This window comes from Gnatocerus cornutus, chromosome 4 (genome assembly GCF_029298725.1).
Source record: "Gnatocerus cornutus isolate USDA-ARS CGAHR chromosome 4, icGnaCorn1.1, whole genome shotgun sequence".
In the NCBI taxonomy this organism is placed as follows: domain Eukaryota; kingdom Metazoa; phylum Arthropoda; class Insecta; order Coleoptera; family Tenebrionidae; genus Gnatocerus; species Gnatocerus cornutus.
In genome coordinates, this window is record NC_142236.1 from 7,113,768 (window position 1) to 7,182,697 (window position 68,930).

Sequence of the window (68,930 nt, forward strand, 5' to 3'; positions counted from 1 at the left end):
GGAATTCCCACAATTTCAACATTAAAACAAGAAAATTTAGTTTATTTATTACTTTAGACGTGTATGTTTATTGGACATATTAAATTACAGAATAATTAGAAACAGAAATTTTAGGTTTTTTTTTCTAAACTGGGTACCTTAGAACTCAAAATTTTTAATTACGTTGAATAAAATTGGCTATTTTAACGACAGAGTAATGAAATTTGGTGGGTTTATTATTTAATCCAAAGATGTTGTGTGGACGAAATTACAACATTTTATAACGAGAAGTGAACATTTTAGATTTTTTTATGATTATTTGAATTCAAAATTAAAAACTTGTAATAAAATTTTGGGTACTTTTACAATTTTCAACAATAAGGATATTTTGTAAACTTATTACTTTGAAGATGTTTAACTATTATACTAAATTACTAAATTATAGAAAATTTGAACAAGAAACAGAAAATTTAGATTTTTTTATTTGTAGAACGAACTCGAAATTTAAAATCGCCTATTTAATTCTGTAAATATCCGACATTTTTAAAGCTACAACAGTCAAATTCATAGAATTTATTACTTTAGAAGCTTATAATGAGTGTACTAAATTATAAAATTTTAGAACAAGTAGTAAGAAGTTTATAAGTTAAAACCCCAAATTTAAAATTTACTAACAATAAGTAGGTATATATTTTTTACCTGTTATTTTAAGCAATACATACATCAAAATCAGTTTAAAAGAAATTTTTCAAATTATTATTTAAAGAACAAATTTAAGATCTAATTTATTTCATCTAATAAGTTTTAAAAATTTTAATTTCAAGGGAACTTGCTTGGCAACTTCGTCAATTGTAACGTTGAGAAATTGAAATTTATTGAGCTTATTACTTTTGAAGTGTTTATTGCGTGCACTACGATTTTCGAACAAGAAACGGATATTTTAGAATATTTTAGTTTATTCATTCAAACATTAAATTGAAAATTTGCCATAAAATTATGTATATCTGATAATTTCATTATTAAAGCAAGAAAATTTGTTGTCCTAATTCCTTTACATGGGTTTATAAATGTACTAAATAAATGAAATTCAATTTTTAAATGCTTTAAGTCTCACAATTTTAGATTAGAATTAAATAAAATTTAGTGGACTTATAACTTTTAGAACACGAAAAAAAGCATGTTACAATTTTTTCTTTGTAAAACTAACTGAAAATTCAATTTTTTTTATTAAGTTTTAGAGACCGGCTGATTTATTACTTTGGTAGAATTTAACTAGTTTACTAATTTAGAACGCGAAACTGAAATTTTAGAATTTATTCTTGTAAAGCAAGCTTAGAATTCAAAATGTTTTTACTACATGTTATAAATTCGACAGTTTTAATGAGAGAGGAATGAAATTTGGTAAGTTTATTGCTTAATAATATGTTAAGTAGAATGAATAACAAAATTTTAGAACAAAAAATAAACATTTTTAGAATTTCTTCATTAGTTTATCCGAACTCAAAATTAAAAAATTGTCATAAAACTAACTCTGTAACTCTGACAATTTCAGCAATAAAAAAAAACTTTGCTGGACCTGTAGAAGTGTTTATTAACTGTACAAAACTATAAAATTTTTGAGTAAGAAACCACAATTTTAGATATATTTTTGTAAAAAAGTTTCCCTAGAATTCAAAATTTTGTAATACATCCTATAAGAACTACAGTTTAAACACGAAGGAAATAAACTTTGGAGGATTTATTACTTAACTAGATATTAAGTGTACCAAATTAGGAGAATTTTTTTATTAGTTAATCCGAATCTAAAATTTGGTGTTGTAAAATAAAATAAAATTCTAAAATTAATTTTTATACAACAAAAATTGGTGGACTTAAGTAAAATTTTATCTAAAATTTAAAATTTTGTATTACGCAATATCAATTTGACACGAAAGAGAAATAAAATTTTGAGGTTTTATACTTAGCCAAATACTATTAAGTGTACAAAATTACGAAATATCAGAAGAAAGAATAAAAATTTTAGAATTGTTTCATTATGTAATCAAACTCAAAATAAAAAATTTACTGTAAAAATTTGTAATTGTCAATTTCAGCAGAAATTTGGTAGACTTAATACTTTTGAAGTGTATAAAGTATTAAATGATTAAATTCATACTAAAAAATTTTAGTATGAATTATTATAATTTATTTAATTTCAATTTTTTTTATTAATACATCAATAAATAAACCGATTTTTGTAAATCTTTATTATCCCATTATTTACACAGAACATAGCCTCTTAAATATCTTAAATTAACAATAATAAAAACAATGCAAAATGAGCAATTGTCAGATTAGTGAATTCAACACAATTTCTCTTAGCCTAAAAAATATGAGCAATAATTTACCTATTGCTACAGAATTACTAAAATAAAAAAACAATACCGAATTGGCAGTAATTCTGGTTTTACACTTTATTATGTACAATCTAATCTAACTCTAACTCTACTTTAACAAGAACTCAAATTTAAAATACTCTGAAGGTTAATACTGTACAAGTCAATTCGTTTAATTATATTAATTTGACTCTAACTCCACTCGTACTAGAATAAATTAATTAAACAAAAAACTTAAATATTGAGCTTTAAATAACTTAGAACTATCAGGTTTCTATAAAAGAATATAACATCGCAGTCGGCGTCATTAACACAACTTTTGTTTTCCACAGCACACTGGTTGTTATATTCTTTTATAGACACCCTGTACCTACATCTTGTGTGCACCAAGTTAAAAACACCCGTTTTTTAGTAACCCAATAGTCAAACTTTTTTGCTATTAGACTACAATTGTGGTGAAATATGGAACACACAAAACTTATTAAATTTGTCATTTTGTGAGGAACCCCACAGATTTCCCAGTTTGGTTTTACTGTATATACAATTATTAAAAATATAATTACAACTTAAACACTGCGAAAGGAAAATTATACAAGAACGCCCTGTAAAAGGGCGGGGTTGCATAATTGTCCGCTCGTTACAAAAATAAATAATTGCTAAAATTGTTGGGGGCGTTGGGCATAAAGTGGTCTAAAAAACCAAAGTTTTAAATTAATGTCCGTTGTCAAGACATGAATAATTAACTAAACAGGAAATATTATTTTTTCTTCACTAAGTAGCTCAGTTCGACACAAATTGCTTTATTAATTAAACATTTCCGCCAAAAAATACAGTTGCTAAATTTGAGGAATTTTAAGAATGTTAGTTTGTAGCAGAACAACAATTTTTAGGTTTATTGGCGCATTTGGTTGGTACTTTTCCGAAAAAACATACAAATTTAGTTACTTAACTAGCTTAGGTTGGTCCCACTAAGTTTGTTAGTCTGGTAAACATGACAGTTGATATGATTCAGTACGAAAACAAGGTGGCTAGGTTAAACTTTTACGTGGAAAAAGTGACTTTAACTGAAATTAGTGGGCGTTGAAAAAACATGATGATGATAAGTCAAACTTTGAGGTTAGGTGCACTTACAAAATCGCGCTTTTAGTAATTTTTCTAATGTTTTAAATAAAATTCAATAAAAGCCTAAAACACTAGATGAAGTTGAATTTGTTACTACTTTTTGTTGGTAGCACTGAATTTTGTTAGTTTGGCAATCTTGACATCTATTGTTCAGTATTAAGCGAAGATGACTTGATTTAACTTTTTAGTGAAAAATGTGAATTTAACTGTGAAACTAGTAAGCGTTGAAGAAATGCGGAGTATTTTTTTCTCATTTTCTATGAACATGAAGATTTTTACTACTTTTTGTTGGTAGTTTGGTTAGTTTGGCAATCATGACAACTGCCATTGGTCAATATTAAGCGAAGGTGATTCGATGTAACTACATTTTATTGTGAAAGTTATTAAAAATAGTGAAATTAGCGAGTGAGTGCTGAAAAACATCAGAAAACTCCATTATTGAAAGATGGCGAGTTCAAAGTTTGAGGTTATGTCAATTTTTAAGAGCGGCTTATGAACAATTTCAACTATTGAAATTTAGATTTACGAATGGACGATGTAAGTATAAAGGTTTTTCTACATTTTTCCATTTTAAAAAATAGATACAGCGTGATCAAAAAAAGATGATTGAGTTTTGTTAGATTGGCAAGAATGATCAAGTGGTTGTCTATTGTTAAATTCAAAGTAGGTGACTGGATTAAAATGCATTTTAATGTGAAAATTGTAAAACTTGAAGTTGGTGGTCAATCAAAACGACTGAAAAAAAGTGAGGTTATGTCTACTTTTTAAATGAATTTCAACCGAAAAATTTGATATTTGTGATTGTATAATGCAAACTACGATATCTGGACTTTTTTTGAGTGTTTTCTTGTATTTTTAATAAAAACACATACAGAGTGATCTAATAAAACATTGAGTTTTCTCAGTTTTTTTTTTGCAAAGAAAACAGTTGATAGTTAAACACTAACTCTTTAAGATTTGATTAAAATGCATTTTAATGTTGATTAATTTTTTGTGAAAGAATATACAGGGTGATTAAAAAACTGTAGCTAACCTCAGTTGCCTAGTGGTGATTTCGAATTTTTTGTTTATTTGACAAAAATGTTGTCTACGGTGAAATTTTGGGCACTTTCGTTTTTTATTTTTAAAAAATGTCGTCAGAGAGGCCCAAAATACAAAACAAATCAAAGTGTTTGTAGAAACAAAACAGTTGCTAATTTATTGTTTCACGCCAAAATCAGATGGTTTTATATATTTTTTATACAGAGTGGTTTAGAAAGATACATGTTAATCTCTCTTAGTTAGTAACACTAGGTATGTATGTTAATTTGGCAAAAATGACAATCAGATTTATAAACAAAAAGTAGGCGACTTGATTAAAATGGAATTTAATGTAAAAAGTTAATAAGAAGTGAAGGCTGAAAAATCAAAAATTATAAAAAAAGTTCAAAATGTGAGGTTATTTTAATTTCTTTGAACAAGTTGTATTTGCGGCTGTACAATGTAAATTACGATAACAGTACAAAATTTTGGGTTTTGTTATAAATTTTGTGTGAAAACATATACAGAATGGTTCAAAAAAAAAAAACAACACTGAGTTTAGTTATTTTTTTAGAAATATGACAGTTGCCAATTTATTGTTTAACACGATTTTAGTGATTTGATTAAAATGCACTTTAGGTATTTTAAAAACTAAATTTTAAGCTGACAACATGCATTTTTGGGGAAAACATAAAAATGAAATTCAAAATTTGATACTAAATACGAGATTTTTAGCTTATTTCATTGCTGATAGTACTCTTATACAGAGTGGTCAAAGAAATTTACGAATTTGCTATGTTTTTTTCAGTTTTGATAACAATCAAAAGTCTACAAAAACTTAAAACACACAATTTTATATACAGGTTGTACACAAAACGGACAATTTAAAATCGGTGGACTTTTTTGCCGTTAACGTTGTCGTATTGGTGTTTTTAGCTCACCCTATATGCTCCAACATCTGTCTACTTAAATAATCGTTTATACAAATGATATTGCAAATTTGCCCTCTCATATCATCTACCCAGCGATATGACTGCTCGGACCTAAAATCCAAAAAGCACACACAAAGTCACTAAACACTGTCCTATTCACAACTCCTCGTCTCGTCAGTCTTACCGTTAACCTGATTCCCCCTAACTCGCTTTTCCGTTCCGTTAACCTGAACATTCGGTGCCGTTTTCTTCAATAACCTCCACCCCATCGAGAACAACCCTAAAGGAATCGGTCCATTACGCGCTTGTTCCGCCATTTGCTCTTTCTGCAACTGGTACCGGTAAAGTAGCGAGCCGGCAACCAAAGCGGAAACGACAGCGGAAACGGCAACCAACACGAAGAGCACGCTGAAACCAGGAACGGGCATACAAATGCCATAAACGACTTCTTCACGGATACGTCCTTGGAAAACTGTCACTGCTTCGGCGCGGTTGTCAGGACTGAAGGCCAAGTCGGCTTCGGAGATGACTTCGTAGAGACCGCTGACTCCAACATCGGCGCTTCGGGCTTTCCGGTCGGAGACGGTGATGGAGCGGCGTTTGCGCTTTTGGCGGTCCAACGGGGGCGGGGTGGTGGAGGTGGTGTCGAAGCCGCGGGGGGCGGCGACGGGGCGGTGCTCGAACGTGCGGGGGCCGTGGGGGAAGGGCTCCTGCAGGAGGAAGAGGTCCTGAAAAACAGACGTTTCAGTCGGATTCAAATAGGTGCTCATACGTAAAAATTGCTACATTTTCACCCAAAGCCAACTGCGATGGAAATTGTAAACTTTACTGCATTTTGGATTTAGATTGACGGATTAAGAATTCGCCGGTATTCGAGTAAGAATTTCTCGAGATTAAAACACGATAAACAACTGCAGTTTAGTTTGGAATTCGTTGAATTTACATTTAAAAACGTTTAAGGCCATTACCGCCGCCGCACTCTTTACAACTAATAAATAACTGTCTGTGTTAATTCCGACTAACAATTAGGTTACTAAATATTTATGCGACTGAACTTGTTGGAAGATTTAGGAGGCGCCACTGAGACAAAGTCACGTCGGAACTAGCACCACCCGCTGATTTTTGACGTAATTTGACAGATGTGCGGAATAGTGTAAGAAGGCGACCTACGTTTCAAGAAAGAAAATTTCGTCTCTAATTGGTGTCATCTGTTGAAAAATTGTCTTGTAGAGAGCTCAGCTTGTGGGCTTATTTGCATATATTACACGATGACTGTTTAGAAAAGAAAAGAAGTGGAACTTGTAATTAATAAAATGTAAGTTGCTGGACGTCAGATTATTATAATTTAACGGATTTTAGTTTTACTCTTTGTGCCGACAAGTATATGTGGGAATTTCAGCGGGAAAGTCATAAAACAACAATTACTGTGCATTTCGGTGTTATGCTTCGTAAATCAGCATTAACGACTTGTCTTCCTTCAGGGCCGGATTGAAATATAATGAATGACAGTTCTGGCAAGATTTTTATTACTGTATGTTATATTTCGCATTTTTGACATTTTAAGGTGGCCTTCGGAAGTTATATTTAGAATGACTGTTTTTTCTTTGTTGTAAAAATTAAGACCGATTCACGAAAAACGCGAGGGCCACCGAAGTTTGAGGTCCGCCGACTTCCGAAGGCCACCTAGTCGGCTATTTAATTTTTTAGCAAAAGGTAATTTTAAATAAATTTAGTTTATTGACTTAAAAGATAAAAAAATGTTTGGAAATAAATAATAGCAGTAGTAAATACAATTCCAAAATGGAAAAATATATATAAAACCTTTGTTGAAAATTTTGGATCTAGAATTTTCAGTTTTAAGTACAGTTTATTACATATTTAGGCCTATTTCCTATATTTTTTACCCAAGCACAAACACACTTTCAAATATCACTCTGTATATAATCACGCTGTACATGTAAAAATTTAAAAATAGACATCTGTATAACAGATTTGAAAAGGATTTTTATTAGTGGGGAAAATTTTATATTTTCGGGCTTCACTAACGCATTTTCAAAATTTTTGTTTATTATTGTATCTACATTTCTAGAGATTTTGGTTCTCTTAGATTTTAAGTCTGATTTTGTCAAGATTTCCAACATTTTGTCCTTGATGATTCCTTATTGATTTCGCATTTTGAGTTTTTATTATTTTGTCTAATAGGCTATTTGTGTTTTTTACTGATTCCTCGGATCTTTTTAAGTCTATTTATACGGGTTTGTTAAAATTAAATACTTTTCAATTTTTTTGCATTTTTCCTTTTTGGGATTTTCTAATTTTTTCATTTTCAGTTTTTTGGTTTCTGTCTGATTGTTTTTTTCTGATTTTCCGGATCCTTTTTAGTACATTTATATATTTTTGTCTTTTTTTGGATTTCGGATTTAAGAATTTTCCTTCACACAATTTTCTAGATATTTTATTTTGATTTTATACACTTATTTTTTTTTACTTTTCGTGTTTTTCAGATTCTCTAAATCTCTTTTTTATAATTATCAATTTTTTTGGATTTCATTTTTTGATTTTATATTTCAAAATTTTCGAAATTTTTTATTTTGATTTTTTATAATTTTTTGGTTTGATTTCTCGGCTTTTGGGATTTGTTAAAATAAGACATTTTTCAATTTTTGTCTTTTTTTGGATTCCATAATTAGATTTCAAATTTCAAATTTTTCCTTTTACTATTATTTAAATTTGTTATTTTTATTATTTATTTTACATTATTTTTTTTGGTATTTGTCCGATTGGCTTTTTGCTCTATTTATAAGATTTGTTTCAATTTCAAAATTAAATTTCAGATTTTTTCGGATACTTTAAATTTTGACCTCTAAAAGTCACAACTGTACCTTAAAGAATATTTTGACGGTTCGAAATTTTTGAATTTTTAAAGTTGCTTAAAATTGGAAATAAAAACTTGTACAGAAAAATTATTTAGTTCTACTTGTATGTCGCCTCCTAGGATTTTTAGAGCAATTTACCGTGGTAATGAGTGTCACTTTCCCTATTATAAAACTAGTTGTATAATGAGTATATTGGATAATGCATGTTTTTATTATACAACTAGCTACACAATGGAACTCATTATACAACTAAAACGAGTGATATAATTGTTCATTTTCTAAATTTTCTAAATTTTTTGACTTTTAGATTTAAATTTTTGTTTTTTTTTTATTTTTCTAGAATCTTTATTAGTTCTCTTTATTATGGATTTCAGCTTTTCTTTACATTAAATACATTTGTTTGGAAACCTGAATCCTAAGATTCTTGTGGATTCTTTCTTTTGAATTTGATTCTATTTTTGTGTATTGTCCAAATTTTAGGTTCTTTTGGACAAGTTAAAATTTTAAATTTCTACGAGTTGTAGGTACTATCTTATAGGTCTTATCCCTCTAATTTACTATTTTAAACTTTAAATTTTCTAAATTTTTATTTAGATTTTTAATTATTTTTTTGGTTTCTGTCTGATTGACTTTTTGTGTTTTTTTTTTCGACTTTTCGGATCCTTTTTGGTCTATTTATATGAGAAAATTAGATTCTTCAATTTTTGTATTTTTTTTGGATTTCAGTATTCAAATTCAGATTTAATTAATTTTTCTTTTTACAAAAACCGCACCTCCAGGAGTATTTAAAAAAATGTTCAAAAACGGTTTAAAATTTTCGGAACTTTTAAAGCTGCTTAGAACTGTAAATAAAAACTTGTTCAGAGTAATTATTTCGTTCCATCCTGTATGTCGCCTCCTAGGATTGTCGTAGCAATTTACCGTGGTGATGAGTGCCACTTAGAGGTTAATTCCCGATTATGGCAAGGCGCGAAATAGGAGTCCGTCGTTTCTCATCGGTGAAGAACAAACGAACACATTTAACTGCAAATTGCAAAGCTATCGCAAATACTGGGAATCAAACTGTTGTGTTCATAGCTGAGAAACAATAAACGGCCTATTAAAACACTTACAATATAATAAATGAAGTTTGCAATAATTAACATCATACCTTATGCGGTATTGCCGTTATATCCAGTTCTTTATAATCGTCAAGAAGTACGTCCGGCTTGTTCGACACCGGTTGCGCGTTCAGCGACATCTTCACTGCACCATCGGCGCCTTCTTCGCTGATGATGTCTTCGTACAGCCGATCTAGAGCTTCCGGGATCTTCTCGTCTTCGCGCTCCAGAGGACCCAAATACGCCTCGGAGTTGACATCGCCCTTATCGGGCTGAAGTTGGCAATGGTCCAGACACCCATGTCTGCAAATCTCCACCTTGCACTTGATGTGGACGCTGAGAGCGTCCGGGAACTTGAAGGCGTGGAAAAAGGCGTACGTTATCACGGAGGCCCTTTCATCGGCTCCTCGAGCCTTCAAGAAGCGGCTTATCATCTTCGGGCGGAGGACGCAGCCGAACTCGTCGGATAATTGGATGACGTGACCACCGCCGTCGGACGCCACGCACGATTTTACACGCATGTCGAATTCACCTGCAAGCAAAAGGTAGAGGTTGGAGGAAGAGGGTGAGAGCGTCACCTCTGTAGTCGTTGATGGCCACGACGAGGGTCAGGGTGGAGCCCAAGGGGACGATGCCGCTCACGGGGGGCGCCCAGGGGCCTTTGCCGTGCTGGATCTCCATCCAGCAGTCCACGTTGTCACCTGGGGAGAAAAAAACGAGACGGTCAAAAATTTTGACTTGGGCACCAAGAGCTCTTTATTCTCACCTCTGAAATCTAATTGCACAACATCGAGATCGGCGATGACCATGGGCGGTTTGGACGCCGTCTTCTCGTAGTCGTTGAACCACTCGCAGCGTAGCCTCTTGGCTTCGTCCCACACTTCAAGCAAGTCTTTATCATATTGCACTACGACTGTGTTTTCGTAAAATTGTCCGTGTAGATCGGGTTTTGTCCCGCACCGAGCGTACGCGATCCGAAAGGAGAAGAAGGTCTGTCCTGTTGAAGGGGGCACATACACACATCGGGGATCTCCATGTTGGCCTTTGGACGAAACGATGCCTTCGAAAGGCTGCGAGAAGGTCAGATGGACGTCCATGTGGTCTTTCCCGCACATGACTTCCAGCGACTGGATGGAGGGCATGCCGTCGGGCCGGTCCAAGGGCCAAATGTCACCGGCGCCGTCCACGACATTGATGAGCTGGAAGATGGAAGGGGCGATCATTGTCATTGTGAAAACGGAAAAAATGGATAAATGGCAATGCGAGCGTAATTTATGGGCTACAACAGATAGACAAATGTCCAGTTGTGAATCTACGTGTTGTAATGTGTGGGAATGAGTCTGATGGGCGCGCATATCGACAAAGCTGCGAAACAGGTCAAGAACCCGCCGGCTACCGCGCCTGACTATTAGCATTACTAATGCTAGACAACATCTCCAAATGCTTCGAGAGGTTTTGACACAATTCCGGGACTCGTTGGAGTGTGTACCAAAATTTTGGGATTCTAATTACAGGGCAAACATCCACGGCCAAATATTTGCCCATGAAACAGGTGTTGCGGGTTCAAGAGATCGCACCGCAGGGAACCACACGTGGTCCGATGCTGACATTTCGAACAGTGATATCCTGGTTGGAAAGTGATGGATAACGAAGAGTTTAGTGAGAAAATTCAATTCAACGAGATGAGCAAAAAATTAATTGATCATGTGTTGTACCGCCGGGGTTTCTTGTACGCATAGACAGGTGCAAATTTGCGTATTGGCCTTTGCTTTGTGTGCGATGACAAGGTGGTCATAATAAAGCTACCAAGGAGCTACCATGGAAGGACCAAAAAGCAAATTGCAGCGCAAAAATTCCGAGGATTTCCGGTTCTTCCTCTCGCAATTTGACAGATTTTCAGGTTCAAGAAGGTTCAATATTCAGGTTCTTCAGGTCTCGAGTCGGTTTACTTCTGAGATCTTTAGGTTTTGATTGTGGGATTTTGAGATTCTCAAGTTCGTTGAAAGAATCTCAGATTTTCAGGTTCTTTCGTTGACAAATTTTTCAAAATTTCAATTTTGGGGATTTTCGGGTCTCAAATTTGCAAGTTTTCTTAGTGTAAGATTTAAAAAATCAGGTTTTTACCTTTCAAGGTTCCCAGTTTTCAGATTGTCGGATTTTTCTATTTTGTTTTTGTTTTTGAGGTTTGACGCTTTAAGGTTAATAGAGTCGATATTAGTTTTACATTACTAGTGGGCTAGGACAATCATTACAGCCTAGTGACTTCACGTGTGATGTACATTGTTTTATTTACGACCGGTCGGTTAAAAATGCAAACTGTATTTAAATTCGACACGTTTGACAGGTTAACTACTTTTTTGGACAAATCGAAGGTCACCGAAATGAAAATGAGTGATATAATATAGCTCCATTGTGTAACTAGTTGTATAATAAGTATATTATGTAACGCATTTTTTTATTATACAACTAGTTATACAATGGAGCTCATTAGACATATAAAATGAGTGATATAATTGTTCCTTAACAACACAGTCGTAGATACCTATATCTTGTTATACTCGTTTTAGTAAAATAAATTTCTAAATTCTTTGATTCTTAAGAATTCTGTTGCTTTGTGAAGGATTGTTTTAGATTTAGGTTTTTGTTTTTTTTGGGTTTTGAATTTTTGATTTTCTTTTATTAAATAAGTACATTTTTTGGAAGCCTTAATCTTAAGATTCTTGCCGATTCTTTCTTCTGAACTTGATTCCATTTTTATGGATTCTTTCTCATTTTAGGTTTCTACTATTTTGATTTTTTAGATATATTATTAGGTTTTTTATGTATATTTTCTTAAAATTGACAGCTTTTATGGCTTTTCGAACAAGTAAGATTTCTAAATTTCTAGAAGTTTGAATATCTTTAATTTATAATCACAAATTTTGGTAAACGAATTTGAAGTAAGATACCAGCATGGAGCGAAAACTTTTCATTTTAAAAAATTTTGCCGATACTTTTAAAAAAAGATTTTCTAAATTTTTACTAAATCAGCAAATTTTTCATATTTTTAACTTCTTTGAAACTACGTTAAATTGCTGTCGTCTATTCAAAAATTTTCCGTTTATAAAATGCAAATTGCTGTCGTATTTTCAAAAAATTTCCGTTTATAAAGTGCAAATTTCTACAATTCTAGATTTCCTAATCTTATTTTTCTACATGTCCATAAATTTTTAGATTCTTTGGATCGTCATTCTAATCATATCAATATTTCCGAAATTTTGAAATACATAATTCTTCTTACTCCGTACATTTAGGTACTCAAAATTTTCTATTTTTTTGTTTTTCTGTAATTTATTTTAGTTCTTTTTGAATTACGAATCTTAAACTCCTAATATTTTTTCAATTCTTTTTCCATTTTCTCCTGTGATTATGTAAATTGTTGTTACTGCTGAATTTTCTCATTTCGATTTTTGTTTAGCTTTATGTTAGTTTTACTTTAGCTTATTCTTCACATTTGATTCATTTTTTAAAAACTTTCTTTCGATTTTTGAAATTCTTTTGAATTTTAACTCTGTGGATTCTACAAAATTTTTTTTAATTTCCTAAATTTTTGGAGTACTTTTAATAACGTATTTTTTATTGCTTTTCAAAATTTCTAAAAATAAGTTCTCGGAATTTTAGGATTCTCTTAATCTTTACTTTCTTATTTTTTTGTCAATTCGTTTTATAGAATTCTCATTGATTTCTTTTAATATTTCTGAAATTTTGTAATTTTTTCTTGTCTTTACATTTAGGTACACTCAAAATTTTCGATTTATTTTTTTCTTCCAAAATTTAGGCTCCAAATATTCTTTCTTCTACATTACTCAATTTGTTTTTTTTTTATTTTTTTTTATTTTTTTTAGTTCTTCTACACATTTGATTCATTTTTTGAAAAAAAATTGATTCTTGACATTCTACTGATTCCTACATTTCTAATAATTTTTAGACATGTCTTCTTTATATTTTCTTTTCTGTTTGATCTCGTAGTTTTTTCAGAAATCTTAGAGTTTCTATATTTCTAGGAATTTTTTGTTTTGTATTTCCGATTTACTAGGCTGGACCCCAGACAATATATACATACTTGATAGGATATAAAATTGTTAATTTTGTCAAAAACTAGATGCCAAAATTATAATTGTCTTTGTTTTCTTAATTTCTTTTAATAACGGAACTTTCTAAATTTTCAAAAAGAATTCCAGAAATTTAGGATTTCTAAAATTTTTATATTCTTGATTTCTTTAAGTTTGCTAAATTTTTTCTAATCTGTAAATTTTTTTTACTCTTTACATTAATTAATTTTTTTTTTCAATAGTTTTATTTTTATTGCATTCGTTTTTCTCTATTTATTACAATTTTGCAAGCCTTTTGATTTTTCTACTTGTAGATTCAAATTTTAGAATCCGAATTCGTTAGTCTCTTCATATTTTTGAAATTTTTCAGTTGTTTTTTTTTGTTTAAATTCGTTACTTTTCTTCTTTAGATTTTCTTTGTTAGATCCCTTTGAAAAAACTTTTTTTTAAATTTCAGACTCTTTTGGATTCGTTTCGATCTTCGTGGATTTCTAGTAATTTTTTTAGAATTTAGAGGATTTAGTGCCCCTTGTGCGTATCTTCTAAATTCTTAAGGATTCTTCTAAATCTTTGATTCTACTTTAATGTCTAAAATACTTTTAATATTTCAATAGTCTAATAAAACATATAGAAATAGTTGACTAATTTGTTTAAATGTTAGATTAAAAGAAGGTGGTCCTCGTTTTTTCGTGACCTTGAATTCTATTAATTAATCTAGTAGGTAGCCCTCGGAGTACTCAGTTTTTTGTGGCCTTTTATACAGGGTGATTTTTTAAAAACGGCAGGCGTTGTAGAATTTTTATTTATGAACTGTTTTCAAAAATTTTAAAAACAAATTAAATGGTTTTTAATTTCCTATAAACTGATGATTTTAAAATTTTTCTACATGTCTTAGTATCTTTTGGGCGATACTCAACTTTCTTATTTTAAATTGGCACCCATATTTTTTTTTCATAATTTGGAAGATATGAATTTTCTTGATTCAGAAATGTGTAATATGTTCTACTTTTACAAAAAATATTGAAAAAAAAATAAAAAATAAAAAAAATTAGGCAATAAAAGTTAATAAAATTTAGGTGCGTGGTGTCAAATAACACAAGATCTTTATTGTAATGTCAAAAAGCAGCAAATAACAGAAAGAAGAAGTTTTCTTTCAACAAGATGGGGCTACACCTTACAATGCACAATGCAGTTCTCGTAGGTGTCAATTGTGCAATGAAAAAAACAAGATGGCGGTTCAACAGTCTTTTAAATAAATTAGGTAGATGTTTTTTCTGATTTGTAATTATTATTGTCTTTTGTTATTAATAATTTCAAAAAAAGTTGCCAATCCTTTCTGTTATTTCCTGCTTTTTGACATTACAATAACGGCATTCCTTTATTTGACACCATGCACTTAGATTTTATTAACTTTTGTTGCTTATTTTTTTCAATTTTGATAATTTTTTAAAAATATTTTTTGTAAAAGTAGAACATATTACACATTTCTGAATCAAGCAAATTAATATCTTCCAAATTATGAAAAAAAAAAAATATGGGTGGCAATTTAAAATAAGAAAGTTGAGTATCGCCCAAAAGATACTAAGACATTTAGAAAAATTCTAAAATCATCAGTTTATAGTAAATTAAAAACCAATTAATTTGTTTTTAAAATTTTTAAAATCGGTTCATAAATAAAAAATCTACAACGCCTGCCGTTTTTAAAAAATCACCTGTATGTCCGTGACCTTGGATCCTACTAATGAAATAATGAAGTTCTTTTATCAATTTTGGAAAATGTATTGTAGGCAATAAAATTTTCGCGAGTCAATAAAAACTGAAGACACAACGGGTAAAAACGTGAGCCCCGACGTGAACCGAAAGCATTAATTGATGACCTTTAACATGTCCAAGTGTTCCTACGCACTTAACGGTATCCAGCTTATTCAACAAATTAGAATAAAAGACTTTATCGAGAAGCTATGGGAAAGTTCGCCTCGTGGGAATGTAAAAATGCGTCCTAATTATTGATTCTATATTTCTGCATTGGTGGAATGTAACCAGGCGCCTCGCAACAGTAGCAAAAGCCAGTACTCATCTCCACTTTCAAGAGGTCAAGATCTGGTTTCGATCTAACTAACAGTAAAACCGATCAGGGCGAGTAAATCACCGCTGATTAATACAATTTAACTAATTAATAAAATCATCCACCAGAAAGAGTTGATTGCGAGAAAGTAATCTTCGCACAACAGCTGTTTATAACTGTCCACTCTTTGAGTTGTTATTAGTGCCACTCTGTTAAGTTCAGGCTGCTCATTAGTTCTTCACCAAACTTTGTTGTCGACAATGCAGAAATTACGAATTGTTTCGTTAACTGTCCAAGAGGTTTTAACGGAGCTGCTTTGACCATTGACCTCTGGTCAGTATCGAGGTCTATTTTATGTCAAACGACCTCTTTCACCTCAACCTTTACCGAAAATTTAAATCTCGGCAAAAAATGTACCGAATTACAAAGAATACCTTTAATAATGTTATTCTGATGTCTAACCAGCCTATTAAAACGGTAAACCACACGATTATTGCCTCTGCACAAGCACGCACAACAATTATTTGATTTTTTCTTCGGAATGTTAAGTATCAAGCGAGGAAATTACAATACGAGAAAACAAGAAACCATCTGAATGTATTTTATTAGATTATTGACATTCTGATCAGTCTTTGCGGTGCTGTGGATAGAGGCGAAGAGCGTGAAACACCCCAAGGAAGGCGTTACTGGGGTCTTAATGTCGAGGTCTTGGAGTCGCATGACAATATAACGAGTAGGCGACAACTGCAAAGTCCTGCGGGTTATATGATCCTGAAGAATGGTATTTCCGTGTTCTGACAAATGAACTCTGAGAGAAATTTTAATTGAATTAATCGGTGGAGGAAACTTCAAATTGGGTTTTTGCTGAGGAATTAGCAGAGCATGAATGAGGCTTGGAGGAAGAAGAGGAAATGAACACTTTTCGGGGCGATGCGATGGCGGCATTGAAATCACTGGGGAAACCGGGCAAAAATGAGGATTTTGATACATTTTGTTTATTTTTAAGAAGCAAAAGTAAAAAGAAACTGAATTGGCCTTTGATTCTGAATCCGAAAAAGGTTTTGCTTCATCAGGTCAGGACTCAGAAATTTTCGAAAATTTGGTTTTTTCATAGTGCACCGCATTAACTTTTATTGTTTCAGTTTTGTAAACTTTATAATACAATATTGAAAAGATAATTTAATAAGCTTCTCAACGAAGTATAGAAGTCGCCGGAAGAATTAGTTATTGCTAAGATATTTGAGAAAAATTGATGAAAATTAAAAAATTTTTGATACTTTTTTGCATGGATTCTCTCAATTACCATATTGATTTTTTAATGTTTTATGTCATTATAAAGGTTAAGATCCCTGCTTTCTAACGACTTGTCAAAAACGTTTTTATCTCTTGTCATTTAGAAGTTACATGTCAAAGAATATGGCGGGATTTTGTCAAACTTTTAATAATGTTTACACAATAATACTTTATTGATAAATCTAAAGATTTCACTGGTCAGAATAGAAGGTCATAGATAAAATGTAGGCAGCATCTGATAAAAATTGCTCATGAATTTTTCTTTATTTTTTTTGTTTTAATCTACATAATTTTTGTGAAATTGATAAAATTTTCATCAGTTCCTACCACCAGTCCGGAAAAGTCCCGGAAAAAGGTTAAAGTAAAGATGCAAAAAGTTAAATTTTAGACCTCCTCGTCATCAAGAAGTTTGCTAAAATCTATTATTCTGGCTTGCGCTAGCATTAAAGTCACTAAAGTCAACTTACTATGTGTAAAGAAATTACGATTTTCTAATTTTTAATTTTTACTGGCATTGATTCTTGATCAAATGGCCAAAAAATAACAAAAAATTTGTTGTTTTTTGTTTTGAAAAATTTTTATTTTTTTAATGTTAAGATTAGTTCCAAATGGAATTTCTAAATTTCTGAAATGATGAACTCCCCCAATAAAATTATTGTTTTAACCTTTTCAAAATTATTAGTAATTTTTAGAATAGTAAAACTAAATTCAATTAGAATTTCTAAATAGAATTCTCAAACCGGAATGGCAAAATCTCTAATGAAGTTTTTGCGAATTTTTCTTTAATTTTCAAATTCGTAATTTTAAGATTACATTAAGATTTGCAAATGAAATTTCTAAATTTCTGAAATGACGAATTCCCAAATGAAATTTAGTATCAAATTTTTCAAAATCGTAACTATTTTAAAATTGAATTAAAATTTCAAAATTGAATTGAATTTTCAAATTGCTGAAATGGCGAATTCTTAAATCAAATTATTGTTTCAAATTTTCGTAATTTTCAGATCGCAATTTTTAAATTATGTTAAAATTCCTAAATAGAATTCTTAAATGGCGAATTTTCAAAAGAAAATATTGTTTCAACTTTTTCAGTTAATTTCTCGAATCGTAATTTTAAAATTGAATTTAAATTCTCAAACAAGAGTTTTCAGATTTCTAAAATGACAATTTTTCAACTAAAATCTTTTTCATTAATTTTTGGAATCGTAGTTTTAAAATAATAAATAAAATAAAATTAAAACAAAATTGCGAGATAAAATTAAAATTTTCAAATAAAATTTCTAAATTGTTGAAATGCCCAATTCCTAAATAAATTTTGTTTAAATTTTTTCAATTTTTTAGTAATTTTTAGAATCGTACTTTTTAAATTAAATTTGGTAAAATTCCTAAAAGGAATTCTCAAATTTCTAGAATGGCGAATTTTCAAATAAAGATTTCTGAAATGAGCAATTCCCAAATGAAGTTATTATTGATTCAATCTTTCAAATTGCGATTTCTGAATTAACTTTAAATTGCCAAATGAAATTTCCAAATAGAATCAAAATCAAATTAAAATTTCGAAATTGAATTCTCAAATTGCGGAAATGACGAATTCTCAAATGAAATTGTTTCAAATGTTTCCAGATATTTTCAGAATCGTAATTTTTAAATTAAATTAATATATATTTCCAAACAGAAGTCTCAATTTTTAGAAAAGTCGAATACTTTAAAAATATCTTTTTAACATGTTTAATTTTTAGATTTGTACGTAAGTAATAAGTAATAATAAAAACAAATTTAAATTTATAAATAGAACTCTTAATTATCTGAAATAGAAAATTTCCAAAAAATTTTCCAAAAAGACCATCGTTTCAACTTTTTCATTAATTGCATTTATCACGGGAAGTACTAACCGTAGCGATGAGTTTTAAATGTCGTTGGAAAGCCTATTAAAATGTCTTTTCAGATCAGTGTTGAACAATCTTAAAACTTAGCAACTTTTTAAGAAAAACTGAAGAAAATAAATTTTTAATATCATGAATATCACTGAATCCGGACCTGATGAAGCAAAACGGACTTCAATTTCGGAATCACTAGGCCATTCTTCTTTAAAAGTGACTTGCCACTTCTCCAGTAGGAAAGTGAGGACCACTGATATTCGGGGCCAACTGGTATTCGGGGCCAAAAAAATTACAAAAATACAGATTATTTGGAAAAGCTAAGACATCCGAGAAAACAGACGAAGATTTAAAATGTCTAAAATTCTAAAATTAAGAAAAGAGGTGGGAGAAATTTGGAAAAAAAAGAGGACATACTAAAACAACATGATGCTGCTAAGAAAAAAAAGAAGAAAAAATAAAGTGGAATTGAGGATAAAAATAGAACGATATGAATAGAGGCATCAGAGACTTCAACGATCGAGTAAGAGACGAACCCATTCTAAGTCCGACAACGTCCGTGCGAATGTCTCAAATTCCTACTAATTAAAATTAAACGTTAAATTTGCGTCTCCTTAACATGTAATTATTCTTTTTTTTAGTAAATTTTTGAAAAACACAATAACCCATTAGATACTTCCAGCAACCCAGTCGCATAATTTATAACTCGCGAGAATGCCAGCGGCTCTCTTGGATTGTTGGCACATCAATAAATTATTTACGCGTAAAGGTGAGGCCGCCCCATAGAATTCCGTGGAATCAAAAAGAACACTGACACAACAAGGTAATTTCAGGTGTTTTTCTCCATCTCTCGCTTAAACGAAACTGTTGTTTCCGATGCGAAATCGTAACAGTAACAGTGATATTCATCGCAGATATTTAAATTATGCTCAATCATCACTTGGTACTTGAACTACAATCGTAGAAGGATCAAGATCACGATATTGACATAAACACTATAACTGTATAATATGGCGATATTGTCGAGTTTGGAGGATTAATAAAAGCGAATCCCACAAGAATGAGGTTATTTGGAATACGTAAGCGGTGACGTGCCACTATATAATTAATGTTTTCCTCATTACTCAACAACGCCACGCTGTCTGCTCATGAACTCATGTCTCAAAAGCTCACGTTGGGAGTACCGTTGCTTCGCTCTATTTTGTTCTCATGGTTATGGTTTGCATAGGAAAAGCGTCGAATTAATAATGGGAGCTTTGGCCAGACGGAATTCTGCGAAATGGTCATTATCTGGTTTACACCATTTTGCTTACCTGTAATTTAGCAATCTGTGATAATTATGTCAGCGTTTCTCAACCTGTGGGTCAAAGGTTTTCGGCAGCTCATAAACAGCTCGAGTTTTGTTTAATTCTTCCCAAAATTTCAATGTATCGTTTGATGAAAAACGGGTCTAGAGAGATATTTGCACACTTTACAATTTTGCTAACTTATAAATTAGACATTTTAAGACATGCGAATTTATTTGTTTGCAATTTTTAAAATCGGTCTTGTATTTTCAACATTTTTTCAATTTGGCAAGGTTATTAGTAACAGTTAGAAACTTAAAAACCGACAAATAATAATTTACTAATACTTTTTTACAATTTTTTAAGAATTTTGGTTACTTTAAAAATAAAAATTTCTAAAATTTGTCTCGAACTTTCAACAGTTTTGCGATTTATTTACCAATTTAAAAGTAGTAATTTTGCAAATTTTAAAGTTATTGACCGTCAAATAAAAAATTTACAAATATCTTTTCGCATTTTTTCAAATTTTGATTAATTGAATAATGAAAATTTCTAAAACCTGTTCCGTATTATTTTAACAGTTTTGCAATTTGACGAGGTTATAAACCAAGTTGAAAGTAGAAACCTTCGGAAATTTTAAAGATAAATATACTTTTTTTTCAATTTTTTAAGAATTTTGGTTCTTTTAAAAAAAAAATCAGAAAATTATCTCGAACTGTCAACAGTTTTGCGATTTGTTCGAATTATTTACCAAATTAAAAGTAGTAACTTTCGCAAATTTTATAGTTATTGACCGTCAAATAAGAAATTTACGAATATCTTTTCGCATTTTTTCAAATTTTGACTATTTGAATAATGAAAATTTCTAAAACCTGTTCCGTATTATTTTAACAGTTTTGCAATCTGACGAGGTTATTAATCAAGTTGAAAATAGAAACTTTGGAGATTTTAAAGATAAATACTTTTTTCAATTTTTTAAGAATTTTGGTTCCTTTAAAAATAAAAATTTCTAAAATTTATCTCGACCTTTCAACAGTTTTGCGATTTATTCCCCAATTTAAAAGTAGTAACTTTCGCAAATTTTATAGTTATTGACCGTTAAATAAGAAATTTACGAATATCTTTTCGCATTTTTCAAATTTTGATTATTTGAATAATGAAAATTTCTAAAACCTGTTCCCTATTATTTTAACCGTTTTGCAATTTGACGAGGTTATTAATCAAGTTGAAAGTAAAAACCTTCGGAAATTTTAAAGATAAATACTTTTTTTTCAATTTTTTAAGAATTTTGGTTCCTTTAAAAATACAAATTTCTGAAATTTATCTCGAACTGTCAACAGTTTTGCGATTTGTTTGAATTATTTACCAAATTAAAAGTAGTAACTTTTGCAAATTTTATAGTTATTGACCGTCAAATAACAAATTTACGAATATCTTTTCGCATTTTTTCAAATTTTGATTATTTGAATAATGAAAATTTCTAAAACCTGTTCCGTATTATTTTAACAGTTTTGCAATTTGACGAGGTTATAAATCAAGTTGAAAGTAGAAACCTTCGGAAATTTTAAAGATAAATACTTTTTTTTCAATTTTTTAAGAATTTTGGTTCCTTTAAAAATAAAAATTTCTGAAATTTATCTCGAACTGTCAACAGTTGTGCGATTTGTTTGAATTATTTACCAAATTAAAAGTCGTAACTTTCGCAAATTTTATAGTTATTGACCGTCAAATAAGAAATTTACGAATATCTTTTCGCATTTTTTCAAATTTTTATTATTTGAACAATGAAAATTTCTAAAACCTGTTACCTATTATTTTAACAGTTTTGTAATTTGACGAGGTTATTAATCAAGTTAAAAGTAGAAAATACCGGAAATTTTAAAGATAAAGTTTCACAAATAACCATATTTTTAAAAATTGGTTTTTTGTTAAAGTAAAAATTTCCAAAAGTCTCTCTCGTATTTTTAACAATTTTGGATTTTGTCAGGTTTATTAATCAAGTTGAAACCTTTGACAATTTTAGAGTTATAGTCCAACAAATAACCCATTTACGAATATATTTTTAGAATTTTTAAAAGTCGGTCTTGTCGTTGAAAGTAAAAACTTCTAAAATCCGTTTCGTATTTTCAACAATTTTGGATTTTGACAGGGTGATTAATCAAGTTGAAACTAGTAACCTCCACAAATTTCAGAGTTATAGTCCTACAAATAACGAATTTACGAGTTGTTTTATGCAATTTTTATAAATCTTTCTTTTGTTGAAAGTTAAAATTTCTAAAATTTGTCTCGGATTTTCGCCAGTATTGCAATTTGCCAAAGTTATTCATTAAGTTGAAAGTAGTAACCTCCGAAAATTTCAGAGTTATATTAACAAATAATCAATCGACAAATACATTTTTGCAATTTACAAAAATCGTCACTTGGTTGAAGAAACAATTATTTTCAAAATCCGTTCCGCATTTTCAACAATTTTGTATTATGATAGAGTTATTCAAGTATGTTGAAACTAATAACCTCCACAAATTTCAGATTTATAGTCCGACAAATAACCAATTTATGAATCATTTTATACAATTTTTAAAAATCTCAAGTAAAAATTTCTAAAATCGTATTTTTAAGAATTTTGCATTTTGATTGGGTTATTAATTAAGGTGAACGTAGTAACCACTGAAAATTGCAGAGTTATAGTTTAACAAATAACGAATTTACGAGTGTATTTATATAATTTTTCAAATTCGTGTTTTGTTGAAAGTCAAAAATTCTAACATCCGTTCCGAATGTCCAAGAATTTTACATTTTAAAGAGGTTATTAATCAAGCTAAAGGTAGAAAGCTTCGGAAATTTCAGTGTAATAGTTCAACAAATAATTAATTTACAAATATATTTTTACAATTTTTAAAATTCGTTTTTTTGTTTAAAGTGAAAACTTCTAAAATTTGTCACAAATTTTTAACAATTTAGTCTTTTAACAGGGCTATTATCAAGTCGAAAGTAGTAACCTCCTGAAATTTCAGAGTTATAGCTTAACAAATAGCCAATTTGCGACTACATTTTTGCAATTTTCAAAAATCGTCTCTTTGTTGAAAACAAAAATTTCTAAAATCTGTCCTGGATTTTCGACAGTTTTGCAGTTTGCTAAGATTATTCACCAAGTTAAAGTAATAACCTGCGAAAATTTCAGAGTTATAGCCCAACAAATTACCAACTTAGCGCTAAATTTTTGGAATTTTTGAAAATCTTGTTTCGTTGTAAAGATTTGTAAAATCTGTTCGGCATTTTTAGAATTTTTTTAAAAGGGTTATTAATTCTTATTATTTTTAGAAAAATTTATAGTTCACAAGTATTCAATTAACTGGGCTTTTTTTAAATTTTAAATTTTAACTCGACGGACATAAAATTTGGGAAGCTAAATGGACTTGATGTGTCTATTTTTTGTACAAAAGGGCAAAATTTTACAACAAAAAAGAAAAAATGTATAAATATAAATTTTTAGGACAAACAAAGAATTTGAAAATTTTTGAAAAAACTCTAACTTTTTGGTAATCCTGACTCCACGGATATCAAATTTGCGGAGCTTAATGGTCTTGCTTTGCTTATTTTTTTGTGCTAAATAAGAAAATTGTAGAATTATAAAGAGATATTGTACAAATTTTCATTTTAAGGTCAAACATAAAAGTTCAAAAATAATTCAAAAATTTTATTTTTAGTAATTTTACCTCTAGGGAAATCAAATTTGAGGAGTTTAATGGTATTGATTTGTTAATTTTTTGTGCAAAATTACAAAATTCTAAAACAATAGAGAGAAATTGTAGAAATTTTCGGTTTTAAAACAGAAAACAGAATTTCAAAATTTTAGAAAAACATTGTAAAATTGGTATTTTAAACTCGACAGAGATCAAATTTGAGGAGCTTAATAGTCTTGATTTGCTTATTTTTTGTGTCAAATTACACAATTCTACACTAAAAGAGAAAAATCTTACAAATTTTTATTTTTAGGACAAACATAGAAGTTCAACATTTTTGAAAAAAAAATTGTAATTCTAGTAACGTTAAGTTCCGAAAATCAAATTTGAAGCACTTAATGTCCTTGATTTGTTAATTTTTGTGCTAAATTATTAAATTCCACAACAAAAGGGAAAGATTTTAGAGTTTTTTTATTTTTAGAACGAACAAACATTTTTAAAATTTTTATAAATAATTCGATAATTTTTACTCTATGAAAATTAAATTTGAAGAGGTTAATAGTTTTGAATTGCTTATTAATCGTGTCAAAGTACAACTTCTACAACAGAAGAAATTTTTTTTTACAAATTTTTATTTTTAGGAAGAACATTGGATTTCTAAATTTTTGAAAAAATTGAAATTCTAGTAATTCTTACTCTACGAAGATCACATATGAGGAGCTTAACGGTCTTGATTGGCTTATTTTTTGTGCCAAATTACACACTTTTACAACAAAAAAAATCTTTTATTTTACAACGAATTTTCAAAATTTTTGAAAAAATTATAATTCTAGTAGGTTTATTTCTGTGGAAACAAAATTTTAGGAGATTGATAATTTTTATATGCTTATTAATTTAATTAATTAATTTATAAATTAAATTTTTAAAAGTTTGGAAAATTCGTTTAACACTTTGAACAGCAACGAGTAACTAAACTATTTTTGGCAATTTAGGCAAACCAAACTTGAACAATATAGTGTGTCGCATTACATTTTTTATTTTTCTTTTTACCAAAATACATTTAAATCGATCAATATCTTGTACGACATTTTGAAAAAGTGGTTAGAATATATACATGGTGTTTATAAATCTTTGTAGCATCAAGGGTAGCTATGAAATGTCAAAATAATTTGCCGCTCATTACAAATGTGGGTTTAGATTTTTCGACTGACGAGAAAATTGAAGTTTGAAACCTGAAAATCATAAACTTGGACACTAAACCGTTGTTGACGGAAATGACATTATAAATAATTTTCAAAATAGTTATTACATTCACTATGAAACCAAAGCGGCAAAGTAGTGCGTGACAGGAATTCCAGAGCCACCCTTGATGCTAAAAAACATTTTAGTATGGTTTACTTAAAATAAAAATAAAGTAAGAAGAAATTCTTGACGTTCGAAACAGAAATTTATTTCTAAAACGTCTTGAAAGTTTGAGAAACGCTGAATTATACAGTAAGAACAATCGTCCCCGGGCAATTTGTCCCGAGACAATTCGTTCCCTATGTACGCATTTCTTTCTTTTCATTTAATTTATTCTTAAACCGTTCGTTTGCCTCAACCGTTGCATTTTTTCAATAGTAAAACAATGACAGCAGCTTGAAGGCTTGGGAATTATTTGCAAATAATGCACAACTGACGCGGAAGCTCTTAACAATCAAGTTTATACAGTCATCACCGAGTGACACAGATTAGTAATGGTTTAAACAATATTGTTTAACAGCTGCTGTTACATCTTGCGTTTTATGATAAAATATAAAGCCGGGAGAAGTTTCTAGGACGAGTACCTCATTTTTTATTTCAAAATTTATTCCTGCATATAATAATGAAATGTGTGTTAACAGTTTGCTGGAATTGGAATCAAGATAAATTAAAATTCCTCCGTCTCGGGTTAACAAAACTGAAGCATCTGCAAGCGAGCTTTTGTGTGAATGACCAAGCTACACTTGAATATCTTAATTAAAAAAGTCATTAAATATTTAAGCAATAATTGAGCCGAGCCGCTGCAAAAAGTGGTCTTTAATATAATCAAACAAGAATGACTTGTAAGTTTACCATTTACTTGTGATTGTATTTCCATATTTTATTTTAGCCGCTAATTAGCTCCATCTAGATAAAAAAATAATAAGTATAATATCCCAATCATAAATTGGAGGAAACCATTTTTATTACTTCCCGAATGATTGTTTGACTTACCAATAAAATGAAAGAAAAGCAGCAGATCACAGGCAGAAGTAGAAGTCGCCTAAGGTGGCGTAGTGGGCTCAGCATTTTTCCGTGGCCCTGAAAAATAAAGGCTTTAATGGTTTTGCAACACCTTGTATATAATTAGGTGCACAATGATGATAACAAATCAAATCAAAATCGTGGATCTTGTTGGTCGGCTTGTTATGGGAAAAGACGAATGGCTTGTTGGATGGAAACGTTTTTTATAGTTTGTAGTCCATCAGGTCAGGATTCTTATAAAATTGTAATTTTGACTTTATAGAAAAAAAATTGAATGGGCTTGATATGTTAATTGCAAAAAATTGACAAATTTTACCACAAAAGGGCAAATTTTGGAAATTGTTATTATTAGGGCGATTCTAAAATTTTCAAACTTTCTGAAAAAAAATTGTCTCTCTTGTAATTTTGACTCTCTAGAAATAAAATTTGGGAAAGCTAATGGTGTCGATCTGTTTATTAGTTAAACCAAATTTAAAAATTTTACAAGAAAAGACATTACTTTAATAAATTTTTGTTATGACGGACCAAAAATTTTAAAAAATCCCTAAAAATCTTCAAACTTTTGTAATTTTGATTGTATAAATGAAATTTGAAGAGATTAGTGGTCTTGATTTGTTTATTTACTGCATCAAATTGGAAGATTTTACAACAAAAGAAACAAATTTTGGGAATTTTTGTTATTCGCACGCATCTAGAATTGTCAAATTTCTTTCTTTTCAAAATTTGTAAACATTTGTAATTTTGACTGTACTGAAATTAAATTTGGGCAAGGAAATTGACTGAACTTGCTTATTAATTGGATTAAATTTCGAAACTCTACAACAAAAGGGACAAATTTAAGAAAACATCATTGTAACAACGAACCAAAAATGTTATAACTTTCTAACTCTTCTAATTTAGACTTGTTAGAAATGACATTTAAAAAAGGCAATTGCCTGTATTTTCTTATTTATTACACAAAGTTTAAAAATTTTACAACAAAAGACATCAATTTGAGAAATTTTCATTATGAGGACGAATCAAAAATTTTAAAACTCTTCCTAAAAATCGTAACTTTTGTAATTTTGTTTTTACAGAAATTTGAAGAAGTTAGCGGTCTTGATTTGTTTATTTATAGTGTTAAATAGAAACATTTTATAACAAAGAAAAAAAACAAATTTTAGAAATTTTTGTTACTAGAACGCATCTGAAATTTCCTAAAAAAAAACTTTTGTAATTTTGACTGTACAGAAATGAAAATTGGGGAAGTAAATGGTTTTGATTTGCTTATTAGTTACGCCAATTTTCAAATTTCTCCAACAAAAGAGGCAAATTTTAGAAAACTTCATTACAAGGTCAAACCAAGAATTTTCGAAATATTTGTAAAAATTGTAACTCTTGTACTTTTGACTCGTTAGAAATTAAATTTGGTGGAGTTAATAGTTTGCATATGCTTAATAATTTGGAGAAATTTTAAAATTACACCACAAAAGACATAAATTTGAGGAATTTTTGTTATAGCGACGAACCCAAAATGTTTCTAAAATTTGTAACTTTGTAATTTTAACTTTATAGAAATAAAATTCCAAGAGTTCATTGGTTTTGATTTCCTATTTATTGTGTCAAATTGGAAAATTTTACCACAAAAGCAATGAATGTTAAGAATTTTTGTTATTAGATCTAGACCGCATCTAGAATTGTCAAACATCCTGTAAAAATTTGTAACTTTTGTAATTTTGAATTTACAGGAATGAAATTTGAGGAAGTTAATGGTGTTGGTCTGTTTACTATTTAGTTCAAATTTTAAAATTCGATAACAAAAGAGGCAAATTTTAGAAAACTTCATTACAACGTCAAACCAAGAATTTTCGAAATATTTGTAAAAATTGTAACTCTTGTAATTTTGACTCGTTAGAAATGAAATTTGGTAAAGTTAATAGTTTGAATATGCTTAATAATTTGGAGAAATTTTAAAATTACATCACAAAAGACATAAATTTGAGGAATTTTTGTTATAGCGACGAACCCAAAATGTTTCTAAAATTTGTAACTTTGTAATTTTAACTTTATAGAAATAAAATTTGAAGAGTTCATTGGTTTTGATTTGCCTATTTATTGTGTCAAATTGAAAAATTTCACCACAAAAGCAACGAATGTTAAGAATTTTTGTTATTAGATCTGGACCGCATCTAGAATTGTCAAACATCCTGTAAAAATTTGTAACTTTTGTAATTTTGAATTTACAGGAATGAAATTTGAGGAAGTTAATGGTGTTGGTCTGTTTACTATTTAGTTCAAATTTTAAAATTCGATAACAAAAGAGGCAAATTTTAGAAAACTTCATTACAACGTCAAACCAAGAATTTTCGAAATATTTGTAAAAATTGTAATTATTGTAATTTTGACACGTTAGAAATGAAATTTGGTGGAGTTAATAGTTTGCATATGCTTATTAATTTGGCCAAATTTCAAAATTACACCACAAAAAACATAAATTTAAGGAATTTTCGTTATAACGACGAACCAAAAATTTTTCTAAAATTTGTAACTTTGTAATTTTAACTTTATAGAAATAAAATTCGAAGAGTTCATTGGTTTTGATTTGCCTATTTATTGTGTCAAATTGGAAAATTTTACCACAAAAGCAACAAATTTTAAGAATTTTTGTTATTAGACCTAGACTGCATTTAGAATTGTCAAACTTCCTGTAAAAATTTGTAACCTTTGTAATTTTTAATTGACAGGAATTAAATTTGGGGAAGTTAATGGTATTGATCTGTTTATTATTTAGTCCAAAATTCGATAACAAAAGAGGCAAATTTTTGATAACTTCATTTTAAAACGACGAACCAAGAATTTTCGGTTTTTTTTTTCAAAATTTGTAAACTCTTGTAATTTTGACTTGTTAGAAATGAAATTTGGGAATGCTCTGGATATTTTATTTACTACGTCAAATTTCAAAATTATACCACAAAAGACATAAATTTGAGAAATTTTCATAAGTAATATAACGAGTGGGCTCGAAATTGTCGGGAATTTTTCCGACAGACGAGTAGTTTTTTCGACGATCAATTGTCCAATTGTCCGAAGAAACAAACTACGAGTACTGGAGGAAAAATTTCCCACAATTTCTCGCTCCCGAGTTATATTCGTCATGAGAATTCAACGAACTGACAAGCAACTGACAGCTCGCGTGGAATTGTCACTGGAAATTTAACTAGTGAAAATTTCCAAGAAACGTTTGCTGTGATTGGTTTATTTGAACAAATAAATGTCTCTTATTGGTCGAATCTATGGTGAGTTGAATTCTCGTTATAACGACGAACCAAAATTTTCCTAAAATTTGCAGCTTTGTAATTTTAACTTAATAGAAATTAAATTGGAAGAGTTTAGTGGTTTTGATTCGCCTATTTATTGTGTTAAATTAAAAGATTATACAACAAAAGCAACAAATTTTTGTTATTAGAACGCATCTAGATTTGTGTAACTTCCTGTAAAAATGTATATCCTTTGTAATTTTGACTCTACTAAAATAAATTTTGAGGAAGTTAATGGTCAGGATCTACTTATTAGTTAGGCCAAATTTCAAATTTCTACAACAAAAGAAACATATTTGAGAAAATTTTCATTAAAGAATTAAAAAACGACAATTAAAGAATTTTCGTTTTTTTTTTAAATTGTAGTTTTAAAAATTTTGACTATAAAAATAAAATTTAGAGAAGTTAATAATTATTTAATTAATAATGGAGACAAATTTAAATCCTTGTTATTAGGATAAACCTAGAATTTTAAAATTTATTAAAAACATTGTAATTTTTCTTATTTTAACTCTACAGAAATAAAATTTGCGGACCATTATAAAATCTATTTCATATTTTTTATTAGCTTACATCGATTTTCTACTAGTTTTTCCATTTTTTAGTACCTACATATCTATTTCAAAGAAATTTAAAGTTATTACGTTATTAGGTTTCAAGTTCTGAAGTTTTTAGACTAAAATTAGAATACAAAAAAACAGATGAGTATCACGTGGAAAAATTTAAAAATTAGAAAATTTTCAAAATGTGTATTAATTAAAATTTGTTGCAATGACTTAAAATTGTAATCGACATCTCTAACGCGAAGCAAAGAATGAACTATGAGAAAACGACTTTATTAAAAATATTACAAGAGGTTGAGTAAGCAACTTACAATGACGTTGGTACGTTAAAAATGAATATTTCATAAATACTGAAAATACGCGAAGTTTATAAAATAACAATTTAACTAAGGACGCGCAGTTTATTCATTTGTTGCATTTTTTCTACAATATCTGATAGGTACGAGGCTTTGTAAGCACTTAATGCCACAATTTTCTAAGGGTACTTTATGATGTGGTTACATTTTACATGAATGTTATGAACGGAACCGTTCAAGCGCGACGGACAGGTAAATTATGAACATAATGATCTCCCAGTAGGTGTTTAACTGAAACCAAATGAAACAAATTTATACTGTACAAAATGTTTACACTTTTTTTTTTAATTCCTAAGTGTACTTCTAAAATAGAGAGTCTAATTTAAAATTCTCAATAGCGTTCATGTAGGCACGTCCCGAGTCAACATAACCTAACACAAACAAAACGTGACATTTATGTTAATTAACGTGACAATAATTTTCAAGATATAAATTTTGCAAAATTAAAATAACTAGGTATGTAATCAGTACGTAATTTAAGACTTTATCGACATGTCGAGACTAATAAAAAGACTAGTCCATAAAGTCTGTTTAAGTACGAATTGCATACAACATTTTATGATTGATTGCGTCCGACAAGTACTCCCATAAAAATTAAAATTATACTATTATTATGGTCCTGAGGGACATGTAATGACTGAAATGCTTGAAAACGTCTAAAAGGCACTAAAATAAAAAAGTGTTGGTACGCCTGCAGCTTTTCACTTTTATTTTTTTAGATGTAGCGTGACTACAGGTATACGGATTTGAAATGTCAAGTGAACAAAAAGTGCAACACTCAGCGCCGTTTTAATTCGATTATCCTTTTCGTTCTTTTTTGATTTTTTATTAAAATCTCAGGAAAGTGGTCTCTAGTAGTCTGTATTTTTTGCATGTTGGTATTACGTTTAACATGTCATTAATGGCATCTTTGCATATCAATTAATGTTAAACGTTAATTAAAATTAATTAAAGCGCAAACTGTCAAAGAGGCGACTTAGGATAACAGGTGAAGCTACCAACGTCTTCTTACAGTTTCTGTTTTTTTTTATGATGGATTTTTATTTTTTATAGGCGTTGATTCTTTGATTTTCATATTTTTAACTTCTTAATTTTTGGAAATGTTTCTTGGATTTAATTTTTTTTATTTTTGGGGTTTCCAATTTTTTTTAAAAAGTAATATTTTTTTTAAACGAACTAAGAGCTTTCGTGAAAAGTCCGATAGTTTTAACTCTATGGAAATGAAAAGTGGACAGGTTAATAGTCTTAAATTAAACTTTTCCTTAGAATTTCAAAATTTTTGAAAAAATTGTATCGTTAGTAATAGGAAATTAAATTTAAGAAGCTTAAAGGTCTGGATTTACTTCTGTTTTCTGTCAAATTACAAAATTCTAGAATAAAAGATTAAAATCTTACAAATTTTAATTTTTTAAACGAATATAATATTTGAAAATTAAAAAAAAATAGTAATTTCTGCCAAATTAGAAAATTCTATAACAAAAGATTAACATTTTACAGTATTTATTTTTAAAACGAAGAATTCTTGAAATTTTTATAAAAAAATGAAATTTGAAGAGGTTTTGAATTGCCTTAATTGAATTTTTTTTACAAATTTTTATTTTTATTTTATTTTAGAATTTCAAAATTTAAAAAAAAATTTAACTGATTTTAGTTCTACGGAGATTAAATTTGAGAAGCTTAATGGTCTTGATTTGCTTATTCTTTTGTTTTATATCACAAAATTCTAAAATAAATGAAAAATTGTACAAATTTTCATTTTCAGAACAAACATTGATTTCCAAAATTTTTGAAAAAATTGGAACTCTGGTAATTTTAACTCGACGGACATAAAATTTGGGAAGCTAAATGGACTTGATGTGTCTATTTTTTGTACAAAATTGGAAAATTTTACAACAAAAGAGAAAAAATGTATAAATATAAATTTTTAGGACAAACAAAAAATTTGAAAATTTTTGAAAAAACTAACTTTGGTAATCCTGACTCCACGGAGATCAAATTTGCGGAACTTAATAGTCTTGCTTTTCTTATTTTTTTGTGCTAAAGAACAAAAATGTAGAATTATAAAGAGATATTTTCATTTTAAGGTCAAACATAAAATTTCAAAAATAATTCAAAAATTTTATTTTTAGTAATTTTACCTTGTAGGGAAAATCAAATTTGAGGAGTTTAATGGTATTGATTTGTTAATTTTTTGTGCAAAATTACAAAATTCTAAAATAATAGAGAGAAATTGTAGAAATTTTCGGTTTTAAAACAGAAAACAGAATTTCAAAATTTTAGAAAACATTGTAAATTTGGTATTTTAAACTCGACGGAGATCAAATTTGAGGAGCTTAATAGTCTTGATTTGCTTATTTTTTGTGTCAAATTACACAATTCTACACTAAAAGAGAAAAATCTTACAAATTTTTATTTTTAGGACAAACATAGAAGTTCAACATTTTTGAAAAAAAATTGTAACTCTAGTAACGTTAACTCTACGAAAATCAAATTTGAAGCACTTAATGTCCTTGATTTGTTAATTTTTTGTGCTAAATTATTAAATTCCACAACAAAAGGGAAAGATTTTAGAGTTTTTTTATTTTTAGAACGAACAAACATTTTTAAAATTTTTATAAATAATTCGATAATTTTTACTCTATGAAAATTAAATTTGAAGAGGTTAATTGTCTTGAATTGCTTATTAATCGTACAACTTCTACAACAGAAAAATTTTTTTTTACAAATTTTTATTTTTAGGAAGAACATTGGATTTCTAAATTTTTGAAAAAATTGAAATTCTAGTAATTCTTACTCTACGGAGATCACATATGAGGAGCTTAACGGTCTTGATTGGCTTATTTTTTGTGCCAAATTACACAATTTTACAACGAATTTCCAAAATTTTTGAAAAAATTATGACTAGTAGATTTATTTCTGTGAAAACGATATTTGAGGAAGTTGATAATTTTTATATGCTTATTAATTTTTCCAAAAAAAAATCAAACTTCACAATTTTCCCTAGAATAAACCAAATTTGTAGTTAAAAATTGTAACTTTTGTAATTTTGTAATTTTTTCTTGGTCTTTAGATGTTAATTTTTTTAGTATTTCCAAAGACAAAAAGTATGAAAATCTGTAGAAGTTCCTTAATCGTACAAAATCCAAAATTTTAAAATTTGTGAGCAAATTCCACAACTTTTTGAACTAAACAAAAAATACTAATTAGGTTTAGGTACCAAAGAAAAATCTTAAGTTCCTCGTGCCAGCCTTCTTCCTCTCCCACATTCACTGATGAAAATAGCGCGCTACCATTCCTATGGTATGTCATTATCGCATTTTTCCCAACCATAATAACTCAAAATATGTCTAATTACATCCACTAGAGCAAATCTTTATTACGAATTTCCGATCACTCTTCCTGTCCTAGATCATTTACTGCTGTCAATTCATTATTTTTTCCCTCATTCACTTCCTCCTGCAATTTTTTGATCGTACTGTAAAAGAACAGGCGGTAAAGTGGAACCTTGAGGAAAAGAATAGACACTACGATGGATCCCTGAGGGACGCCACTCCGTGCATCTCGGGCCATCACGTTCGGTTACGGTTAGTCTTGTTGCGGTGAATTATTGTATTTATTGGCCCTAAGTCGGTCATGCTTAACAGAACGGAGCCGAGGATATGGAAAAAAGAAGGAAGTGGACATGTAGGAAAATATTTGGTTTGTTCTTAGTTTTCGCACGTTGCCAATGTACACATATTTGCGGACATGTGAGAACAGGATGTTGACAAAATGTTGTGTGGTCTTTGTACAGAGTGACCATTGGGGATTTTGGGCCACCCTGTAGAAAGTGTGTGTTTCGTCTATAAATCGAAGCTGATAGATAGCATAAACAGTATAATTATTCACTTATTCAAACAATACGTTTACGCATAATGAATGTATTTTCCGATCAGATGAATGAGATGTAATTACGGCTATAAAATATCGTGAGCTTTCAATCCGGTTCTGTAGTTTATTTAATTGACGTAGATGCACGATGTTAACTCATTAACATCCACTTTTCAGCGTAGCTACTATATCTTTTATTTTGCAATGTGTGCAACAACATTTGAATAATTAATAAGCGCTCGATTAATTTAATTAAGTTTATCGTGAGCGGACAACAATTATTATCGTGTTGTTAAGATAAATGACATTCTGTAGAGGTATCTTGAGCTACTGACGTATGAATGTCACAGCAATTAGTAGTTGAACACCAGACTGGGTTCTTGTCATTATAATGCAGACGAGCAATCAGCATATTCAATGTTGCAGACATGAGACTCAAGTGAAGAAGCTACTGTTAAGTTAATGGTTTTATGACAACTGACAGCTTTGGGACATGAAGAAGATTAATAAGTAGAGCAACTCATGGACTGGTTCGTATCTTTTGCTTTGACGATGTAGAATTTTGTACCTTTAGATGTGAGAAAATTTTTGGAAAAGACATTTTGAGATTTGGTGGTTCTCAGGTTCTTTTTTTTCAACGAAGGTATAAAGCAGAGAAAGCAGACTGAAAAACTGGCGATTTTCCGACTATAAAGTCAAAATTATAGAAGTTTCAATTTTTACAGAAATTTTGGAAATTTTTGGTGCGGTCTTGCAATGAAAATTTCTTAAATTGGTTTTTTTGGTCAAGAATTTTAAAATTTAGCTTTACGAAAAAATAGATTTAGGTTATTAATATCCCCAAATTTCATTTCTATATGGTCGAAATTACAAGAGTTACAATATTTTACAGGAAGTTTGACAATTATAGATGCGTTCTAATAATAAAAATATCTCAAATTTGTTTTTTTTGTTGTAGATTTTTGAAATTTAGTTTAATTAATAAGCAGATCTAGGCTATTAATTTCTCCAATTTTCATTTTTATAAAGGCAAAATTACAAAGTTACGATTTTTTTTAATTTTTGGTTCGTCGTTATAATGAAAACCTCTCAAATTCATGTTTTTTGTAGTAGAATTTTGAAATTTGGCGTAATAAATTAGAAAATTCGGTCCATTACTTAAATTTTATTTAACAAGTCAAAATTGCCAAAAGTTACAATTTAAAAAAAAATACGAAAATTCTTGATTGCTTATTAAAATTAAGTTTTCTAAAATTTGCCTTTTTTCTTGTGAAAATTTGAAATTTGGCCTGACTAATACGCAGATTCAAACCATTAACATCTCCAGTAGAGTCAAAATTACAAAAGTTGCAAATTTTTACAGGAAGTTTGACAATCCAGATGCGTTCTAATTGATAAAAATTTCTAAAATTTGTCTCTTTTTTATTTTAAAATCTTTTAATTTGACACAATAAATAGGCAAATCAAGACCATTAAACTCTTCAAATTTAATTTCTAAAAGGCCAAAATTACAAAGAAACGATTTTTCTAAAAATTTATCAAATTTTTGGTTCGTCGTTGACATGAAAATTTCTCACATTTATGTCTTTTGTGGTAAAATTTGAAAAACTGACTTAGCAAATAAAAAAAATTGAGGTCATTACTTTTTCCAAATTTGATTTTTAAGAAGTCAAAATTAGAAGAGTGACAATTGTTTCAAAAATTTCGAAAATTTTTATTCGTCATTAAAATGAAGTTTTTTAAAAATTGCCTCGTTTGTTGTAGAAATTTAAAATTTGGCCTAACTAATAAGCAGATCTAAACCATTAACTTTCCCAAATTTCATTTCTGTAGATTAAAAATTACGAAAGTCACAAAGTTTTCTAGAAAGTTTAATAATACAGATGCGTTCTAACAACAAAAATTTCTAAATATAAAAATTTCTGTTCTTATTATAAAATCTTTTAATTTGGACACAATAAATAGGCGCATCAAAACCACAAAACTTTTCAAATTTCACTTCTATAAAGTCAAAGTTACGATTTTTAGCAAAAGTTTAAAAAATTTTGGTTCGACGTGATAATGAAATTTTCTAAAATTTGTCTCTTTGGTTGTAGAAATTCAAAATTTGCTCTAATCAATAAGCAGACCCAAATCATTAATTTACCCAAATTTAATTTCAGTAGACTCAAAATTTCAAAGGTTACAGTTTTTTTTTATGTTTGACAATACTAGATGCCTTCTAATAATAAAAATTTCTAAAATTTGTATATTTTGTAGTAAAATTTTGTAATTTTACACAGTAAATAGACAAGTCAACACCATTCTACCCATTCAATTTCATTTCTGTAGAATCAAAATTACAAAAGTTACATTTTTTTTCAAAAATTTGTTGTTAAAGTAATTTTTTTAAATTTCTATCCTTTGTTGTGGAATTTTGAAAGTAGGCTTAATCAATTAGCATATTTAGGATTTATTAACTTCCTCAAAATTCATTTCTATAGAGTCAAAATTGCAAGAGTTAGAATTTTTTATAGAAAATTTGACAATTAAATTTCAAAAGCTTGTGTCTTGTAGCAAAATTTTCTAATATGACACAATTAATTGTTAAGCTAACACCATTAAATTTTATTAAATTTTATTTCTATAAAGTTAATTATAAAAGTTACAAGTTTTACAAAAATTTTGGAAATTTTTGGTTTGTTGTTAAAATAAAAGTTTCTCGAATTTATTTCTCTTGTAGTATTTTAAAATTTGGGCTAATTAATACATAGACCAATAACTTCCCTAAATTTCGTTTCTATAGAATTACAAGAGTTAGAATTTTTTGAAGGAAGTTTGACAATTCTACCTGCGATCTAATAATAAAAATTTCTAAAATTTCTATCATTTGTAGTAACATTTTCGAATTTTATACAATAAATGAGCAAATCAACACCATAATTTTTTTCAAATTTTATTTTTAAGAAGTCAAAATTACAAAAGTTACAAGTTTTACAAAAATTTTGGAAATTCTTGGTTCGTCATTATACTGACAATTTCTCAAATTTGTCTATTTTGTTGTAGAATTTTGAAATTTGACACAAAAATGAGAAGCAAATAAAAACCACTAATCTTTTTTAATTGTAAAGAGAAAGGTTAAACATTTTTCGTCCGTCCCAATAGCAAAAAATTTCGATTTTTAATTTGGATTCAAATTTTCTTTTTGTTTGGATTCTGTTGTACTTGAGTTTCCTGCATTTTTTAAACTAATTTTTAAATGGAGTCTTAAAAATTAATCAGAAATTACAAAAAATTCCATTTATTAAAACATTTTTATTTTAATTTTGAGTTTTAACAAGTAGATGTGGGTATTTTGACGACTTGTAAGAAGTTTGGAATTTCAAATTTTTCTAACATTTAATAGAATAATAATCTATAAATCTTTCCCTAGCTTTCTTCTCTATAAATGTCACAACAATTTTCATCTAGCTCTATAAATCGTCCGCTTAATAAAGGATGTCTGCTTTCCGTTATTGACACACTATGTTTAATGAACATAATCAATTATTTCCACGATTACATCTTCGCTTTACAGTGCGTGTAATTTTCATTAATTTCAAGTGATTCTTCGATGTAAACTGTCTACTTTACGACTACCTCCAATTAACATGGAAACGTATTATTAACATTTACTGCAAATGGGAAAATGTGAGGCAGACGCGTGGCTTTAATAGACAAGAAATTAAAACAGGCGGTACAGTAATTACAGACTTTTCTGTGTCAAAATCGACTGACTATTTTTACCCATCGTGTCACAGTTCTGGTATTTTATAATAACTCGCAAATAACACACTCTGCCACTGTAATTTAAATTAGGAATTTTTTATTCTTCCGACGACATTTTTAATTGAGCACTGAGAATCTTATATTAAAAAATTGTTGAATCTAGAACTTTTAAAATTTTTGTGACTATGTAATTTGGACCGTATTAAAATGAAATTTAACTTGATTTGGCTATGGTGTGTGCCAAAATATAAAATTTAAGAACAAAGGACACAAAATTTGAGAAATTTCCATTATTTGGTTGAACATAGAATTTTCAAAATTTGACAAAAAAATTGTAACTTTTGTAATTTTGACTTTATCGAAATGAAATTTGGTGTAATAATTTGGCCAAATTTCAAAACAAAAGATACAATTTTGAGAAGTTTTCATTATAACGATGAACCAAGAATCTTCAAACATTTTGTAAAAATTTTCGTCGTCATTTGGACTTTATTAAAATAAAATTTTAGGAGGTTTATAGTCTTGATCTGCCTATTAATTGTGTTAAATTTCAAAATTCAACAAATAAAACAGACAAATTCCAGAAATTTATGTTATTAGAGAACAAATTAATCATAATTTTTTAAATTTTCTGCAAAAAAATTGTTACTCTTGTAATTTTGACTCTATGAAACAAAATTTCGGGAAGTTGATAGTCTGAATCAACTTAATAAGTACACCAAATTTCAAAATTTTATTAGAAAGTGGACATATTTGAGAAGTTTTTATTGTACAACTAACCAAGGATTTTCAAAAATTTTGAAAAAATTTTAACTTTTGTAATTTTAACTTTATGAAAATAAAATTTGAAAACATTAGGTGTGTTAATTTGCTTATAAGTTGTGTCAATTTACAACACAAAAAAAATATAAATTTTTATTAATAGAACGCATCTGAATTTGTAAAAAAATGTAACTCTTGTAATTTTGACTCAATAAGAATGAAATTTGCTGTAGTTATTGGTCTGGATATGCTTATTAACTACACCAAAATTTAAAATTCTATTAGAAGCGAGCCAAATTTGAGAAATTTTTATTGAAATGACGAACCATGAATTTTCAAAACCTGTTGTAATTTTGACTGTACAGAAATGAAATTTGACGAAGATTGTGATCTTGACTTGCCTATTAGTTGTATCAAATTACAAAGTTTTACTATGAAAGAAACAGATTTTAGAATTTTTTCATAAAAAGAATTCAAAATTTTCAAAAAATCCGATAATTTTGACTCTATAGAAATAAACTGCCAAATTTTGAAAATCAGGAAGAAAAAACGCAGATTTAGGAAATAATAATTATCAATATTTTTGTAAAAGACGTATCTTTAGAAATTTTAATTCTATGGAAATGAAATTTATGCAGGTCAATGGTTTTGTTTGGTTTATTAAACGTGCTAATCTAGAAAATTGTACAACAAAACGGGAAATTTTTACAAATTTTTATATTTATATTGTAATTTTGACTGTATAAAAGTAAAATTTTTGAAGCCTATTGGCCTTGAGTTTGCTACTGATTGTGCTACATTATAAAGTTGTACAACAAAAGATATACACTTCAGTAATTTTCTTTGTTAGGTCAAACCAAAAAGTTTTAAAATTTTTGAAAGTATTGTAATTTTCATTATTAGAACGAACTAATAATTTTCAATATTTTTGTAAAAGACGTATCTTTAGAAATTTTGATTCTATAGAAATGGTATTTGAGACTGCAAACCATGTTGATTTGCTTATTAAATATGTCAAATTGCAAAATTTTACTACAAACAAAACAAATTTTTGAAATTCTTATGTTTAAAACGGACGTAGAATTTTCAAAAGTTTTGTAGAAAATCGTAAATATTGCAATTTTGACTCTATAGAAGTAAAATTTTTGGAGCTAAAAGACCTTAATTTGGCTACTTATTGTGCCAAATTACAAAGTTGTACATCAAAAGAGATACACTGGAGAAATGTTCATTTTTAGTTCGAACCAAAAAGAATACAAATTTTTGAAAAAATTGTAACTTTCGTAATTTTGATTCAGAAATGGAATTTGAGGCAATAAACAGTCCTAAGTTGCCTATTACGTGTGCCAAATTGCAAAATTTTACTAGAAAAGAACAAATTTTTTAACTTTGTATATTAAAACGGACGTAGAATTCTTAAACTTTTTGTAAAAAATTGTGACTCTCGTAATTTAGACTCTATTAAAGTAAACTTTGTGGCTTAATAGTCTTAACATACCTATTGATTGTGCCAAATTACATAGTTGTACAACAAGAGAGATAAACTTGCGAAATTTTCATTATCTCGAACCAAAAAGTTTGAGAATTTTTTCAAAAATTGTAACTTTTGTAATTTAGATTTTATAGAAATGGAATTTGAGGCGATTAACGGTGTTGAGGTGCCTATTAAGGCGAGTGCCAAGACATTTTTCTTATGGAGAATCCCATGTAAAGTATCGTCTAAATATTTCGCTTATTTTTTAATGTATAAGTTTCGTTCTTATTCTCAACTACTTGTATTCACATTTTCTTCTAAAACTAAGTATCAAACATTGGAAAAAACATTTAATTTAAAAGTTAAATGACTTGAAAATTCCATAATTTAGGGGTAGTTTTACGAATAGAAGTTTATGTCCGATTTTTGTGAATTTTTAAACTTAGAATTAGTAAAGAACACTTTCAAAAACACTTTCCCGCTAAGTTTAAATCGATATCATTAAAATTGGTCTAGTTATGAGAGAGATAAACTAAAAATTTTTCAATCGAAGCTCTGAACTTTGCAGATAATTTACGACTAGGCTGATTTATAAGCGTACCCTCATTTGCGGTTTCTTGACCAGCTTTGGAAGTTGTAAATCAAGGGATTTCTTCTAAAATTTTTACCTGCCTGTTTCGCACAGAGGATAATAAAATGGTTACAATTAGAAGAGCGTTATTAAAAGTGCTAATAAGTACAAGCACAACGAAGTTTCATAATTGTATGAAATTATAGAAACAACTATGTAGAATGAACATTCATTCAATTTATAGTCATGTTTTCAACTAAAGTCTTTCAATGACACACGAATTAATTTCTCGACTATTTCTCGTTTTTTGGACGTAAAATTTAGAAAATGAAATTTAATAAAATAGTAATTTATTATTTTTTTTCTTATTACATATTTTATTATTTATGTTTATTTCTTTCTTATTTCACTAGAATTTAAATGTTCATCAATGAATGAAAAACGAAACAAAATTGTTTTGAATGGTAAGACTCTATGGAGCAACCTGACCGGATGCAATTTACCTGATGTTTGCAATATTGGATTAGGGGTTATCTAAGAAGCTGACCGGGGTTTTACTAGGTGATGACAATTTCTTTCATTTTGCCGCCGGCCGGTTCAACTTTTACTGAAAAACCCACTAAATCTTGTTCCTTTGAGAAGAATATAAATTTTTGGGAGCCACACCTGACGGTCTTTTTGAGAAAGACGGAATTATTGAAATTAAATATTGCTTTTCATTCAACTTTAAAGATGCGGTGGAGAATTAAAAGGTTGACTTCTAGAAACTAGAAAAAAATGGAACATACATTATAAATTCAAATCATAATTGGTATTACCAAATCCAAGGGCAGTTAAGAATTAATTAAGAATCCCAGCACATCTGGGTAGTCATAAAATGGTAATTCTTCAATGTTTGCAAAAACCCTCTTCTAAAATTATTTAGATCTTATTTTGCTGTGCTGTGATGGTAAAAGAAACGTATAAATACTGTGGTGCGTTTATTTATATTTCAGCCTTTTTGTTGATTTAAATTTACTTGAATTAGGGAAAAAATATTTAGAAATAATGGTTCAGTGCAGACAGACAATTATAGTGTACATTTTTTTGGCCGCCCAAGTAACGGCTCGCTTCGCTCGCCTCTCAATTACAGCCAAAAATGACAACGTCTCCAAGTTTCATTGTCTTAGCATCGAAAGTGTCAAAGTTATGACGTTTCGTAAAAATTCAAACATTTTTGCTTAATCCACAAAATATTTTTTTTTCAAATTTGTAAATTTGTTCCACTTGTGTTAAAATTTTGTAATTTGGCTATTGCAATTAGCGGGTTGAATGTATTATATTAATTCTGCCAAAATTGATTTTTCCAACTGCTAAACTACTAGAGTTATACTGTTTGTTAAAAATATCTGAATTTTTTACTCGTCCAAAAAATAAAAAATTTCAAAATTTTTCCCTGACGTTCAAAAATTTTGCAGTTTGGCACACTTAAGGAGCTTGCCGAAAATAACAACGTCTGCAAATTTACAGCCTTTTTGTTGATTCAAAATTACTTGAATTAGGGAAAAAATATTTAGAAATAAAGTTTCAGGACGTACAGACAAATATAGTGTACATTTTTTTGGCCGTCCAAATAACGGCTCGCTTCGCTCGCCTCTCAATTACGGCCAAAAGTGACAACGTCTCCAAGTTTCATTGTCTTAGCATCGAAAGTGTTAAAGTTATGACGTTTCGTAAAAATTCAAACATTGTTGGTTAATCCACAAAATAAAAAATTTTCAAATTTGTTCCACTTGTCCTAAAACTTTGTAATTTTTTTGGCTATTGCAATTATCGGCTATTAGTATCAATACTGCCAAAATTAATTTTTCCAACTGCGAAGCTACAAGAGTTAAATTGTTAAGTTAAATACTCGTCCAAAAAATAAAAATTTTCAAAATTTTTCCTTCACGTTCAAAAATTTTGCAATTTGGCACACTTAAGAAACCTGCCGAAAGTAACAACGTCTGCAAATTTTAATCTTGTAGCATTAAAAGTGTCAGTTATGACAATTCGCAAAAATTCCAAAATTTGGCTCATTCAATAAGCGAGTTAAAAATATTCATTCAGCTAAAATTCAAGCTTCTAACTATAACTCAACGTGTGAAGTTGAGTTTTGCTTTAATCTAATGTGAACTTGTAATAATAGAATTGACGAATGATTAAAATTCAGATTATCTTAAAAGTGCAGAATAAAATTTTTCAAATTTCGCTTAAAATAAAAAAAAATATAATTGTCAATTTTGCCATGTCAAATCACTTGCTTTTATTGTTTTGTAACTTTTTCACTTACTAGTTAGAAAAAACATAAGTTAATTACTAGTAAAAAATTAAGAAAATTTGAGTTTCTTAGGTCTCAAACAATGGCAGAAAATGTATTTTTAGGTCAAAGTTGAAAAAACAATATTTTATAGCTAGAGAAAAATAATTTAAAAAATTCTACAGCCGGTTTACAGAAACAAAATTAAATCCTTAATTTAGAACAAAGATTTTTACGAAACCAAATAACGTTATTGGGGTTTTTACCTCTGAAAAACTATGTTTGAAAAACTAAAACTCGAGAAAATGATTGATGCTTCAAAAATTATAAATGCTAGTTGGCCATAACTAAGTAGTATCCATGATCAACAAATCAAGAAATTGCGAAATGACGTATTCAACAACTAGTATTGTTGCTAAATTTTTAACAGCACTTGGGTTGTTAAATGTGCCTTTATACAATTTTCTGCTAAAGTGATACTGTTACTCTAACAATTTAGAATAAAATGAAATATTTAACATTATGTTAAAGTGACATAAGTAAGTTGCAAGTTTAATTTAATTCAATTAAAGTATTGCGTAAACCGACCTTAGTTATTTACTATTGATCAGAATTAAAAATCGCTTGTTCTCAAATTTACTTTTTGAGCAACGAAAGTGAATTGTATGAAGGAAAATGAACGTTAGAATAATATAATTTTAAGAAATAAATTAGGAATTAAAAATCACATCTTTAATTAAAATTAATATTTAATTCCATAAAATGTCAGCAATCAAACTTAAATGCAAGATTAATTTAATCGCAATCAACTTATAGTGGGAAGGGGGTTATTGATTAAGAATACAAACATAATTTCTTTCAATGTTCTTCAAACCATGTTGTTTAGTCGACTCAATCTTCATGAGTTTAGGGGTAAAATGTATTGTTGGGTGCATATTCTGTTCATACCATGGTGCATTATTTTTGGACGCAATTGTACCGCTTGACACCCTTTCCGATGTGACAGCTCCTCAGCTCGAATTCTGACCAGCGACGAGTTAAGTGTGTCAATTTGCAAAATTTAACCACAAAGGAAAAATATTTTTAAAAAATAATTATGAACGAAATTGTTGTAAACAATTGTAACTATTGTAATTTTGACTCTACATAATTAAAATTTAAGGAAGTGGCAAATTACAGTCGTGCCAAATTCCAAAGTTCACCGATCCGGTAATCGAGTTCCTAAACGTGGCCCTCCCCATTTCCGGTCAAAATCCGGGCAGAATCCGGTATGGAATACCCACAAACACGTGTGTAATGTAGGTACAGTTTGCGTGTGTTCTGGGACAGTAGAGACGATCCACATGACCGTCATTCCATTGGCTGCCGGCCCCCGGGGCTCCGGCCATGGTTATTGACACCGGACTGCTGGACTGGGCCTTCCATCATGAACTAGCAGACGATGCTTCGTTGCGTACATATGACGGCTGTACTGTTATTTTAATTAGTGTGGGGCCGCTTGTCACCATGGCCCTTTGGGCCTAAAGTGGGTCATGGCTACATCCACAAAAAAAATTGTTTAAGCAGACATCATCATCAATAACAATAATTAGATTTGTTTGCTGTAAATATTAAAACATGAACTCGTCGTCCAGGTGGGTACATGAACCGCTCCGCCGCTAAATTTATGCAAATGTCATTCAAATTAAAACAAAATAAATAAATAAATGTAACAAATTAACAAATTGAAACTTTAAACACGCTGCCAATTAAATGGAAATCAAACACTAAACGTCGAGTTTTTCCAAAAACGAGCAATCAAATTTTTTAGCGGAAACATCTAGAGAATGTGTGTTAATAGTCCAGCGATGTTGGCAAGAAGTTGAGTAAAATGAAAAATTCTGGAAAAGTCAATGTTAGATCTGACCCCAGTTTGGCCCGCTTTGACCAGGCGTGTTTTCGTCCGGTTACTTCGTCAACGCTAGTGAATTCTTCCCACAGACCTGTTTTTCTGGATCTAGTTCATGACGTGTATTCCGAAACGTCTGAGGAATTTCCTGAGCTTCGAAACTTCCGATCATTTTCAAATGACGGCTCAATTAGTGCTTTCGCAGTCACGGGCGAAATGAGCTTTTGAGTGCGGAAATGGGCGGAATTAGTGAGGCGAGCAAATTTCGGTTTCGCAAGTTGGTACAGCGAGAACCGCCGGCCGTGGAGGTGTTAATGGAATCCATTGAGTTGGAGTGCGTTGGCGAAGAAATGAAAAGTTTTTTCGTACGTTTCATTTTCTTTCGATTCTTTAAATTCTCTAAATTTTTGTGTTTGTCGTTAGAATCATTATCAAAATTTGGCGAAATTAAGAAGAAAATCACTTTTATTTTTACTGCACTAATATTACCAAAGTTACATTTTCAAAAATTTCAAAAAAATAATAAAATTTGACCTTTTTGTTCTAGAATTTTGTAAGTTCTTATTGAGCAAATCAAAACCATTAATCTCCTAAAATTTTAATTTCGTAAATTTAAAATTACTAGAGTTACTTTTTAACAAACATTTGGAAAATTTGAGGTTTGTCCTAATATGTAATAAAATTTTCTAAAATTTCTCTCGTTTGTTCTACAATTTAATATTTTGGCACAATTAATAAGTATAAAAAGTGTATCAAAATCCTACAATTTCAAATTCATAGAGTTCAAATTACTAGAGTTAGGATTTTTTCAAGAAAAATAACAATTTTTGGTGTGTTATAATAATGAAAATTTCTAAAATGTGTCTTTTTCGTCGAAGAATTTTGTAAATTTGCACATTAATTAAGTGAATCAAGGCTATTAACCTTTTAAAATTTTATGTCCACAGAATTAAAATTGCTAGAGTTACAATAAAGTTTAGATCTGTCTACCCCAAAAATTAAAATTTTTAAAATTCTCTTTTTTGTTGCAAAACTTTGTATTTTGGCATGTTTAATAAACCAGTCGAAACCGTTAACTTCCGCAAATTTGATTTCCATAGAATTAAAATTACAAGAGCTACATTGTTTTTACGTAAGTTTTGGAAATTGTTTGTTCGTCCTGAATTTATTTCAATATTTGTTTTTAAATTTGTTTTTTTCGTTGTACCAATTTATCCTTTGGCACGATTTATAACCAAATTACCCTCCGTAAATTTTATTTCCATAGAGTTAAAATAACAAGAGTTACAATTTTTTTATAATTGTTGGTTTGTTCAGAAAATAAGACATTTTAAAATGTGTCTTTTTTGCTGTAGAAATTTGCCCTTTGGCACGATTAATAAGCAAATGTAATTTCCATTGAGTTAAAAGTACAAGAGTTACATTTTTTTACAAAAATTTTGAAAACTGTCGATTCGTTCTGTTTTTTTTAAATGTTTCTTTTGTTGTAGAATTTTGTACTTTAGCACGACTAATAAGCAAATCAAGGCCATTAACCTTCGCAAATTTCAATTTTATGGTGTTAAAATCATCAGATTTACAACTATTTTAAACGATTTTCAAAGTCTCGGTCCTTACTAAAGATAAAAATTTGTAACAATTTTTTCTTTTCTTGTATAATTTTGGACTTTAATTTGTTTAATAAACCAAACAAAACCATTAACCTCAGAAAATTTCACTTCCATAGACTTCAAATTCTTAGAGTTACATGTTTTTCAAAAAAATTGAAAATTGGGTTTGTTCTGAAAATAAAATTTTTTGAAATGTGTCTCTTTTGCTTTAGAAGTTTTGTTCTGTTGCACGATTAATAAGCAAATCAAAACCTTGAACCTTCCTAAATTTCAATTTCATTGAATTATAATTACTAGTTACAATTTTTTAGAAAAACTTTAAAACTTTTTCTTTCATTTAAATCAAAAAAAGTCGTGTCGTTGTGCAAGTTTGGAATTTAGTACAATAAATAAGCAAATCAGTACCATTAACCTTACAAAATTGTATCGCAATAGAGTTAAAATTTTAAAAGTTAGAATTTTTTACAAAAAAATTATAAAATTCTTGGTTCTTTCTATACAAAAAAAAGTAAAATGTGACGTAAAAAGGTGTATTTTTACACGGTCACTAAGCAGATCAACAGCACTGACCTTTGCAAATTTCAGTTTCACAGAGTTAAAATTCCTAGAGTTTAAAAAAAAAAAAAAAATTGTCGATTTGTTCCGAAAATAAAATTTTTTTGAAATTTGTCTCTTTCATTGTTGAAGTAGTTGTTCGGTAGGATTAAAAAACAAATCAAGACTGTTTACCTGGGCAAATTTAAATTTTATTGGGCTAAAATTACCCGAGTTACAATTTTGTTCAAAAATTTTGAAAATTCTTGGTTCGTTAAATAAAAATTTTTGAAATGTGTTTCTTTCGCTGTAGACGTTTGTCCTTTGGCACGATTAATAAGCAAATTAAAACCATACATCTTCCAAAATTTCAATTTCCTATAGTTATAATTACTACAGTTACAAATTTTTAGAAAATTGTCCAATCAAAAAAAAATTTAAAATGTGTTTTGTTTGCTGTGAAAGTAAATTTGGTACAATAAATAAGCAAATCAGTATTATTACGGTTAAAAAAGTATATCTCGATAGAGTTAAAATTAGAAAAGTTTGAATTTTTTACAAAAAAATTACATTTAAAAAATTCTTGGTTCGTTTAATACAAAAAAGTAAAATGTCTTTATTTTGACGTAAAATTATGTATTTTGGCACACTCATAAACAGATCAACACTGATCATTTCCATAGAGTTAAAAATCCTTTTGTTTCTTACAAAAATTTTAAAAATTGACGACTTGTTCTGATAAGAAAAATTTTGTGAAATTTGTCTCTTTCGTTGTAGAAGTTTTACATATAAGTACTATTAATAAGCAAATCAAGATTAGTCTCCGCAAATTTTAACTTCGTTGAGTAAAAATTACCCGATTTACAACTTTTACAAAATTTCTTGATTTGTTCTAAGAATAAAAATTTTGCAAAATTATTCTTTTTTGTTATATGGCGTCTTAATTTGGCACAGTTAATAGACAAATGAAGATCATTAACCTTCACAAATTTTATTCACATAGAGTTAAAATTATCAGAGCTACAATTTTTGAAATTCAATAAAATGAAAATTTCCAAAACCCAATTTTTTTCTGGCTACGATATCATTATTTCCTTTGTTCTCTAAATTTTTCTAGAATTTCTAAATATTTCTAAATAATAAAAAAATCGGCATTTTTAGACCCTAGAAACTGAAAACTTCTTGGAACTTCTTGCAATTCTGTTCGAATCTGCCTAGAACTGCGTCTCCGATTCCCAAACCAATTAAAATACCTCCACAGCACGTGTTCCTCTAACCACATAATTTTTCCACGAGAAGAACAGTTTCCTCCGCTCTTCTCAGCATTTCACTAATTAAGCTCTTTAATCCCGTGTTAATTTATTTAAACATCGAAATCCGATCTTCTCGTGCCGGTGTTTGGCATCACGTGACTCTTACATTTCCGGTTATTAGTATCATATTTCAGTGCACAAGACCGGAGCATTAATTAAAATTCGGCCGTTCCGGAAATTCAGGAAACTTGTTCGTTCTGTTGAAGTTGTTTACTTGCCGTTACATGCACACAGTTATTCGCCATTACAGGCAAGCAAGCGCAACGTTAACCCTAGTTTGTCCATGGTGTTAATGTGTTACATATACGCAGAATCGCAAGAAAAGGTAGATGTTACCGTTTGTCGTTCCGAAATGAATTTATAGATCCAAGAGAATTCGTCAAATTTGTGAGTTAGTGGAACGCGCCCAGAAGGAGGTCAATGGTAGTCCGAGCCGCTTTTATGGGTTTCTAGTGGGCTCGTGGGTTTTCGACATGTCCAAGAATGTGGAAAATGTCAAGACCAAGGGCTAAATTTTTGACACCACAGAAACAAAACCGGGAATCGACTTTTATGGGTTGCTACTTAAGACAATGTACTTAAGTTCTTACTTAAAATTTAGATTCGGTTTCAGTCATGCTGATGACTGATTCAAAATTGCAATGAATGAGGTGTTGATGCCACTTTTTGCGCCGCCTTTCAAGAGGTCATTTTTTCAGTCTTCGTCATTTTTATCGAGTTGATTGTGTGCTGGATGACTCAATTTGGTGTTGAGAGAATTCCGTAAAAATATTATGAAATTTTACTTTTTATGGTTTTTTCTTCCGGCCACAAATGAATAATAAAAGTGTAAAAACTCGTGAGCGTTTTGCTTATTCTTTTCATACAGAGTGATTTTTAAAAAGCGGCAGGCGTTGTAGAATTTTTATTTATGAACCGATTTCAAAAATTAAAAAAACAAATTAAATGGTTTTTAATTTACTATAAATTGATGAATTTAGAATTTTTCTAAACGTCTTAGTATCTTTTGGACAATATTCAACTTTCTTATTTTAAATTGGCACCCATATATTTTTTTGCATAATTTGGAAGATGTTAATTTTCTTGATTTAGAAATGTGTAATATGTTCTAATTTTACAAAAAATATTTAAAAAAAAATATTAAAATTGAAAAATTGAAAAAATTGAAAAAATAGGCAATAATAGTTAATAAAATCTAAGTACATGGTGTCAATTGTGCAATGAAAAAATCGGGATGCCGTTTCAACAGTATTTTAATAAATTAGGTAGATGTTTTTTTTGATTTGTAATTATTATTGTCTTTTGTTATCAATAATTTAAAAAAAATTGCCAATTCTTTCTGTTATTTGCTGCTTTTTGACATACAATAATGGTATTGTTTTATGACAGCACGCACCTAGATTTTATTAACTTTTATTGCCTAAATTTTTTAATTTTTGATCATTTTTTTAAAAATATTTTTTGTAAAAGTAGAAGATACTACACATTTCTGAATCAAGAAAATTCGTATTTTCCAAATTATGAAAAAAAATATGGGTGCCAATTTAAAATAAGAAAGTTGAATATCGCCCAAAAGATACTAAGATATTTAGAAAAATTCTAAAATAATCAGTTTATAGTAAATTAAATCGGTTCATAAATAAAAATTCTACAACGCCTACCGTTTTTAAAAAATCACTCTGTATGTTCTTTACGTTACTTCCTAGGCGCTTTTTTTTTAAGTTTTACTTATCTTGTTATGCATCTTGATTGTTTCCTGCTGTTATCTATAACGATAGTTCCACATACTTTGACTGTTCATTCTGCTCTATTTTCCGTTTTCTCACGAATTTCAGTCTGTTTTTGTCGGTTTGTATAATCTTATTACCAATTTCTTATTGTTAGTATTTGATTTCCCTCTTCTATTTATTTGTTTTATGGTCAAAAATTTTCACTTAACACAGTCAATATAATTTTCTGAAAGACCAACACTGAACCACGGTCGAAGTTGCACATTTTAATTGTGTTTTGATTTCTGATAAAAAAATTTACATTTTGTTCGAAAATTTCGAATTTTGAATGATTTAATGCTCCCAAAAAACTTCAAATCCAACATTTTACATTGTTTAAACTGAATTTTACAGAAGTTTTTGAATATTGAGTTTCTCCCTAAATTAAAAGTTCCAAAATTTTTCATTTTTGAACTACAGTAGTGTCATTAAGTTAATTGAATATGCGTTCCCATACTAATAATTTCATCAAGTTTTATTACTGCCATTAAAACTGACGCATTTGCTTATTTAATACTTCTTGCAAATGTTGATTTAAGTTCTTCGTACAAATTAAAAATTTTTAAACGTCTGATTTTTTTTCTAAAACTTTATAATTTTGGGTAATAATAAGTCAAGCAAATTAAAATTGCTAGCCATAGAATTTAATGGCAAATTTAAATGAACAAATGAACAAAATTTTAAAATTTCTATTTTTGTTTTTTAAATTCTCTAATTTCGTACATTAATTAGCTTATTACAGTTTAGTAACAAATCCACAAAACTTCATTTCTCTATTGTTAAAACTAATGAATTTAAAGCATGCAATGAAAATTTTTGGATTCTAAGGTCGCGGTCGCCTCAAATACCACTCTAAGATTTGTGTTTCTACAATTCTACAATTTCGTAAACTCAATAAACATGTCTAAAGCAATAAGTTTACCAAATTTCCTTGTTTTAATGTTGAAATTGTCGGAGTTACAGATTTTTTTGGGGAATTTTAAATTTTTTAACTTCGAACGACAAATGCAAAAATTCTAAAATTTATATTTATTGCTCTAAATTTCTGTAATTTCGTACACTTAATAATTTGTAGGTGAGTAACGAATCCACAAAATTTCATTGCTTTTTCGTTAAAACTGACGAACTTACAAGATTTAATAAAAAATTTTGATTTGTGAGTTGGTCCAAAAAATTAAGATTTCTAAAAATTTGTACTTTCTGATTTAAAATGCCGCAATTTATTACATACACAGACAGTACATCTCTTAGGCAATAAATCCACCAAATTTTAATGATTTCCCGTTAAAACTGACGTACTTATTAAATTTAATAAAAAATTGAAAATTTTGATTTGAGTTTGTCCAAAAAATTAAAATTTCAATTTTTTAGTTTAAAATTCTGTAACATGTTACATACAATGTACATCTCCTAGTTGGTAAGTTTATTAAATTTCATTGTTTTTTCTTTAAAACTGGCGCACTTTACCATTTATTAATTTACTAGAAAATATTTCTAAAATTGTAATTTTTTGTTTTAAAATTCTGAAGTTTGTTACATACAATATACGCCTTCCAAGTAATAAGTCCGAAAATTTAATTGATTTTTCATTAAAACTAACAAAGTTACAAAATTTAATAGAAAATTTTGATTTGAGTTAGTCTGAAAATAGAAATTTTTTAAAATTGTAGCTTTTTGTTTTAAAATTCTGTTATTTATTTATATGTAATGTACGTGTCCTAATTAATAAATTGATCAAATTTTGTTGATTTCCCGTTAAGACTTACCTATTGAATTTACTAGAAAATTTTGGTTTACGAGTTCGTCAAAAAAATGAAAATTTCTAAAATTCTTATTTTTATTTTAAAATTCTGTAATTTATTACATACAATGTACATCTCCTAATTAGTATGTCTACCAAATTTCATTGATTTTTCCTTAAAACTGACGGAGTTCCTGAATTTAATAAAACATTTTGATTTATAAATTTGTCCAAAAATAAATTTTTTTTCGGATTTTTACTTTTTGTTTTAAAATTTAGTAATTTGTTACAAACAATGTACGTCTCTTAAGTAATGATTTCACTAAATTCATTAATTTCTCGTTAACATTGACGGACTTACTGAATTTATTAGCAAATTTTGGTTTATGAGTTCGTCCAAAAATGAAACATTCTAACATTTCTGTTTCTTGCTGTAAAGTTCTATAATTTAATACACTCAATGAACAGAGTTAATTCTTTCACCTTTTTTTTTTCTTTTCATTTTGAAATTGTCAGAGTTACAGAGTTTAAAGTTTGATTTCGTACAACCAAATAAAAAAATTCCAAAATTTGTATTTCTTGTTCTAAAATTCTGGAATTTTGTAGACATAATAACTTCCAATTAAGTAATAAATCCACCAAATTACATCTCATTTTTATAAAAATTGCCAAACTTTTAGAGCGTGTACCAAAAAACTTTTGATTCTAAAGTGGCTTCACAAAAAATCTAAAATTGCTGTTCCTTGTTTTAAAATTCTACAAATTTGTACACTTAACTAATCCTCCAAAAGTTAAAGTCAACTATATTTTATTGCTTTAACGTTAAAACTGTCTTATATTTAGAATTGAACAGAAAATTTTGAAATTTGAGTTTATCGTCCAAAAAAATTGTTCAATGTTAACTTTTTGTTCCAAAATTTCGTAATTTAGTACACCTGATGTCTTCTTTCGAAGAAACAATTTCACCAAATTTTATTGCTTTGGCATTGCAAATTTTGAGTTTGTCCTAAAATCGTCAAAAATTATTTTGACTTCTGCATTGTCTATAAGTACGTAGAGAACCCGCCTTTGAAGCTATAACTCCACCTAATTTCACTGCGTTAACGCAAAGAATGCAAAGCACCGCACGTCAATAAACCGAAGTTCAACTAATTCACTGTTATGTGAAGCAAAAACAATTAATCCAATCTATTCAGTTGATTTAGAAGCAGATCGTCATTTTTAATTAGCCTTCTATTAGGAAAAGTGACTTAAGAGCAGAATTTTATAACAAATTAAAACGTTTTGACTTTTTGATGAGATCTTCAGGACTGAATGTGTGAAAAAAAGAGGATGATTGGCCATTTCCTTGTTATTATTCCTTTTTATTGTTTCAATAATTTTATTCAATTTTTCTTACTTCTTGCTTAATCCCATTCTATACTAGACACTTTTTGTTTATTAAGAGGATCTTGGATATTTTTTCTTCAGCAATCATTTTTATTAATTTCTTAACGGTTCTATTAACACGATCTGTATCGTTCTTTTGTTCAATTCTTCTTTAATTAAATCTTCTTTGAGCTTCTTCAGGCTTTTTTTAATGCAATTTAATTGTTCATTGTCTTTAGTTTGATCAGATCAATTTCATTCTATCATTGTCAATAGAGAATCTTAAGCAATTAATTTGAACTCTTTTAGGATTTAGATAAAAAGTCAAAGAACTGAGCTTATTCTCAAAAATTTGTCTTTTATGCACCATAATTTTGCAATGTAACACTGTTAATGAGTAAATCTAAATTAATAATTTCCCCAAATTCGATTTCTGCACCGTTAAAATTACAACCCTTAATAAAAAAACTGCGCTTTTAGCTTCATCCACAAAGTAAAACATTCTAAAATCAGTATCTTCTGCTCTATAATTTGGAAAATTGGCACAGTTAGTAACTAAGTTTAAATTAAAAAATTTTTAAAATGTGGTTGATGTGGCGATATAATTATCAAAACTACGACCCTTAAAAAAATGTACTCTTTGTCTCATGCAAAAATAAAAAGTTCAAAAATCAATGTCTTTTGCTCCATAATTTTAAATTATTAAATTTGGGGGAAATAATAAAAAACTTTAGACTACTAACCTCCCCAAATTTGATTGCTGTAACATTGAAATTATCCTAGTTACAGCCCTTAATTAAAACAAGTGCAGTTTTAGCCTAATCCGAAAAATAAAAATAAGTAGGTATATTCCGCTCAATAATTTTGAAATTAGACACAGTTAATAAATAACTCCAAATTATTAATTGCCTTAAATTTGGTTACTGTGGCATTCAAATTACCAGAATTACAACCCTTAACAAAAAAGTGCAGTTTTTGCTTCATCAAAAAATAAAAAGTTCTAAAATTGCTCTATAATTTTATAATTTTAAAATTTTACATAGTTAATACGCAACTCTAAGTTACAAAGCTCGTAAAATTTTATTGCTATAGAGTTAAAATTAACAAAGTTTCAACCATTAATAAAAAGATTGCAGTTTTAGCTTTATTCAAAAAATAAAACATTCTAAAATGAGTCGCTTCTGCTCTATAATTTTGAAATTTGACACAGTTAATAAATAATTTCGAATTATTAACTGCCTTAAATTTGGTTACTGTAGCATTAAAATTACCAGAATTACAACCCTTAACAAAAAAAATGCAGTTTTTGCTTCATCAAAAAATGAAAAGTTCTAAAATTGGTGTCGTCCGCTCTATAATTTTAAAATTTTATATAGTTAATACGCAACTCAAGTTACAAAGCTCGTAAAATTTTATTGCTATAGAGTTAAAATTGCCAAAGTTTTAACTATTAATAAAAAAAATTGCAGTTTTAGCCTTATTCAAAAAATAAAACATTCTAAAATGAGTCGCTTCTGCTCTATAATTTTTAAATTTGACACAGTTAAGAAATAATTTCGAATTATTAACTGCCTTAAATTTGGTTACAATAGCATTAAAATTACCAGAATTACAACCCTTAACAAAAAAAAATGCAGTTTTTGCTTCATCAAAAAATGAAAAGTTCTAAAATTGGTGTCGTCCGCTCTTTAATTTTAAAATTTTATATAGTTAATACGCAACTCTACGTTACAAAGCTCGTAAAATTTTATTACTATAGAGTTAAAATTGCCAAAGTTTTAACTATTAATAAAAAAAATTGCAGTTTTAGCTTTATTCAAAAAATAAAACATTCTAAAATGAGTCGCTTCTTCTCTATAATTTTTAAATTTGACACAGTTAATAAATAATTTTGAATTATTAAATGCCTTAAATTTGGTTACAGTAGCATTAAAATTACCAGAATTACAACCCTTAACAAAAAAATGCAGTTTTTGCTTCATCCAAAAAATGAAAAGTTCTAAAATTGGTGTCGTCCGCTCTATAATTTTAAAATTTAACACAGTTAATACGCAACTCCAAGTTTCTAAGCTCGTAAAATTTTATTGCTATAGAGTTAAAATTAGCAAAGTTTCAACCATTAATAAAAAAATTGCAGTTTTAGCTTTATTCAAAAAATAAAACATTCTAAAATGAGTCGCTTCTGCTCTATAATTTTGAAATTTGACACAGTTAATAAATAATTTCGAATTATTAAATGCCTTAAATTTGGTTACTGTAGCATTAAAATTACCAGAATTACAACCCTTAACAAAAAAAAATGCAGTTTTTGCTTCATCAAAAAATGAAAAGTTCTAAAATTGGTGTCGTCCGCTCTTTAATTTTAAAATTTTATATAGTTAATACGCAACTCTACGTTACAAAGCTCGTAAAATTTTATTGCTATAGAGTTAAAATTGCCAAAGTTTTAACTATTAATAAAAAAAATTGCAGTTTTAGCCTTATTCAAAAAATAAAACATTCTAAAATGAGTCGCTTCTTCTCTATAATTTTGAAATTTGACACAGTTAATAAATAATTTCGAATTATTAACTGCCTTAAATTTGGTTACAGTAGCATTAAAATTACCAGAATTACAACCCTTAACAAAAAAATGCAGTTTTTGCTTCATCCAAAAAATGAAAAGTTCTAAAATTGGTGTCGTCCGCTCTATAATTTTAAAATTTGACACAGTTAATACGCAACTCCAAGTTTCTAAGCTCGTAAAATTTTATTGCTATAGAGTTAAAATTAGCAAAGTTTCAACCATTAATAAAAAAATTGCAGTTTTCGCTTTATTCAAAAAATAAAACATTCTAAAATGAGTCGCTTCTGCTCCATAATTTTGAAATTTGACACAGTTAATAAGTATCTTTAAATTATTAACTGCTTCAAATTTGATTACTGTAGCGTTAAAATTACAAAACCACAATTCTTAACAAAAAAATTGCAGTTTTTGCCTCATTCAAAAAAATAAAAAGTTCTAAAATCGGTATCTTCCGCTCTATAATTTTGAAATTTAGGAGAGATAATAAAGAGCTTTATATTACTAATCTCGCCAAATTTGGTTGCTGTAATATTAAAATTACCCTTAAATTAAAAAAATGCAGTTTTAGCTTCAACCAAAAAATAAAAAATTCTAAAATCAGTGCTCTATAATTTTAAAAGTTGACACAATTAACAAATATCTTTAATTTATTATACTTTAAATTTGATTGTTGTTGCGCTAAAATTACCAGAATTACAACCTTTAATAAAAAAATGCAGTTATAACCTTGTTATAAAAAATAAAAAGTTCTAAAATCGGTGTCTTCCTCTCTATTTGAAATTTGAAACAGTTAAGATGAAACTCCAGAGTTTCAACCCTTTATAAAAAAAATTGCAACTTTTGCCGCATCCTAAAAATAAAAAATTCCTAAATCTTCTGCGCTACGATTTTGAAATTTGGAACAGTCAGTAACCAAATCTACATTAGTTACCTCCCTAATTGTAATTGCTGCAGCATTAAAATGACCAAAATAGCGCTTTTAATCAAGTTTTTTGAAAAATTTTGGTTTATCTTCAGATCAAAAATTGCAAAAATTGTTCTAATTACTAACGTCTCTAAATTTTGTTAATGTAACTTTAAAATTGCCAGAGTTACAACCCTTAATAAAAAAATTCCTGTTTTCGATTTATCCAAATACTTTTTTTTTATAAATTGTATCCATTCTATAATTTTGAAATTTGGCACAGTTAATTAGCTATTCCAAATTACCAACCTCTTTAAAAGGTGTTAAGAAAATTTGAGTTTAATTAATTTACATCGAAATTGGCAAAATTTAAATAAGACTCGACTTTTGTCCAGAAAATTGGTAATTGTTAATATTTGTCAATTTTAAACAAATATGTTTGAGAATCATTCAAAAAAAATCTCGTTGACTTGCACAAAGTGCGCACTATTGAGAAGAAAATTATTCAGTACGTCTTCTAGATAAGTGAACACCAACTATACCACCAAGAGGAATGTCGTCCAAAATTTTTCCCTTATTAAATCAATGCTCTTTGAAACAAATTTCTTATTAGCTAGAGATAATTAGCAAGACTTGCACTCGGCCCTTCTGAAGAATGTAGGTAATAACGTCTTTACAACCCATTAATGTCTTAATTTTACATTCAAGAACTGCAAGAACGGCGATAAATTGTCGATGAACAAAACGGTAAATGAGTAATTGCTATAATATAGTATATACATTTTACGGCATTGTTATAAAATCCATAATTAAAGAACTGCTATAAAGTTTTTTCGCAGTTAGAAATACTTTCACAAGAATTCCATGACCTAGTCGGAGCGGTAGCACAACCTCCATCACCTGGTGCTCTTCCCCGAAGAGGCCATCATTCACCTGCTCTGGTTATTTGCAAACCTCGCCAACAAAAACTTGCGCTAGTCTAAACGAGCTCCGAGTCGCTCGTTGTTCGAATTGAGGTTAAGTTTTTTCGTCGCCTCTGCCTTTCCAAAACGTTTTTTGTGTTCTTCTTGGTGGTTATTACCTTTCGGCGATGTCATCAGCCTCGGAGCACGGGAATAGGAATCACCCAACACCACATCACTATGTCATAAACCAAACATCGTTTAGCACGCGTATCATGACCGGCGCGTGTATGGCTTTAGGTGGTAGAACGTCGTCTTCGATGAGGCACGCTCGAGCTCGGTCAGCGACTGACTGAAGGAGAGACGGCGACCGGTAAGGTGACCGCTCTACCAATCCCATCTCGTTACGGCAGGTGAATCGCGGGGCTCGGCGGACACCAGACACCAAAGGGCAACGACTTGGAGAATGGCAGACACGTCGCGGCGCACATGGACGCGAATCTTGGGAAAAAGGGAAGAAGGAGGACGAGGAAGAGGACGAGAGATTCATGGGGAAAGAGGTCAATTGAACAAGTGCTCGCCGCGGAATTCCGGTCTTGAGGCGGGCGGAGGGTTTGGAGCAAAGTTCAAAGGTTATTCAGCGTTCTTGGGGTTTTTATTTTTGAAGCCGCTTAGAGGTTCCTGGAAACTCCGAAGTTTCTTATTCGAGATCCTTCTTATTCTTCTTTTTTAAATTACTCTGCCTGGGAATTCTCGAAAATTTCTGGAGCTTCCTGAAGCTACCTAAATTCGAAACAATTTTTTTGTCTTTCGTAAGATTTAGATTATTGGAAAATTTTTAAGGATACAATAATTTCTACAGGTTCTTGGTAATTCTTAACAATTACTTTCGTCAAAATTTCTGGGGTTCTTCGCGATCATTAGAATTCCAGGAGATGTTTGGAAATTCCGGAATAATCCTGTAGATTCTTAAAGGATTTTTAAAATATCTGGAGATTTCTGGATGTTCTTACAGCTTGGCTCTTACAGATTTTTAAAGATTTTGTGGTATATTCCTAGAGTTTTCCGGGAATATTAGGGATTTCTAATAAAGTCCAGGAGAGATAAACTGAATTATTATAGATTTTAAAGGTCTTTCCTAAAGTTTACTCGAATTCTGGGAAATTCGAAGAAATTTTTTACGATTCTTTGGGAGCACTTCAGATTCTTCGTGGGATTTAAATAGCTTTGACAAATTCCAGAGATTTCCTGAAGATATCTGAAAATTCTGGAAAATTCCTGGAGGCTCTTTTGACTAATTGCAAATTGTGGAGATTAACATAAAAAATTCTACCGGAATAAATACATTTTGAGATTTTGTAATATTCTAGGAGACTCGAGGAAATTCCTGTAATTTTGTTAATATTCTTCGAGAGGCTTCCAGATGCTTCAAAATTATTTCAAATTTGTCCAGGGATTTAAAAAATCTCCGAAATTCTTAGGACTTTCTGAGGATTCATTTCAAAACTGGAGATAAACATAATAAAAAAATCTGTTTTTGAGAGAATTCTGAAGCTTCTTAAAGATGCCAGGATTATAAATTTTTTGATTTTTTTAGAATCTTGAAATTCCTAGAGAACACTCGATTTTTGGGAGATTCCAGAAAATTCCTGGTACTTTATTAAAATATTTCCGAATGATTCCAGACTTAGAAATTGACCATAGGTTCTTTTAGATTTATTGGATCTCCTGGAGAGAACCAAAAAGATTTTTAGGGACTCCTAACATTCCCTATATGTAGAAATCCTTATTGATTCTTGGGGATTTCTAACGATTGTTTTAGGGTGTTTTTCTGAAATTTCTGGAGATTCTTCGGAATTATAGTAAATTCTTAGAAGGATTTCTAGAGATTCTAAAGAGATTTTTGGAATTAAGAAGGACCCGAAAGAATTTCTTGGATTCTTTGAAATTCTTTAATATTTAAAAGATTATTAAGGAATCTTAACGATCCTTGGATGTGGAGGCTTTTATAGATTCCTGGAGATTCCTGGAAATCTCAAGAGATTTCTTTATATTTTTACAACTTTAGATTCTACTGAATTATTGGAGAATCTTATTAGAGTGCGGTAAAGATTTCCAAAGAATCTTTAAGATTCCTGGAAGAGTTCTTGAGTTTTTTAAAGATAAGAGAGTATGTTAAAATTTTGGAGATTTCCCGATTTTTTTGAGATTCCAGGAAATTCCTGGAGATTTATTAAATTCTCCAAAAATTTAGAAAAACGTAGAAATTTCCTAAGATTGTTATTTGATTGCGATAGAGATCTTTACAGATTTTTGGAGATTTCTTGAAATTGCTAAATTTGTTTAAAGAGTTCTTGGAAATTTCTGGAATGTTTGGAATTATAAATTCTTGGAGAATCTTAAAAATTGACAGTGATTTCCAATGATACTTAAAAATTTCTTTTAGTTGTTAAAAGACAGGGAATTTCCATAGATGTAATTTAGAAGACCGCTGGTTAGGCAGAACAATCCTTGTCCTTCGAAGGGTTTTATAATTGACGTGTACAAGGTACCACCTTTGGAAGGAGCATAATTAATATAGGGTAGCATCACTAATTTTTTAGTAAATCCTTTTAATCGTATTCATGTATTCTTCGACACATCTCTAAATAGTTTTATTTTTTGATGATTGTCTAAGGGAAAAATCGCAACGCAGCTTTAAACATCTACAAGTTATTATAAGTGATTAGAGGACGAGAAACCGCCATACAATTATTTAATCAAATGAATTTAATGAAATTCGATTATAATTGTATGAGGTTTCTCGTCCGAATAATCACTTCCCTCCCATCCCAACATATCTGCCCCAATTGGAGACGTTGCAATTTTAGCTAAATAGGGCTTTATGCTTTAAACATAATGAAGTATGGCTGCCGCCTAGAGATATAGTTGTGCCAGGGTTGGCAAGAATGTGGCGGTATATTTGAAATGCTTTATTTTTTTGATTTTTTTTTCCTTAGAAATATGCGCGGATTTGGGCCACGCTAGAGCGTTACTACAAGTTATTATAAGTGATTATTCGGACGAGAAACCTCATACAATTATAATCGAATTTCATTAAATTCATTTGATTAAATAATTATTTTGGGAACTAGTAAAGTCCTAGAAATTCCCAAATATTTGACAATTGTGTAAATTCTTTACGATTCTTTGCCATTTTTAGGGACCTTTAATGACCCCTAAAAATGGAGGTTTTTAAAGATACCAGGAAATTTCAGGAGATTTCTATACAGGGTGTCCCAGAACTCGCGCCCCAGAGAGCAAGGGAGGGTGCCGACAGCAATACAGATGATAAATTTCAAAACAGAAATTGACTAAGTTCAATAGTATTCGAGAACTGATAAAAAGTTAACAACCAATCCCGAAAGCTTATTCGAGAAGTGGAGTAAATGGCCATCCCAATTTCCTAGGCAACGAGAGTCTAATGCTTAACTGACCAATGGATGATAGTATGTGTCCATAGTTACCAATTTTCAAATTCTGTTCAGCTTCGGGATTGGCTACAGTTTTTTTGTCTTATCTCGGTTATTTTTTGAGTTAAAAAATTATGGTTTCAAAATTTTGGTTCAGAATTGTTGCCTCCATAAGCCCTTTCTCTCTGGGGCGCGAGTTCTGGGACACCCTGTATATTGTTAAAGATCCTCTGGGATCATTACAAAATTTAATTAGAGCAAAGTATCTAGAAGATTTCTGGAGATTCCTGAGCTTCTTAGTGATTTTTGAAAATTTCTAGAAATTATTCAGATTGTGGAGATTCTTGGCTATACAGGGTCCGGCAACACTTGTGTCCACCCCCAAAATCGTCTTTAATTTTAACGAGAAAATTTTGAAAATTTGCATACGCTCACAGTTGACAAAGCTCTAGAAGCTAACGCAAAAATTTGTTTTTTATCACTCATACTTTTGGCGTCGCGACGCCTTAGAAATCTAATTTTTAGGTAATTGTGAGGTTTTGTGATATCAACCCCTAATTTAATTTTTTTTCAATATAAATGTGTTAAAAATATATCAGTTGTTATTTTAAATTTTATGCAAATTGTCTTCAAAATTTGAGAAAAAAATGCTGTTTTATCAAGTTAGTTTCCAATTTCATTACGTCAAAATTGGGAACTACGTTTACACCGGTCTGTCAACATCTTGTGTCACAAATGACATCTATCCTTTGGCTCGCTTTAGATTGTAACAAAAGTCTTACTTGATGAAATTGTTGCTTTATCAATGTTAATTAATGATTTCTGGTGTCCATAAAGTGCAACATGCCCGTGTTAATCAAAATTAACTTTTATAAGAGTGAATGAAGTGACTTGTGAAATTTTGGTGTAAACGTAGTTTGCCGCTGCGCTGTCATAATTTTGAAAACTAACTTGATAAAACAGCGTTTTTTTCGCAAATTTTAAACACAATTTGCATTAGATTTAAAATAAAAACTCAGATGTTTGTATCACAGTTATGTTGAAAAAAAATTGAATTCGCGAATATTTCCGCAAAAACTCAAAAATTGCTAAAAATTATACTTCTTAGGCGTCGCGACGCCAACCAAACCGTGATAAAAAAATAAATTTTTGCGTCAGCTTCTAGAGCTTTGTCAACTATGAGCGTACCCAAATTTTCAAAATTGTAACTTTAAAATTAAAGACGATTTTGGGGGTGGACACAAGTGTTGCCGGACCCTGTATATTACGACTTTATAGGATTATTCCACATTCTTCCAGGGACTTGAGATTTCCTGGAGATTTTAAGAGATATCTGAAAATTCTACGATAATGTAGAGTGTTTTAGGTTATTTTAAAGTTCTGGAAATAATCATAATTTTTTTTTTTGGATTTTTAACAGTCCCTGGATTTCAAGCTTCTTGAAGATTCTTTTATATTCTTAGAAATTCTCCGGGACTATTAGAGATTTTTTGTAATCATTAGGATTCCTACGAGATTCTTACCAAATTTGGGAGATTTCTGAAAGTTTCTGGACTTTCTTAAAGATGCCTAAAAGTATAGATTTATGGAGTTTTTTAGAATCCTAGAGAGTCCTAGAAAATACTCAAACTTTGGATACCTTATTATTCCAGATTCTTCGAGGGATTTAGAAAGTCTTTGAAATTCTTAAAGATTTCCTGGCGATTTTTGGAAATATCTGAACATTTTGGAGAAAACTTGTCGATTTTTTTGTTTATTAAAAAATTGTTTGGTATATATTTTCAGGGACTCTTAACAATCTCCGAATATGAAAGCTCTTGTAGATTCATGGAGGTTCAAAGAAATCCTATTTTCATATTTTCTTAGATACTATCCAGGATTAATAAAAATTCTATTTTTAGAGTTTCTCGAGGGTTTTTTTCAAATGTTTAAAATTCCGGGAGATTTCTGGAGTTTCTTAAAAACGTCTGAAATTATAGATTTTGAAAGAGTCTTCCAGAATCCTAAAAATTCCTAGAGATTACTCGAATTTTTGGAAATTCCTGGAGATTTCTTATTTCATCTATTCCAGATTCTTTGAGGTCTTTGAAACTCCCAGAGATTCTCTGAAAATTTTTTGAGATATCTAAAGATTTTGGGAATGTCCTGTGAACTTTTTTGGGCTCATTGAAAATTCTGGAGATTGTCATAAAGATTTTTCTGGACTCCTAACAATTTTTTTTACTCTTATTTGAGAATCCTATTAGAGCATGATAGAGAATATTCTTGAGCTTGTTAAAAAAGATATTTGGAATAATAGATTCAGAGAGAGAATTTTAGATTTTTGGAAATTCCTGTCGATTGCTTTAAGAAGTTAAGATTGTTGAAACTCCTGGAGATTCTCCGGGACTTTGGCAAACTTTTAGACATTAAAACCGGACCCACCGCAAAGACCTAAATTAATGGAATTTGGCAATTCGCACATTTCTCGTCTTTTGAAAGCGTTACCATTATCACTAACTGAACATGCAACACATTTCCTTCTTCGAAAGGAATGCGCAAACACGGAAAGAATGTAAAGAACGCCAAAAGCATCCGAAGACATGTTTCAAATTAAGATGATTCACACATAACTGATTTTCTGTTCTATTTCCAGAAAAATTAATTCTTCAAGTGTTAAATAATACTCTTGAGGTCAAAATCATAAATTCAATTCTCCGATCATAATTGCGCCTAGTTGATACCGATCAGTAGAGCGAGTAACCCAAAGTTCGGAGCGACCTAAATCGAAAATCGGTTCAGTACAGTCGCGAACAAAAGGCGAGTTGTCACCCAATCAATTATTTATTCCACAAATTCGCAGTTTCGAAGCGGAACTCAGACACGTTAAAACGGTCGGTCTTGTACGTGATCCGATTTTTTCACTGCAATTTGCTTAAGATATTTTTACGGAATTCTTCCTAACATCGCAAGAAAGAGTGGAAAATGTCCCCGTTTTTTTGCACCTGGCAGCAATTTCGTCCCAAATTCAACCAGTCGTATTTTAATCTCATTTCGATCTCGTCTCGAGGCTAGACTAGACGATCTTGTTCTACTTGATTGTTGAATTAAAAACGCCATCAAAACCGAGTAGAAAATGATTTATGTTGCCGTTTTGCATAAGAATGCGATATTTGTTCGCTGAATTTAGAGCGCCCTGTAGACTTGGCGAAATTATCGATCGCACAAAGACGGACAAAGGTTTTCATAAATTATTGATTAATGATATTTAAACAGTAGGTTTGCCTTTTAATTATAAATCAATAAAACGGACGATAAATTTCCTGACGGATTTCTTTATTCTTCGTTCTTCCAGGACTTTTAGGTTTCTTGTTGATGGTTGATAACATAGTGAACATGCCAAGATACTTTCCTAACACTTCCCCTTTTCAAGAGGAGCGGCAAAAAGTTGTCAGTTGTTCTTTTCCGAGAACGATGGCCGTCGATTCCTTTTCGGGATGATGGGAACTTGTCCACCGCATATTTCTGTACCCTGGTGGAAACGCGCTTGGATATACAGGGTGATTACAGGCGGATCTACAGGGGAATCACTTTTGCTCACATCATTTATACAGAATTTGTGTGCTTCATATATTCTTATTCTGTAAATCTTCACAGCTTCTGGACTTTTTAAACTTTTTAGTTCTCCAGATTCTATAGATTTTGCAAAAAAATTCTTATTTTTAAGCTAATTTCTATTTGGCTCCATCAGATCTGGATTCAGAGACTGTTGATAAAAAAAATTGGATTCTAAAATTTTGCGACAAATCTAAAATATCACTCCTATATTAAAAAACTAGCTTTTTAACGATTATTATATAAAGTTGACATTTTGATAGTCATTGATACTTTGAAATAATTTTTTTTTTAAACCAAAGTGCGTAAAAGTGTATGATCACTTTTACGCACTTTGGTTTAAAAAAAAGTGCGTAAAAGTTACCAACTTTTGTAGATTTCACGCATATTCGCAACGATTTCTCAAATTCCAACCGTTAAATCTGCTTAAAAACTCCAAAGCAGTGTGAAAACTTCGCGAATTCTGGTTATTCTTGCCAGAAATGTCACTTGAAGTATTTTCCTTAAATTTCGCATTTCGCAGAAAAAATTTTGTTTGCGACTCGTGCTAAATGATTATTACGCACATAACGTGGCGTCCAACCACGTCTAGTGCGTAAAATATTGTTACCATTTCGCAACTTGTAGCAAAAATGGCAATTTTCCAATTTGCTGTGGCAAAAAGTGATCATACTAGTGCGTAAAAGTTACCAACTTTTGTAGATTTCACGCATATTCGCAACGATTTCTCAAATTCCAACCGTTAAATCTGCCTAAAAACTCCAAAGCAGTGTGAAAATTTCGCGAATTCTGGTTATTCTTGCCAGAAATGTCACTTGAAGTATTTTCCTTAAATTTCGCATTTCGCAGAAAAAATTTTGTTTGCGATCGTGCTAAATGATTATTACGCACATAACGTGGTGTCCAACCACGTCTAGTGCGTAAAATATTGTTACCATTTTGCAACTTGTAGCAAAAATGGCAATTTTCCAATTTGCTGTGGCAAAAAGTGATCATACTAGTGCGTAAAAGTTACCAACTTTTGTAGATTTCACGCATATTCGCAACGATTTTTCAAATTCCAACCGTTAAATCTGCCTAAAAACTCCAAAGCAGTGTGAAAATTTCGCGAATTCTGGTTATTCTTGCCAGAAATGTCACTTGAAGTATTTTCCTTAAATTTCGCATTTCGCAGAAAAAATTTTGTTTGCGATCGTGCTAAATGATTATTACGCACATAACGTGGTGTCCAACCACGTCTAGTGCGTAAAATATTGTTACCATTTTGCAACTTGTAGCAAAAATGGCAATTTTCCAATTTGCTGTGGCAAAAAGTGATCATACTAGTGCGTAAAAGTTACCAACTTTTGTAGATTTCACGCATATTCGCAACGATTTTTCAAATTCCAACCGTTAAATCTGCCTAAAAACTCCAAAGCAGTGTGAAAATTTCGCGAATTCTGGTTATTCTTGCCAGAAATGTCACTTGAAGTATTTTCCTTAAATTTCGCATTTCGCAGAAAAAATTTTGTTTGCGATCGTGCTAAATGATTATTACGCACATAACGTGGTGTCCAACCACGTCTAGTGCGTAAAATATTGTTACCATTTTGCAACTTGTAGCAAAAATGGCAATTTTCCAATTTGCTGTGGCAAAAAGTGATCATACTAGTGCGTAAAAGTTACCAACTTTTGTAGATTTCACGCATATTCGCAACGATTTCTCAAATTCCAACCGTTAAATCTGCTTAAAAACTCCAAAGCAGTGTGAAAACTTCGCGAATTCTGGTTATTCTTGCCAGAAATGTCACTTGAAGTATTTTCCTTAAATTTCGCATTTCGCAGAAAAAATTTTGTTTGCGACTCGTGCTAAATGATTATTACGCACATAACGTGGTGTCCAACCACTCTAGTGCGTAAAATATTGTTACCATTTCGCAACTTGTAGCAAAAATGGCAATTTTCCAATTTGCTGTGGCAAAAAGTGATCATACTAGTGCGTAAAAGTTACCAACTTTTGTAGATTTCACGCATATTCGCAACGATTTCTCAAATTCCAACCGTTAAATCTGCTTAAAAACTCCAAAGCAGTGTGAAAATTTCGCCAATTCTGGTTATTCTTGCCAGAAATGTCACTTGAAGTATTTTCCTTAAATTTCGCATTTCGCAGAAAAAATTTTGTTTGCGACTCGTGCTAAATGATTATTACGCACATAACGTGGTGTCCAACCACTCTAGTGCGTAAAATATTGTTACCATTTCGCAACTTGTAGCAAAAATGGCAATTTTCCATGCTGTGGCAAAAAGTGATCATATGAGTGCGTAAAAGTTACCAACTTTTGTAGATTTTACGCATATTCGCAACGATTTCTCAAATTCCAACCGTTAAATCTGCCTAAAAACTCCAAGGCAGTGCAAAAATTTCGCGAATTCTGGTTATTCTTGCCAGAAATGTCACTTGAAGTATTTTCCTTAAATTTCGCATTTCGCAGAAAAAATTTTGTTTGCGACTCGTGCTAAATGATTATTACGCACATAACGTGGTGTCCAACCACTCTAGTGCGTAAAATATTGTTACCATTTCGCAACTTGTAGCAAAAATGGCAATTTTCCAATTTGCTGTGGCAACAGAGTTAGTTATTTTCGCATTTGTTTTGAGTGCGTTAATAGACTGTGAATCCGCACCCCAAAAAAGTCCGCAACTTTTGTCAATATTAAATAATTATCAGAACTTTCGTTTAAAGTCTTTATTGTTGAATAAGGTCCATTCCATCACTTGTTATAAGCATATTACATAACGCATTGTTTTCATTACCGCCCTAGTGGAATAATAAGTTTCATTATGCGATTCAAACAGTATCAAATCAGTGGTGTAATAAAACCTGTAATACAACAGTTGTAGAAAAATAGAATATTTTAAACTAAGTTGCCAAATGGTCTATATTTCAGCACGAATTTGAAATTTGAACCCGAGCCGAAACGAGTTCTCAATAATCTTTTCCAATACCTTCATTCCTAAATGATTTTTAGTGACTTTTACTTGTTACACTATAAATCGTGCCGAAATGAGCCATTCTTAAACGATTTTAAGTGACTCAGTAATTTTTATGATTAAATCTGTGCGAAAATTCTGTCAAGTGAAGTGTCAGTTTTAAAATAATTGTCAGAACTGTCACTTGAAGTATTTTTACAATTGATATATAAAGTTAACATTTTGATTGTTATTGTAACTTCGAAATAACATACTTTTAAACTCAAGTGCGTAATAGTTACAGACTATTGTAAGATTTCATGCATATTCGCGGCGATTTTTCAAATTCTTTTTTCAACTTTAAAGCAGTGCGCAAATTCTGTTAATTTTTAAGTAATTGTCAGGACTGTCACTTGAATTATTTACCCTTAAATTTTGCTGCGATTGTAGAAAAAATTTTGTTCACGACTCGTGCGAACTGGTTATTACACAGATAACGTGTTGTCCAACCACGTCTAGTGCGTAAATAGTTATTTACAGGCGCGTGTGGTAACTTAAATTTTACAACGCGAAATCAGTTTGAAGCACGACAGCGTAGCCGGAGTGCTTTAATGATTGAGCGCTGTAAAATGGTTAACGCACAAGAGTTGCATTAAACTTTTTGGCCGAAAAGCTTTAATTTAAATAATTGGGTTTTTCAAAATTTATTACAACTGTCACATCTGACATTTATAAATTTCGTCATCTCTCAATTCTGTCAATTCTGTAGTTGGTGCACAAAAATTACACAGATGGCGCTGTATAGCAAATGTTTTAATATGACTTTAAAAATAGAAATATTGTCTTAAATGAGATAATAATTTAGGTAAATACTATTTTGGTGATCAATCTTCATTATGGTAAAGTGATTTTAATTTATAAACGCGTCTGAAGAGCAGACGATTTGGGCAATTTTTACCGCACGGCGTGTGTAAACGTCCAAATAAATATAATGTCATTTGAGTTGAATTTGAATGTTAATTTGACGATTTGATTTTCTAATAAGCAGTGGCAACAGAGTTAGTTATTTCCGCACTCATTTTGAGTGCATTAATAGCCTGTGAATCCGCACCCTAAAACAATGTACAAATTCCGTCCATAATTTTCAGAACTGTAACTTTAAGTATTCATTGTTAAATTTTGCATTTTGGTGCGATTGTAGAAAAAGTCTAGTTTGCAACTCTTGCGAAATAGCTATTGTGCACACGACATGTTGTCCAACCACTTTTAGTAGGTAAAATATTACCATTTTGCAACTTGTTGAAAAAATAGATTTTTCCTAATTTGTAATGGTAAGAAACTTATTTTCGCATTTGTTTTGAGTGCGTTAATAGACTGAATCCGCACCCTAAAAAAGGGCGCAAATTCTGTCAATTTTTAAATAATTATCTGAACTTTTATTCAAAGTATTTATCGTTA

The 68,930-nt window shown here is 29.8% G+C and overlaps 1 protein-coding gene across 1 annotated transcript; it reads right to left on the reverse strand.

Moving 5' to 3' along the window:
• Positions 1-5,016: 5,016 nt before the first annotated feature.
• Positions 5,017-57,842, reverse strand: m (zona pellucida domain-containing protein miniature). The gene is made up of 6 exons (XM_088034227.1): positions 57,656-57,842; positions 25,935-26,021; positions 10,171-10,603; positions 9,983-10,105; positions 9,455-9,936; positions 5,017-6,156 (listed from the first exon to the last, which is right to left on the reverse strand). Exons 2-6 carry the CDS (start codon positions 26,007-26,009, stop codon positions 5,581-5,583), a joined length of 1,689 nt encoding a protein of 562 aa, XP_087890353.1. The 5' UTR covers positions 26,010-26,021; positions 57,656-57,842; the 3' UTR covers positions 5,017-5,580.
• Positions 57,843-68,930: the final 11,088 nt, after the last annotated feature.

Bases quoted from the DNA above. Each gene is read 5' to 3' on its own strand.
- m (XM_088034227.1), bottom strand. From the start codon at position 26,009: ATGCTGAGCCCACTACGCCACCTTAGGCGACTTCTACTTCTGCCTGTG. The intron at 10,604-25,934 runs GTAAGTCAAACA...TCCATCTTCCAG, and splicing joins GCTTTTCTTTCATTTTATTG to CTCATCAATGTCGTGGACGG. The intron at 9,937-9,982 runs GTGACGCTCTCA...TTTTGCTTGCAG, and splicing joins GGCCATCAACGACTACAGAG to GTGAATTCGACATGCGTGTA.